Source organism: Salvelinus namaycush, chromosome 2, assembly GCF_016432855.1.
Source record: "Salvelinus namaycush isolate Seneca chromosome 2, SaNama_1.0, whole genome shotgun sequence".
Classification (NCBI taxonomy): domain Eukaryota; kingdom Metazoa; phylum Chordata; class Actinopteri; order Salmoniformes; family Salmonidae; genus Salvelinus; species Salvelinus namaycush.
The window spans coordinates 65,979,839-66,051,927 of record NC_052308.1 but is presented as its reverse complement, the minus strand read 5'-3'; the positions used below and the strand labels follow the sequence as shown (position 1 = coordinate 66,051,927).

The window sequence follows — 72,089 nt, the reverse complement described above, 5'->3', positions numbered from 1 at the left end:
CATAGCAACCGTCTACCTGCCTCTCTACAGATAACATGTTAGACAAGTCGCACGGCGAAATGGACAGTCAGAAGAGGAAAGGTGGAGCAGAGAGGGAGAGAATAAAAAAGAGAAAGGCCCTTGCCACAGACGCTGCAAAATAAGCGACATGTTCGCCAGTAAGGGACCAGGTCAGTCAAAAACACTAGCTAAACCACACACACGACACCCAGCATGGCTAGCTAAGTAGTCTAGCTAATAATAGTGACACAACGGCCGGTAGACTAAACAGTTTGCACGTCTTACGTCTTCGTGGAGGAATTATATCATAGCAATGAGTGCAACATAGCAATCATAATATGACATTGAAGGCAATATATTTAAACTAGTAAAAAATCGTAAACCTAGACTATGGACTTGCCAGCATTTGGTCAAGACTCATGCCACATAAGCTAGGGAATGTGCACATACACTTTACAGCGAAACAGGCTACAGTAACGTAACCATAATAACGTTAAATCCATGAACGTAACACGGTAACGTAAACTCACCCCATTCCGTACAAATGTGCGTAACCACGACATTCAAACGAGGCTACAAAGAAAACTAATGGGACTGTGTTGACTACAAAATCGGGGGTGTGAACTAGGTTTCTTTTCAAGCATTGATCGACATGGTAATGGCTCTATAGTATTGGAGAAAAGTTGAAAAAACTGACCCTCCGTTACATCTTGACGTGTCATGTCGTAACGTACAGCACGCATAAAGCAACTATTTCTGTCTTACAATCTCTCTCCACCAGGTGTAGCACTTCTCCCATCGTTTAAAAACAAGAAATGGACAGTGAAGGGGTTAAGGGGGGATACCTAGTCATTTTTTTCATCATCATTGCATGCGATCATCATTCTCAAAGTCGCTGTTTACTTCTAAGATCACTTTAGCACCGCCCTAAAAACCCGATTCAAATTCAACACAAACCTTCAAATAGGTATGTAATGACACATTATATAAACTCTTTATAGTGTTTTATTTACATTTTAGAGGCATTAAGGTGATAAGTTGGACAGATCGAGTGAAAAAAGCAATTTTCCCACACGACATCTGTCCTTCTCACTATCACGCATTAGTTTCGCTTCCCCACCCGCCATTTTTTTAAAGACCCGACGGGGCTTATTGCCTGCTTGAATTATGCAGAAACGGGCAGTGTTTAGGTCATGTAATTGATTTTGTTGGAAAGGGGAGAAATTGTGCTTTACAATGGTATTGACATTACAGTTGATCTGGAAGTATTACGTTTTGGGGCGCTAAAATAAGGGTAATTGTATGGACCAAGGCAATGTACGAGTTTACGTGAGTTTACGTTAGCCTGTGTGACACAGCACAGGCAATGACAAAGATCATTAGCGCCATTAGTACCAGCATTACAAGTTACTACAATAATATACAGCTCTGGGAAAAAATTAAGAGGCCACTCCAAATTAAGAGACCACTCTTAATTTTTTCCAGAGCTGTATTAATGTAGCCTACTGATACACTAATGATAGTGAGTATGATAATAGAGTATTTTCTTTGCAAAGGTGGAGAAGGAAGCAGCAGCAGCACTAGAGCTTCAGGTGCTTCTGCAGAACTGGAGATGGTGGTCAGTTCAGAGTCTGACTCAGAGCAGGAACCTTCAGGTACAATTTACATGTAACGGATTTCCTCTTCGTCTGAGGAGGAGTAGCAAGGATCGGACCAATGTGCAGCGTGGTAAGTGTCCATAATGAGATATTTAATAAATCAACAGAACACTGAACAAAATAACAAAAGTACAAACAAACAACCGAAACAGTCCCGTATGGTGCAAACACTAACACAGGAAACAACCACCCACCAAACACAATAGAAAACAGGCTACCTAAATATGGCTCCCAATCAGAGACAACGACTGACACCTGCCTCTGATTGAGAACCATACTAGGCCAAACACATAGAAATATAACAACAGAACAAAACATAGAAAAACAACATAGAATGCCCACCCCAACTCACGCCCTGACCAACTAAAATAAAGACATAAAAAAGGAACTAAGGTCAGAACGTGACATTAAAAGCACAAACCTAAACATGTAGGCTATGATTTTAGATGAATATGTACTTTATTTATGAGATTATCAGTAGGACTGTAATCAGGGGGCATACAATTGATGACTGCATAAGTAATACAAGTTTAAGTTGAGGTTATTTACAATGTTAATCTCATTCTGCAGAGCAACCAGATGTGCAGAGAGAGAGAGGTTCAGAGCCCAGTACAGGGAAAATAGAAAGGGACAGCGAAAGCACTGAAAATCCATTTGATTATTTTGCCCGTCCTCAGTCCAAGGATTTTGACTTATTTTTTCACCACCACCCAAAACAAACCCCTCAAAGAGTCCTTCCCAATGTATTCCATTCCAAAGATGGCACAAACAGAAAATGGCTGACATACAATGACATACACTCCTTGTTCTGCTCAGTTTGTCTTGTATTCGCAAAACCTTCAGCCAGTGATAGTGCATTTGTCAAAGGAGGCATGCAGGCCTGGAAACATGCCCATCAGAAAGTACAGGAACATGAGAGAAGACCCATAGAGAAAGTGCAGAAACCTTTTTCCTCAGAGCCAGCAAAGCAGACATCTGTACCCTTCTGAGTGATAAGCAAATGTCAGTTCAACGAGACCAGGTCAGAAAGAGGAGGCAGGTCATGGAACGTGTGATTGATGTAGTTAAAGTTATTGGGAAATGTGGGCTTAGCTACAGAGGACACAGACACGAAGCTGCATGTAACTAGGAAATCATGGCTAGTTTTTTGAGCTTATATTGTTACTAGTGGTAATTACTTCCTGGTTACTCTGAAGTAGCTATGCTATGACTCTTCCTTAACAGGCTGACAAGGGTGAATGTTCATTTGCTGTGAGTCAAAGCTTTTGTACAGAGGCATGTTTTGTGGACTTTCGTATTATACTTGCAGTTATGTAGCCAATGTTCAATTTCATTGACTCAGTGTATAGATGTGTTTATTGTGTGCTGTTGGCTTTATAGACACCAGTGAGGGAACATTGTAATCTACAATTCTTTGTAGAGGAGTGCTTTTTTGACTTTTGTATTATACTTACTTACATTGTTGTAGCTTATGTTCAAGTTCTGTGAATGTGTGTGTGTGACGTTTTTTGATACTTTTGATATGCTTGATGCTTGAATATAAAGATAATCATTTGAGCTAACTCTGTATATCTCAGTCTCTTTTTAAAAAGTGTAGGCTAATTGTTTTGTGTGTCTAGCCTTGTACATTTGTATGTGCTATGATTGGTGTATTCCTAGTGAGTTTGAGGGTGCACCCATAGCCATAGCATACCTTGAAAACTCAGTGTTCAGATAGGCTACTTGTTGGTCAGTCCCAAATGTTTGTATTTTGTAATGTGGATATAGTATATACCAAGTGTTTCTGCTTAACTGTCTGGTCTTAACCATTCCCGTGTACACTGCCTCAGTTGAAAGGATATTCTCCGCCTTGAAACAGATCTGGGCAGGCCCAGCCGTCAGCCTTAGCTTTGATCTCAATCGAGAAAGTACTTCTCTCAGATATAAAATCAAAGGACAAGCTATATGACTCTGTGATTGCCCATTTCATAAAGGACTGGAGGATGGACTTTGTTTTCAAATGGTCATCACCTGGTGAGTGGGACAGTTACAATTTTTTTTCAGTTTGCTTGTTGTTATTAATCTCTTTGATATAACTTGTGTAAAATATTGTTGCATTTGAACTTTAGACCACAGAATGTGATAAAATATTTTTGCAATGGGAAGTAATAGCTGGCTTGTTCATTTTGTGTTGGAATTGCTAAATAGTTGTGTTCTTGTATTGGGGTCTACTTATTATTTTTGAGTGAATGGGCTGCTTATTCTTGAAGATAATTTTATGCTGTGTGTGACTGCTGTTTCTATCTGCTTTCTCTTTCAGCATGTTGCTGAAATAGCGGAGGCAGTGCGCCTGTTTTCTTTGCTCTGATGAGCACTAACTGTCCTTGGTCCTGAATTATAGTTAGCCCTATGTGTGGTGTTGAATTTATTCCACCACCGTGTGAGTATGACTGCCTTTTTGGAACTGTTTCTGTGAAACAATGTCTGGCTTTTTCAGCCTTATATACCACGGTGGCATAATAATGCATTTCTAACAGATTTTAGAGTAGCCTAAATAACACAATTATCATAACATAAGTTGTAATATGGCTATTTTTGTCTGTGTGCTGTCTCGTTGAGCTGCAGCCCGAGGCACGGCTCAGGCCTGTTTGAATTTTGTCATCAGAAAGCTTATTTTGTCTGTGTGCTTCTCCTGCGCTAGAGTCTGCACTCGAATGGTCAGGCGCATTAAGTGATCCTCTGTTTCTATATGACGTATTGGAAATGTATTCCCCAACTGAAGGCCTAGGTACAATAGTCACAGTTCGCCACTGCTTTCCGCAGTGCTGAACTGAGTGTCGCTGTCCACTGTGCTGCAGCCAGTGCCGCTGTCAATGGTGCTGAAGTGAGTGTACCTGTCTCTTGTGCTGAAGTTGGTGGCTCTGTCCATGGAACTGGGCATACATGTCTTTTGTGCTTTTACTTGTGGCCATGTACATGTTGCTGAACGGGGTGTCCTTCAGCCACATTTATGCCCATGCCTCTCATGGCTCCCAGTCCAGTTCCAGAGACGTCTGTTTGGACGACGAAAAGCCGGGAACTTTAGCAAATTTTCAACTACTTACTACTTTTTAGTTACTTTTGAACTACTTAGCATGTTAGCTAACCCTTCCTCTAACCCTAACCTTGCCCTTTTAGCTAACTCTTCCCCTAACCCTAACTCTTTTAGCTAACCCTTCCCTTAACCCTAACCCTAGCCTAGCTAACGTTAGCCAGCTAGCAAAAATTCATAACATATCATATGTTTTCCAATTGTAACATATTGTAAGTTTTGCAAATTTGTAAAATATAATACGAATTGTAATTCATAGCATACCATACGAAATGTAACATATCATACTAAATGGGGACATCCACAAATGAATACATACCATACAAAACGTAACATTTCATACTAAATGGAGTGTCTCGGATTCACGTACAGAATAATACGAAATGCTTTGAGACTAGGTTGCAAATAGTAAAAGTATGCTAATCAGGTAGCCAAGTGAAGCTCTTTTCACCAAAAAGAGCCGTTCAAAAAGAGCTGTTTGTTTGCGAACGACCCATCACTAGCAGCTACCCATGCTTCGTTATTTCTGGACAGAGCTGTGACTTCCTGTAAATCAAGCACACTATAGAGAGGGGAAATCCATGTAGACTATATTTAAAAATACACCGTCCATGCACAATCAGATTGGTGGATATAACTGAGGCTTCAGTTTCAGGGAGAAAGACGAGGTGCGACTGTGTGAGGAGGAAGTCAGTAGCTAACGGTTACATTTTTGCGACAGATTCTTGCAAAAGCTCCTGGCTGCACTTAGTGTATAGTTTTGAGTGTCCTCCAGTTAAAGAATTTTAAGAGAAAACACAAAAATAGATAAGCTTTATTCAGTGCTGTCAAATGGTGTAACTGTGTTTAATATTTGTAAAACATCTTTAATAAATTTGTTTCGTGATATCTCAATTGGCCCAAGGGGGTCGCTGCATCATTCGTGGGGGATGACATGTTTACTGTTGCCTTGTTTCTTTACAATCTCTGTCAATTTATATAAAGTGATAGGTTTGGTTTCTGAGCTTTAACTATTATTAATCATTCGTTATAAAATAGACATGAGGGGTGCCATAATGAAGCTTGGGAGGGGCTGAGTGCAGGGAAAACGGTCACATGTGGCAGTACTGATAAAGGGACGAACCGTTTAAGGCCCAGATCACTTAGCTCCCTGCCTAGCAATAATGATGCAATGTTTAGCGATAAGGAGGAGACTCCACCCAAAGTGGGGTATGTACCACGGGTGAAACCATGTCTTTGTCTAATGCAGCTGTATTGACCCTCTGGGTAGAATAAACCTGGTTTAAGCTTTCATAGTGTCCGGTGAGTTTTTACTCTGAGAATTAGAACCTAACAAAGGGATGCATGCATCTGAGAGAATGTCTGACGATGATAAGAATGACGTAATGAAGTACAAGGCCATTATCAAAAAGGTGGGGGAAAAGTATGAAATAGATCCAGCTATCATTTGTGGCATCATCTCAAGAGTCCAGAGGTGGGAGAGCAATACTGGACAAGAATGGCTGGGGGGAACCATGGAAAGTCCTTTGGGCTTATGCAGATAGGCACTCAGACTATAATTAATTAATTGAAGTCGCTGATTGGCCAAACAATTCCAGTCACTTGGGTCGTATTCATAAGGGCAGGCAACACAAAGCATTTCGGAAAACAAAAAAAAGGCAGCTTTCTTATTGGACAAATCCAGGTAGTCCCTCTGTTTTCTTCCGCTTGGTGCCTAATGAATACATCCCTGGTGTCCAAGGTATGAATCAGGCCCTCGAAGCCCAGATTTGAGAGCTATGAATGGAATTTATAGCTTAATAAAGTTGTTAATCTTATTTCTGTTTCCATTACCTTAGTTTGATGCTGAGTGCCATGTTTGAATGAGATTACAGTGGAGGCTGGTGCGAGGAACTATAGGAGGACTGGCTCATATTAATGGCTGGAATGGAATTAATGGAACAGTGTCAAACATATGGAAACCACATTTGGCTCTGTTCCATTAATTCCATTCTAGCCATTACAATGAGCCCGTCCTCCTATAGGTCCTCCCACCAGCCTCCACTGTAATCTCATTCAAACATGGCACTCAGCATCAAACTAAGGTAATGGACCACCATCCTCTTCTGATTACAATATAAGTGAAATGCTGTTCATTGATTTCCATCCTACATTTCCTAGGTTGATGTTACTCCAAACGGTGGCAACCACACTACAAAGGGAGAATGGGGAGGTCAGGAACATCTCAAACAAGGCACTTAGATTCTCATCAATTTCATCATAAAGATCAAGAGAAAGTTTCCTGACTGTACCAAGGAGCAGCAGCTGAAAGGTACGTTTGATAGTTGATACTTCCTGGACTAACCAAATTTGTGGCCTTTGTCAAGAACATTTTAGCCTCTTATGGAAAGCATTGCTAATACCTACCTTGTTTTTACCCTAAGATGACAAGTGTTATTTTGACTAATATTATTGTACTGCCAAATCTCATGAGAGAATGGACGGCTACACTACACGGAAGGACTATTCCGTGATGTTACCTAAACTTAATACATTGCAAAATGGTTATTAAAAGTAAACTGTGGGACCTACCATCCTTTTGAGCCAGACCATTCTAATGACATGTCCTCTGCGGTCTGAGTAGCCTAAATGTATCTGGAGGTTAGGCCATACAGACTTAAACTGTTAACAAGATGTATTTTTGAGGAAGCAAGCAAACAAATCAAAAAGTTAGCTTTGTAAAAAATACTATAACAACATTAGTTCATCCTCACTACATATTAGACATTTTTCTAGGATCTCAGTTGTCAAGACCCCATTTGTGTCAAAAGTAGAATAGAGTCAACAGGGGTATCCATTAAACAGTAAATCAACGTTGTTTGGCCTTAGGTTGCATTTTAGTTTAGTTAAGTTTATTAATTCGGCCATTTAAAAAAACAAGCACACATAAAACTTAAAAGCCATACATGCACAATAAAATCATTGAGGATAACACACAATAAAGTCTGGGACTTATTGTCAGGGTTGTGTGCGGAGAAGTATCGGAGTCAAGCGCAGGACACAGGTGTTGAGCGAAACCACAGTGTTTTTACTCAAAATATAGGCAAAAGTTCCACAAATGGAACTAATCACAAACACACACGTATAAACCACAACCACTAACGCACAAACAATCACGGACAAAACAGAAATGAAAGCCAGAGGGTTAAATAGGGAACATGATGGGGGAATTGAAACCAGGTGTGTATAATACAGACAAAACAAAACTAAACTGAAAAATGGATCGACGGTGACTAGAAAGCCGGTGACGTCGACCGCCGAACACCACCCGAACAAGGAGAAGGGCCGACTTCGGCGGAAGTCGTGACAGTACCCCTCCCCTGACACGCGGCTCCAGCAGCGCGACGACACCGGCCTCGGGGACGACCCGGAGTGCGAGGCGCAGGGCGATCCGGGTGGAGACGGTGAAACTCTTGTAACATGGACGGATCTAGAATGTCCTCCACCAGTACCCAGCATCTCTCCTCCGGACCGTACCCCTCCCACTCCACGAGGTACTGAAGGCCCCTCGCCCGACGTCTAGAATCCATGATGGCCCTTACGATATACGCCGGGACCCCCTCGATGTCAAGAGGGGGCGGAGGGACCTCCCGCACCTCAGACTGCTGGAGCGGACCAGCCACCACCGGCCTGAGGAGAGACACATGGAACGAGGGATTAATACGGTAATCAGGGGGGAGTTGTAACCTATAACAAACCTCGTTCAATCTCCTCAGGACTTTAAATGGCCCCACAAACCGCGGACCCAGCTTCCGGCAGGGCAGGTGAAGGGGTAGGTTTCGGGTCGAGAGCCAGACCCGATCCCCCGGTGCATACACCGGGGCCTCACTGCGGTGGCGGTCGGCACTCGCCTTTTGTCTCCTGATGGCCCGTTGTAACCGCACATGGGCAGCGTTCCAAGTCTCCTCTGAGTGCCAAAACCATTCATCCACCGCAGGAGCCTCAATCTGGCTCTGATGCCATGGTGCCAGGACCGGCTGGTAACCTAGCACACACTGAAACGGTGATAGGTTGGTAGAGGAGTGGCGGAGGGAGTTTTGGGCCATCTCCGCCCAGGGGATGTAAGCTGCCCACTCCCCCGGCCGGTCCTGGCAATAGGACCTCAGAAACCTACCCACATCCTGGTTGACTCTTTCCACCTGCCCGTTGCTCTCGGGGTGGAAACCTGAGGTAAGGCTGACCGAGATCCCCAGGCGTTCCATAAACGCCTTCCATACTCTAGACGTAAATTGGGGACCACGATCAGAAACTATATCCTCAGGCACCCCGTAGTGCCGGAATACGTGGGTGAACAGAGCCTCCGCAGTTTGTAGAGCCGTAGGGAGACCGGGCAAAGGAAGGAGACGGCAGGACTTAGAAAACCGATCCACAACGACCAGGATCGTGGTGTTACCCTGCGACGGGGGAAGATCCGTCACAAAATCGACCGATAGGTGTGACCACGGTCGCTGTGGAACGGGAAGGGGTTGTAATTTCCCTCTGGGCAGATGTCTAGGTGCCTTGCACTTTGCACATACCGAACAGGAGGAAACATAAACCCGCACGTCCTTAGCTAAAGTGGGCCACCAGTACTTCCCAGCAAGGCAGCGCACCGTCCGACCGATACCAGGATGACCAGAGGAGGGTGACGTATGAGCCCAACAGATCAAACGATCGCGGACATCAAACGGAACGTACATACGCCCAGCTGGACAGTCAGGTGGAATGGGCTCTGAACGTGACGCCCGTTCGATGTCCGCGTCCACCTCCCATACCACCGGTGCCACCAGGCGAGAGGCTGGAATTATGGGAGTGGGATCTGAGGACCTCTCCTCTGTATCATACAGCCGGGACAGTGCGTCTGCCTTAACGTTCTGGGAACCTGGTTTGTAGGAAAGGGTGAAATCAAAACGGGTGAAAAACATGGCCCACCTTGCCTGGCGAGGGTTCATTCTCCTCGCCGCCCGGATGTACTCCAGATTGCGGTGATCAGTCCAAATGAGAAAAGGGTGTCTAGCCCCCTCAAGCCAATGTCTCCACGCTTTCAGAGCCATGACAACAGCCAGCAACTCCCGGTCCCCCACATCATAGTTTCGCTCCGCCGGGCTGAGCTTCTTCGAAAAGAATGCACAGGGGCGGAGCTTTAGTGGCGTACCCGAGCGCTGAGACAGCACAGCCCCTATCCCTGCCTCGGACGCGTCCACCTCAACTATGAATGCTAAGGAAGGATCAGGATGAGCCAGCACGGGAGCTGAGGTAAACAGAGCCTTCAGGTGACCAAACGCCCTGTCCGCCCCAGCTGTCCACTGCAGTCGCACCGGTCCTCCCTTCAGCAGTGAGGTAATGGGAGCCGCTACCTGACCAAAACCCCGGATAAATCTCCGGTAGTAGTTGGCAAACCCTAAAAACCGCTGCACTTCCTTTACCGTGGTTGGAGTCGGCCAATTACGCACGGCTGAAATGCGGTCATTCTCCATCTCTACCCCTGACGCTGAAAAGCGGTACCCTAGGAAGGAGATGGACTGTTGGAAGAACAGACATTTCTCAGCCTTGACGTACAGGCTCCAACAGTCAACCAAGCACCCTGCGCACTAGGGACACATGCTCGGCGCGTGTAGCGGAGTATATTAGAATGTCATCTATATACACCACTACACCCTGCCCGTGCAGGTCCCTGAAGATCTCATCCACAAAGGATTGGAAGACTGATGGAGCATTCATTAACCCGTACGGCATGACGAGGTACTCATAATGCCCAGAAGTGGTGCTAAATGCTGTCTTCCACTCATCTCCCCCCTTGATACGCACCAGGTTGTAAGCGCTCCTGAGGTCCAATTTTGTGAAGAAGCGCGCCCCGTGTAATGACTCGGTCATACTGGCTATAAGTGGTAGCGGGTAACTGTATTTTACCGTGATCTTATTTAATCCTCGATAATCAATACACGGGCGCAAACCTTCATCCTTCTTCTTCACAAAAAAGAAACTCGAGGAGACAGGTGAGATGGAAGGCCGAATGTATCCCTGTCCCAGAGATTCGGTGACATATGTCTCCATTGCCACCGTCTCCTCCTGTGACAGAGGATACACGTGACTCCTGGGAAGTGTAGCGTCTACCAAAAGATCTATCACACAATCCCCCGGTCGATGGGGTGGTAATTGAGTCGCCTTCTTTTTACAGAAGGCGAGTGCCAAATCGGCATATTCGGGAGGAATGTGCATGGTGGAAACCTGGTTTGGACTTTCCACCGTAGTGGCACCTAAGGAAACACCTACACACCTCCCTGAACACTGACAGGACCATCCCTTGAGAGCCCTCTGTTGCCACGAAATAATCGGATCATGAGAGGCCAACCAGGGAAGACCCAACACAACAGGAAACGCAGGAGAGTCGATCAGGAAGAGACTAATTCTCTCCTCGTGATCCCCCTGCGTTCTCATAGCGATGGGCGCTGTGACCTCCCCAACCAGCCCCGACCCCAAAGGACGACTATCTAAGGCATGTACAGGGAAGGGAACATCAACAGGAATAATAGGGATCCCTAAGCTATGAGCCAAAGAGCGGTCAATAAAGTTCCCAGCTGCGCCTGAATCTACTAGCGCCTTATGCTGGGGATGCGGGGAAAACTCAGGAAATTCTATAGGTAACCACATGTGTGCAACAGAAGGCTCTGGGTGAGTTATGTGCCTACTCACCTGAGATGACCCACCAGTGCTCCGCCTGCTACCTCGACTTCCAGGAGAAACACCCCAGCACCGGACAGCAGTGTGCCCTCTGCGTCCACAGTTGGTACATGGAGTGGTTCCCCCTCCGGTCTTCCTCCTAGCAGCCCCTCCCAACTCCATAGGAGTTGGATCCAAGGTGCTGGGTAATGGAATGGGCGGACCCCGATCTAGACGCCCCGCGGGAGGCCAACAGGTTATCCAGCCGGATAGATAAATCCACCAGCTGGTCCAGGTTGAGAGTGGTGTCCCTGCAGGCTAGCTCCCTACGAACGTCCTCTCGTAGACTACACCTGTAATGATCGATCAGGGCCAGCTCACTCCATCACGCACCAGCGGCCAGAGTACGGAAGTCCAGGGCGAATTCTTGAGCGCTCCTCATCCCCTGTCTTAGATGGAACAATCGCTCTCCCGCCGCTCTCCCTTCAGGTGGATGATCAAAGACTGCCCGGAAGCGGCGAGAGAAGTCATCATAGTTATCCAGGGTAGAACCCTCTCTTCCCCAGATGGCGTTAGCCCACTCCAGGGCTTTACCAGTCAGACAGGAGATGAGGGCGCCCACCCTCTCGTGTCCCGAAGGGGACGGATGAACAGATGCCAGGTAGATCTCCAGCTGTAGGAGGAACCCCTGGCACCCGGCTGCTGTTCCGTCATACGCTCCTGGGAGCGAGAGCCGAATCCCACTGGGTCCGTACGATGGAGGGATGGATGGTGGAGGTAGAGGTGCGGGTGGAGGTGATGGGGTATGATTGACTGGGAGACCTCCTCTCTCCCATCTGTCCATTGTTTGCAGCACGCGATCCATGGCTGTCCCTAAACTGTGCAACATGGTCGCGTGCTGTTGAACCTGCTCCTTTACTGGGAGAGACGGGCCGGCTGCGCCTGCTGACTCCATTTGAAGACAGTCCGTGATTCTGTCAGGGTTGTGTGCGGAGAAGTATCGGAGTCAAGCGCAGGACACAGGTGTTGAGCGAAACCACAGTGTTTTTACTCAAAATATAGGCAAAAGTTCCACAAATGGAACTATTCACAAACACACACGTATAAACCACAACCACTAACGCACAAACAATCACGGACAAAACAGAAATGAAAGCCAGAGGGTTAAATAGGGAACATGATGGGGGAATTGAAACCAGGTGTGTATAATACAGACAAAACAAAACGAAACTGAAAAATGGATCGATGGTGACTAGAAAGCCGGTGACGTCGACCGCCGAACACCACCCGAACAAGGAGAAGGGCCGACTTCGGCGGAAGTCGTGACACTTATTTCCATTGTGGTCCTCTTGAGACAAGATGGCTATACAAGATCGAACACAGTATGGCGGTGAAATAATAAAACAAAAACATAAAAGAAGAACATCTATCTCATCATTCCAGTTACATCATAGGGGTTATTCATATGGGCACAGAGGACATCAATTATATTTTTACTTTATTTTTAAAGCTGTCCAGAGAGAACGTTGTTGTTATAGGCAGAGGCAACTCATTTCATTCTGAGGCTCCAGTATACAAGAAAGTACCTTTCCCAGCATTACTCGTGAACCTGTATAAGCACACATCAGCAACACCTGATCTGGTGCTGTGATTGTGTGCATCCCTAACGCGAAGAAAGTAATCACTTAAATATCTGGGCGCAGGACCATAAATACTCCTGTAAACCAAACCTAGTCTAATCTGGGACACCCAAGCCTCAACAGGCAGCCAGTTTAGTTCCTCAAAGCAGCTCCTGCCTATGTGAGTACGTGGACTCACCTTCAATACTACCCTGATCAACTTATTCTGGGCTATCTGGAGCTTCCCCTTCATAAGTTTAGATAAGCTCCCAAATCAGGAAGTACTAGCATAGTCAAAATGGCATTGAATGAGGGCAGTAGCTAGAACTTTCATGGAGTCCTTATCAAGCAGCTTGGACTTTCTAGCCAAAAACTTTGTCCTGGCATTAACCTTCCCAAGCACCTTATTGGCCATGCTCACACCTCCCAAGTTTCCATCAAGGATACATCCCAAGTAGCTAACAGAGGTTTTAGTAGTCAGCACCTCACCCCCTAACTCCACTCTGATTTCAGACAACCTACACAATTTAGGTCTGGATCCCAAAATAATTGCTTCAGTTTTCCGTAAGTGCAGAGATAGCTTATTATCTCCAAGCCATTTGCTAATGTTAGTAAGCTCTGTGCTAAGTATGCTCTCCAACATAGTTTTACTTTTGTGAGACACCAGAAGTGTAGAGTCATCCGCATAAAGAAAAAGACGGCAAGAACAAGCATCTTTCATATCATTAATATACAATAAAAACAGCAGAGGCCCAAACACACTCCCCTGCGGAACGCCACAACTCATTGGTTTTGCCTGAGACAGTGAACCATTAACCTCTACTACTTGCTCCCTTCCTGATAAATAGGACTATAGGAGATCAGGAGACAGTGGTTAACTGTATCAAAGGCCTTCTGTAGGTCAAGCAGTACCATTCCACACAGATTTCCCTCATCAACCTCTTTCCTGATGAAGTCAGTCAAGTAAAGTAGACATGAATCAGTGGAGTATGTTTTTCTAAAACCCGACTGATAATCATACATTAGACCCTGTTTGTTAACATATTCATACATTTGCTCTTGTACAATTCTCACCAGGATCTTTGATGTTACACAGAGGATAGATACAGGCCTATAATTCCCAAGGTCAGACTTTATCCCCTTCTTATACAGAGGTATAACTTTAGCTTGTTTCATGTCCCTGGGAAAGGTGCCTTGTTCAAGAGAGAGATTAACAATATGTGTAATACAAGGGCCAATTTGCTCAGCAGAATCTATTAGAAACCTTGCAGGAATATTATCCAGGCCTGTGGCTTTGGAGCATTTAAGCTCTGCCAGCATACTGACTATTTTGGCTGTTGCTACCTTTGCAAAAGAAAAAGAGTTTGGCTGAACCCCTAACTCTACATAATACTTCTTGATTTGGTTGCTTCCATACAAACCAGAACTGGTGGGCAGCTTGCTAACCAGCTTGCTGGCAACAGAAGTGAAAAAAGAGTTGAATTCATTGGCAACCTCTGCTTTTTCAAATACCATCTCCCCTTTGATGTTCAGTCCAATACTGTTTAGTTTGTTTTTGGTAGTACTACTACAGCCTAGTTCCTTAAATGATTTCCAAAGCTTTTTAGGGTCATTTTTGTTTTCAAATATTTTCTCAGCAAAGTAACCCCTCTTAGCTTCATCCATCCTGCTCTGTGCTTAATTTCGGTGATGTTTATATAGGACAAAATCATGCTGCTCTTAAGAGTTCTTAAAATTCTTAAAGGCTTTATTTCTTGCTTGGATAGATTCTAGAATCTCATGATTAAACCACGGGCTAGATCTCTGCTTTACCCTGACCCGTCTAATGGGAGCCATCACATTCACCACATCAAGGAATCTACATTTAAAGGCTTCCCAGTCACTGTCTACCCCTACACTATCTAGCACAGGTGACCAGTCAATTTTACCCACTTCCTCCCTAAACTTTTCTACACAGTATTTTTTGAGTCCTCTGATTCTAACAGTTTTGTGACACTTAAATATATCTTTAAAAACACTCCTTGTGCAAAATGTAATAAAATAATCACTGATTCCATAGACTATTACTCCACTCTGCGATATTTTAGATTTATCAGACACCAATATTAAGTCAATTGTACTTTGCACTGTTTCACATATCCTGGTGGGATCTTTTATAATTTGGGTCAGAGCAAGTGATCGACAAAAGTGCATAAATACATTGTGGGTTGGGCTATTCTTTTTGCAGACATCAGTATTGAAATCTCCTAACAAAATGATTTCCTTCAACAGCGAATCATTACAGTTTGACACCATTTCAAGACCTTCATAGAATGCATTCTGCTTGGGCGGCCTATAACACACCCCCCAAAAAATTGGCTTGGTTTTGGGAAGGCAGATATCCAGCCAGACAATCTCCAGATCAGCGTTTAAATCTGATCTGACGTTAAAAGCAATGTCTGATCTTACAAACGCACATATTCCCCCCACCGTTCCGATTCCGATCCTTCCTGACAACAGAGTAATTACCTATCTCAATTTCTGAGTCACAAACAGATGAATCCAACCACGTCTCAGTAAAACATAAGACACCCACCTCTGATTTGTAAACCAACAGGCGTATCTCATCGATCTTCGGTAGTAGGCTTCGGACGTTTAAGTGCACAAAATGTAAGCCCTTCTTCCCAAAGGCCTCATTGAATTCCCCGATCCACTTGTAACTCGCCTCCCACTGCGCTGCCATCTTCCCACTGCCCTGCCTCCGGTGGCCTCTGTCGACATGGAGCACCCCTCCCCAGGTGCCACTCCATCGTCCTCACCACCATGTCCCCCGTCACTCGCCTCTGGTTGCCTCCGCTCCGCTGTGCACTCTCCACCCTCGTGAAGTCCTCTGATATCACTCCACCTTCAATGCTCACACACCGCATGGGTACAGCACACTGACAGCAACGGTAAGCTTCATTGACCCCATGTCCAAAGATAGAGTCACTGTATTTTAAATGAATCCACTTTGCGCATTGTGTTTTTACAGTAGCTCGATCTCCTGATCAATGTTAAATTCACAAAATGTTATGAAGGTTTAATTAAATGCATTTGTCTAACATTCTAGTTGTTTTCAATTGACACGAAGATCATGTAATAAGGAATGTTTCATGCTTTACAAAAAGTACAGCTTTTCCCAATCTATTTGTAGGACTCCTACTGAAAATACAGCAATATGCTTAAGCTTTATAAAACTAACATTGTTTGAGTCAGAGGCAGGCAGGCTTCAGGCAATAAAGACTCATGTAACACATCTCAGCAACTTTTTTTCTTTATTTGATTTGTCTCCAAAAAAATCCTGAGGTATTCACAATATAATGGCATTTATTCTGTTTGAAATAGAGGAAATGAAACGGAAAATGAAAAGACAGCGAAAAGCAGAGTGAGACAGTAGCTGTGTAGATTGATACAACTGTCAGAACAAACCCTTTGAGTTATACATACAAAAAGCCATGGAATTGCAATGGATGGAAAAAGTAAACAATTTTCCACTTTCATATCGAGCAAGTCATGCAATACCGTATTTAGAAACCCTAGGGAACAAGCAAATTATTATTCACCAACATTTTAAAACAGTTTCCACCTCGCTACAGAGTGCAGGTTAAATATGAGCCAATCAGTCCACTTCAGTCAGTATGCATAAAACGTTGACTGCTAGTCTGTTTCAGGAGGACAATTCATTACTTGTGTAAAACCAATCCAAGTTTCAAACAATGAGCTAAGTTAAGTGGTTGTTAGCATAGCACTCTCTTTAATACCACCCATGTTGTAAATGTTAAGATTTAAACCATAACCTGTTTGGCTTGACTGAGCAGGATTTCAATGAAATGAGTGCACACACCATCTAGACTTTAAACCACTCCATTATAATAGCAATGTTTCCTGTGGGTTAGTGTGGTTTGATATATTTGGCTTTTGTATCAACGGCAAGGCCAATGACAGACAGACAATTCTCTCCACCATGTGTCTTGTTTGGCTTAAAATATATATATAAAAACAGACTAATAAATAGTGAAAATACATACATTTGTTGAAATCAGTTTTTTTCCCTGCCAGTCGCAGCTCTGTGATTGGTCAAACTGGACGTCTGCAACACGAAAGAGCTCCTAACGACTCCTCCCCACCCGACTCAAAAGCTGCCCAAGTGCAAACGCCATTCATGACAATTTCAGCATTAATAAGACGCTCTCTCATTGGCTTCGTCTCAAATGGCACCCCATTCCCGATGTAGTGCACTACTTTAGGTGCACCATTTAGGGAATAGGGTGCCATTTCAAATGTAGTCAAATTAGTTTGACCATACAGTTTAATACAGCATCAGAGAACCACACAAAACAAAGTGGGGCTTCTGGGTAGAAATAAAAAAATAAAATAGCACACAAAAGATTTAAACCGAGAAACAATCGCGATATTTTGATCATGGAAAGACATAAAACAAATTCAGTTAAGAGGATATCGGAGGACCAAGGTTTCACAGCGACACAGGGTGAAGAAGTGGCTAAACGGAGCAGTGAACGTGATCGCTCCGCTTTGCGAGAAAAAGACACCTTTGACCCTGGCGTTCCGGAACGACAGAAAGAAGACTTCTCCAACTACACTGTCACACTCTCGTCATCTCAACCGCTCTCTAGGATCTTCTGGAAATGTATTTATTCAATTTGGTGTCATCTTTTCCCTGAATATAATAAAAGTTGTAAAAAAATATTATTTTTAAAACAATGGACAAAAAAGATAAATAATAAGACTTTTGGTAGACAAATTCCAAGAGACAGATCTTGCCCTCCATCCATCCTCACTCACAGCTAATTGAAAGAAAGACACACGGCACATTTAGGAACGGACAAAAAAAAAAAAAAAAAAAAAATGGTCTGCTGCTAAGATCTACACAAATGACAACTCATTTTCGCCATGAAACCAACTAAATGACAATACAAGTAAAAATGCGTATTGCAAATAGCAGATTGAAAACAAGTCAAAAGAACATAAAGGCAAAAGTGTGTCTTTTCCTAAGTACACAATTAAACATTTCGCAAAAAAAATATGTAAAAATTATAAAGATAGTTTTGTGCCCCCCCAAACATAATCTAAAATCAATAGCAGTTACATCAGCGACAATAACATGCAATTGATATACTTACAGCATTGGACTAGCAACTCCCAAACTACAAATCTCATTTAACCCACCCCAAAAACTACAACCCGACAGCCCCACCCCAACCCCAATACAATCCTTAAATAGTCAGCTCACTCAAAAACACATCTCGCTTTACTCATTTTCCCTCTGGACTAGCTGAAGGCATGATTTCAACCATACTAGGGAGAAGATCTCATATTGTCACCAAGTCCAGTTTCATCCCCATATGTTTATATACAGGAGGACTCCCTAACGTACAGCAAGCTGACGGATTTGAATGACTGCATAGTGAAAATGATATTTGGTTTTACTTACAGATGGGGCGATGACACACCCTCCCACCCCCAAGGTACAGCGCAGCAGCAGACTACTATGTGCATCCAAAATGGCACCCTAGTCACTAGATTGTGCACTACTTTTGACCAGGGTCTTATGAGCCCTGGTGATAAAGTAATGCACTACATAGGGTGTGATTTCAGAGGCACCCTACCAGAGTACATCTTTAACAGCGCTGGCTTTGCCACTGCCTGCTAAGAACACACAAAGCCACTAAACGGCAGTCAATCAGCATCACTGTGGACATACTGTCTATAGCCTACATTTGGTGTGTGTGTGGCGCGCCACCGCTGTCCTTGGCAATGGGTTAGAATTAGTATTCAAACTTTTTTATTATTATACATTTTACAAACGCACACACTAAAACACCCAAGTCATTCGGTTTTGGACTAATCCAAAAAAAAAGTTCCTACCGTTTTCAGAAAGGTGAAGAGTGGCACAGTCACCTGTCAGGTGTTTTCAAACCACGTACAGACCACGTGTGTGTGCTTGTAAACAGACAACAGCAAAACAAAAGAGAAAGTTGACAGTGGGAGACTGGGTCTGACACAGCACTGGACAGCCAAGACTGGGGGAATAGGGTGCACTTTGAGTAGAGTGCACTTTCTAGTGATTTTGGACAACCCAAGGGGTAGAGAGCATGTAAATAGTACTAATAGAAGTACATAGTCAGTATTTTAAAACTTTGTTTGAGCAAGTGGGCCAGGCAGCCTAGATTGTATAATAATGTGTCTGTCATTACTACCCGATTGCCTATAGAAAGTAGGCACATTACTATCTGATTGGTTCAAAGTAGGTACATGATGATTTGTGGCGGGGCAACAACAAACAGAATGTTGCAGACTGAAACATAACTCAAAGAACCAACACTGTTCTCTATTCCACAACGATAAGAGAACCATGTATATTCTACCTGCAACACAGCCAATCTCATGAACTCTCCCAAGACTTGGTGATGGTGAACAGTGGCTTATTACAGTACCAGTTTACACAGTAAATAGGTCTGTCTGGCTGAGTGGGTGTGATTGCTGTGCCCAGGCTTTGTCGGAGTACAAGTCTCTCCCTGTATTCTACACACACAGGCATTGCTACCCCTAAAGTGCCCCCTCCCCCTATCCCTCACTAGCTACAGAGAAACTCTGAATATATCGTAGTCCTAGTAATCAATTAGAATATCAATAACTTGTTTTCGTTGATGACACCTTTGGTGTGTAACGTCAAGGGTCGAGCTTGCAGGAGGCCCACGGACAGACAGACGGACAGGTAGACAGACCAGTCTAAATCAGGGTGACCCTGGACTACAATGTCCAAGGTCAGGGAGCAAAAGGTCAAGGTTCACAGGTCAGGACGGACAGACGGACACTCCTTCACTAATAACGACTAGACTTTGCGGTGCTGTAGTGCGATATAATTGTGACTACAACATACTATTACATTGTTAGATACAGGTGAGATGTACATCATTTGTGTGGATTAGTTTTGTGACGTTAACCTATGCTACTCATCTATCAGTGTTCCCTCACACCATTCCCCATCATCAGACTTGCTTTTCTGTATTTGGTAAATGTAAAGACATTGCATTACTTCACTTATTTGGTTTAAAAGATAAAAGTATTTGTCCTTTGGGGGACAATTATCGACAGCAGAGTCTAAAGCAAAAATTTAGCAGCAGTAGTAGCAATGTAATAAATAATTAAATATTTTTTGAAAGATACAATAATGAATAGAACAGCAAACAATTCAAAACACAAATCCTAATTCGCTCTAAAAATCATAATTGGTATATTGGTGCAACACCATTGAAAGATTTTACAATGTCCAGCTAGCTTCAACATCTGATCCATAGCCTGCCGATGGCTGAATTCAGGGCTACAAAATCTCTCTCCTTTACATCTCTCCGTTATCAAAACACTCACTTCTCTGCTCAGTCACTCATCCCTCACTAGCTCGAGACGGCCCTTAACTTTCTGTCGCGTACCCCTCTTGACCTTCTGTCTTACTTTCTTATCCTTTTCTTCCTCCGCTCCTTTTCACCTCATCCTTTCATCCTAAATACTTTTTTATCCAACTCTTTCCTTTCCTCGTCTTGCTTCTCCCTAGCGCTTCTTCTGCACATATTCATAGTCTACGTTTCCGGTTCCCACTCTCCATTTCTCTGACATACCGTTGATCTCTCTCTCTTATCGTGTCTGTGTCTAGCAGGGATTTGGCTTGGTGTGTGTTGGGGAAGTCTGATCCCAGATCTGTCAGTGCCATCTTGCAAACTCCTAATGCTGGGGGGGGGGGGGGTAGTCTTCTCTACCTGGCTTTGGCTCTGGCCCTGCAGGAGGGGAAGCAACAGTCAGGAGCAACGAGAGGGCCTTGTGTGACACCCTCAACTGACAACTACCACCTTTGGTTTGACAAAACTGTGGAGCCTCTAAAAGATGGAACAGCAGAAATAATGAAAGAAAGAAGAGAGGGTGAGTGGCTGAGTGCCATTGAGAAAGAGCAGAGAGAGGGGGTTGAAATGCTCCACAGCCAAAAATATGTTATTGTATTATTTGTAAAGGGCAAGCTCCTCTCTCTTACCTATTTCTTAACAAAAATAACTCACGCCTCCCCTCCAAACTGTTTCCTTTTGTAACACTTCTATTCAACCATAAGCAACACGGCTTTAAACCATGGCAGTACAGTTTCCCTGACTGAGTTTCACCACAGCAGCTGGGGTAAATGCAGTAAACCAAGTCCGATAAAAGGCAGACTTTTGTCCTCTCCCCTCATCCTTTTCTCCACCTGTTATCCCTCCACCTGTTATCCAGTTCCACTCAAAACCATCCTGAACTCTAAATAAATAAATACAAAACACCTTTTCTACAGCGCTACGCATAACCCTACTTTTTTTGTATTTTTTGCAATTTTTCCCAATTCAAAGCTGCTAGAACATGTACTTGTTAATATTCTCTCTAAGCATTTGAATCAAAGTTAATGTTTCTGTCATCTACAGTATTTTCAAAACTATGGTTAAAAACCAGACTGAATCCAGACCGAAACAAATACAGCGGGTCTAGTTGGTCTGTTAGAGCTACAGTGGGACAGCTATTTGCCATCCATAATAGTGAGCGTACACTTGTGTCTTAGTACACACACTCATACACAACCTGTTGAAGAGTAAGTATAGAAATAAAACACCCGGCTGAATATTGCACTGAACCTTCCACTTCTGAGCCTAGCCATCACTGCGAATGAAACTGGGCCTCTGGGCTTGCCGTAGGGACTTTTACATTGTCTTAACACTACATGATGTAGCAGAAATTAGCTCCAGTGTGTATCGACTACTCTGTTGTCAGACCCCGTAACTATGACTAGGGCTGGAGCTGAACAAGATTACACAGGCGTGTGAGATATGACTAGTGAGTAGTATTTCTGTATGTGTTTAACCACGTAAATGTATTTACGGTATCACTACTGTACGTCAGTATCTAATGGATGGAAAAGTGAGCATGCATTAGAGTAACCTACAGTATGTGTTCACGATAATAACGTACATGTGCTGATATGACTTCTGATGACGCCTAACTACAGTGTGAAGCTCTACTCTCCCGCGTGTCTGTCTGTCCTGATCGACTCAATCAGTCAATCAACCAGACTCAATCAATCAATTCACCGAGCCAGTCTGTCTGTCTAGGGTTATAGGCCTACTCCGTGTCTCCGTCCCTCTCCGGGGTCTCCCGGCTGCAGGCTCCAGTGGCTCCGGGGCAGGGCCAGTAGCTGGGGGCTACCTGCTGAAGAGCGAATGGAGCTGGTGCTGGCTGTAACATTGGCTACTGCGTGGTGACTCAGTGCGCTCCATCACCGCCTGGAACCAGCCCGCAACGTCCACCACCAGCACCTCATAGCGCCGAATGAAACTGTGCTCCTGGGGGAGAGGGAAGAGAGGGATAACAATGAGAGGGAGGGGAAGGGCAGAAGAGGAGAGCTAGGGTTAGAACACTGCGTCCATTCGCTTTCTCTAATGTACAGATTCTTTTATTCTACTAAACATTTAATTCAGACAACATTCTTCCCTTTGTCTCTTTCTTGTAATCCCTAATCATGGTTTAGAGTGGTGGTGGTTAATCAGTGTGTGAATAGCTGGAGGAGACTTACGAGCAGCTTGTGGTATTTTGGCCTTTTTCTGTGATCCTTTGTGAGGCTGTGGAAAGAGGCAGTCGATGACGTAAAAATTAACAGACAAAAAGCACTTGATATTACTTAGCAACTGTACTGTCAGTAGAGACTGGTTTTGAGAGCAGTAAGACTGCATAAATATATAATAAACTCTCAATGAGTCACACAGTGTGTTTTGTCTCACCAGTCTTTGACGAAGGACTGGAAGTCGAGGGAGAAGTCCATGCTGAGGGGGAGCGAGGGAGGGTCTTCCTGCAGCACTTTGGTCAGGACCTCAAAGTCAGTCTTGCAGTTCTTATAGGGGAACTGTCCTGTGGCCAGCTCCACCTGCAGGCCGAGGTGACACATTACAGTGTTAAGGCCAGTTTATACTTGGTCTAACGACATGTCCGTAGACAATTAGATTGCGACAAGCGACAAGTCAAAACTACTTTAAAATTTATACTCCAGTGGAATGTCTGTAGACCGGCGCTGTGACTGTCAGTTTTCTTGTTGCGACTGTCGCTATGTCCGTTGTTGTGGTTACCAGACTGCCACAGCAACCAGACCAAATCCTTCTGTGAGTTGATGTATGAGTCCTAAAATTCTCAGATACAATGACCAACTTATTTCGTCACACTGTGGCAGGAAGTTAAATTTTCTGTAAGTATACAATTACCTTGTAAATAATGGTGTTGAGTTTATTTTCATTATTATAGGAATAAAAAGCTAAAGTTAAGACGTTGTCAGCTATACTCTGGTCATTATTTGAACTGGCTAACGAACCAAAACATTGTTTAGAAAATTGCTTTTAGTTGCCTGGCTTGCTAGGTTGACATTAACTGAATTAACTTTTAAACAGATGGGTTTACTGGCATTAAAATAGAGAAAGTATGTTATTTTGAGCACCGGATTGCTGACGTCGTTGTGTGTTTATACTTTTCCATAATGACAAGTTTGATGTCGGACGACAATAGAATGTTCATGATGTCGCTACGTAAATTGGACACCATACGTAAACCTAGACACCATTTCATGCTCCCTTGAAGATGTGAAAAGCTGGATGGGTGTAAACAACATGGCGGAAAGTCCAAGCCTACCAAAAGGCTTGATGGAGCAATTATCATACTGCTTACACCCATTTTGATCCTTTCAGATGGATGACGGGACATTGAGAAGTGTCAAAGCGTAGAAGGTAGGTAAAGCTCTCAACTTTTGGCCAGGGCCACATACGAAGGCACAGGACTGACCAAAAGAAGTGCACTACATAGGGAATAGGGTGTGATGCAGTAGTGTGGGTGTTTTACCAGAGAGATGCCCAGGCTCCAGACGTCTGCTCTGATGTCATAGTCAGGCTTGCTGGGATCTGGGGGGTCTATTCTCTCAGGCTGGGAACACACAGAAACAGGCTTGGGTTAGGGGGAAACTGCATTTCTTGTACCAATACACAGGGAAATTAAAAACATTTACAGAGGACAGCAGAATTCAGCATTTTTATGTGCAACCCAGGTGGAAAAATAGTGGCGCATTAAAATTGCAGCCTTCACTTCGGTAGGTTAAACGTGGTAGAGTGCAATGGTAGTGTGTGTGTGTCCACCAAGGTGACTCACAGCCATGTAGGCAGCACAGCCGGCGCTGCGGGTCTTGGCCTTTGAGTCGACGAGTCGTCCACTGATGCCAAAGTCACACAGCTTGATCTGGCCCTTGTTGTCCAACAGAATGTTGGAGGGCTTCACGTCCCGGTGGATCACACCGTGCTTCTCCTTCAGGTACAGTAGAGCCGACACTATCTGTAGACACAAAGGGTAACACACTACTACATTGAAGAGAAATTGAACAAACTTTTTACGGGATGGGGTCAATTCCATTTGAACTAAATTCAGGAGAAACTGAACATAAAGAATCCTAATTGAAAATGAAGGGCAATTTCTTATTCAGAATTTGAGTTTCAGTTCAAAGCCTGAAAAGAGGGTATGACAGAGCAAGAAATAATAGATGAGAGATGGAGAGACTCACTGCCACAGTCATCTTTCCCAGGATGCGTTCAGGGATGGGCCCCTGGATCCTCTTCTTGAGTTTCTCAGCACACGTCCCCATCAGCTCCATTGCGATGAACACATCCGTCTGAGGACCAATCACAGTCAGTCACACAACATTGGCAATTTAAACAGAACAGTGGTTTAAATGTGACATACTAAATTATCTGTGCGTGTGACTCACGTTGGTAACTATGGCGCCATAGCACTGGATGATGTAAGGGCAGTCGTGGCTCTTCAACACAACATCCAGATCCATCAGAATCCTCTTGTTCTCGTCCTTGTTTCCTGTCCGGCGCATTTGCTGGTGACACACACACAATAAATCGGTCATCAATATTGAACGTTGATATTTCAGTTGAGGGAGAACTTCAAGCAACTGGATGGCATCACTAATTTACAACGCCGCCCGCCCCGCACACCTGTCTAACACTTAACGATTAGCCAATCACATACTGCCAGTTTCCCGGACACCGATTAAGACTAATCCTACACTAATAAGGAGATTTAAAGGGGATTATCCACTATAAGTGCTTCATGGTCCAATCTGTCTCTGGGTAACCATAGTAACCTACCTCACTCCAGAATACCAGCTGTTTCCAGCATCGTACCTCCACAGCCAAATCCAAACCAAAATCACCCCCCACATCCAAACCTATTCCCACCACCCCCTCATCCAAATAGTCACCAGCTGGTGAAAAGTGAAACTGTATATGATTGAAAGATAGAGGTAGGCCTATGTATTTTTACAGAACACACTGATTATAATGTTTATACCAGCCAGTTAAGGCTGAAAAAAACAATAGCATTCTACATATTAAATTGCATCGCTATAATAGATCATTTACAGGCTCCAGTGGTCTGCCATTATCCCTGTAGGCCATGTTGTTTGTGCTTGTAACCATGACTGTGTATACCAAGAATAAGCATTGTAAGCAACTCCCCATAGACTAGTAGTGACTGACTTCCTAATAGTTAAACAGTTAAGATAAATGGGGGGGGGGTTTAACAATGCTTAATTGTAGCGGTGGCGATACAGTATAATTACTATCACTGTGTGAGGATAAACAATGGAAGGCAAAGCCCAGAGAGAAACCGATAGAAAAAATAATAGTGATACTGAACTGACAAACAGCCCAGAGCTGCCTCCAACAGTTATATCCTCTGGTCAAATCGGCTGCTATGGAATTATGTGTTCTGCCACAGTAGGAAAAACCAATGCTATGGCCTTAACCCAAATAGCGGCAATAGAACATCCACACAGCACTTGCATAACAGAATAGGCCTAACGTTTCGAGCTGCTGCCCTCTGGAAGGCGATTAAGGGTCCCACTGTTCAGCAAGAATAGGAGCACGGCTAGTTTCATGCCACTAGGCTGTTGAACAGTGGGACATAGGACAGATGCAGACCCAATACAGTCAGACAGTAGGCTGCAGAGACTTTGAATATGTGAAAATGTGTACCAACTTTCCAGTTTTCTGTACTGCATGCCATGTGTTGTGTTTATATGCTGACACCACTAAATTAATGTCCATCTAAATGGACAATAATGTATAGTGTATCGTAAGTGTCAAACTGCAACAAGACAATGCACAAGACAAGGACAACAGAAACAGAGCGGAGGCCGGAAGGACAGACTTTTCATCCTCAAGACATGAGGTGCTAATAATGAAAGTGAAGTGACCACCTGCCAGACAATGTAACGTGCTTTCAGACTGCCTGTTTAAAATGCAATCCAGTACTATTATATATTGTCTTAAATGCCAACAAGCTGTGGTTGGAGGAGGACAAGGCTTACTTTGACGGCGATGACGTGGCCCGTCTTCTTGAAGCGCACTTTGAACACCTGACCGCACGTGCCACTGCCGATCTCCCCCTCGCTGATCAGGTCACTGACCTCGGCTGGGTACCGCTGAGGAGGGGAACAGGTGACGAGTCACAACATGTCAATGACAAACATACATGGCATATGTAGCATGATGTACTACAGTACCCATAATGCTCTGTGTATGATATCCAGTTATAATGGTGCCCCCTTGTCAAAACAGCACATTATTTTAATGAGTAGCGAGATATACAAAAAACAAAATAACTTCAGGCAATTATATAGTCCCTTACCTGGCCGTCAATCTTTAGGTAGCCTGTCTGTTTCATGATCTCCTGCAGCTTCTGGTCTATCTCCGCACTAAGGGGACACGGCACAAGCACACAAAAAGGTTAGGTGTGTCATTTGACGCATGCGTGTATATGGAAGTGTTATTATTTATTTTTTAAACTTTCTGTATCCCTTTCCAGAACATGAATGCTCCGTGTGTGTATGCTCCGTTTCTCTTACTTCTCCAGGCTCTTCACCAGGCCGTACTGTGGCGTGGGCAGGTTGAGCATGTGTCGCGGGCGGCTGGGGTAGGAATGGTGCTGGGGTGAGCTCTCAGAGGACGAGGAGCGACTCCCCCCTCCGTCGTTGGCCAGGGGCAGCTGAAGAGCTGGGGGGGAGCAGGAGAGGAGGATCATAAATAAGGGAAGGTAAAAGAAGAAGACTGGGGCTGTCCTTTATTAGCCTGGGGCCAGTCTGTTTTAGACCGTTTCTGCTTTAGGAAACATGTCGTTGTCAGAAACAGACTGGCACCCAGACTAGTGTTACTGTAATCAATTCCACTCTTTCCTCATCTCTCTTCTTAATGATAATTGAGCTTACAGCATTGAAGAGGGCAGCGTTGTAGTGGAATCTATCTAGCTCTTTGACCAAACAGTGACACAGAGAGAGACCTAAGGATAGGAAGCCAAATAGCAGAATCCCAGTGCTCCAATGCTAACTCCCTGTCACTGACGGGCTATTCAAAACACACTGACAGTTAAAGGTCTACAGTGCATTCAGAAAGTATTTAGACCCCTTGACTTCACACATTTTGTTACAGCCTTATTCTAAAATGGATTAAATAAAAAAAATCCTTAATCTACACACAATACCCCATAAGGACAAAGCGAAAACAGGTTTAGACATTTTTACAAATTTATTACAAACAAATATCAGAAATACCTTATTTACAAAAGTATTCAGACCCTTTGCTATGAGACTCGAAATTGAGCTCAGGTGCATCCTGTCTCCATTGATCATCCTTGAGATGTTTTCACAACTTGACCAGAGTCCACCTGTGGTAATTTAAATTGATTGGACATGATTTGGAAAGGCACACACCTGTCTATATAAAAGGCCCCACAGCAGACAGTGCATGTCAGAGCAAAAACCAAGCCATGAGGTCGAAGGACTTTTCTGTAGAGCTCCGAGACAGGATTGTGTCGAGGCACAGATCTGGGGAAGGGTACCAAAAAATTTCTGCATTATTGAAGGTCCCCAAAAACACAGTGGCCTCCATCATTCTTAAATTGAAGATGTTTGGAACCACCATGACTCTTCCTAGAGCTGGCCGCCCGGCCAAACTGAGCAATCGGGCCTTGGTCAGGGAGGTGACCAAGAACCCGATGGTCACTCTGACAGAGCTCCAGAGTTTCTCTGTGGAGATGGGAGAACCTTCCAGAAAGACAACCATCTCTGCAGCACTCCACCTATCATGCCTTTATGGTAGAGTGGCCAGACGGAAGCCAATCCTCAGTAAAAGGCACATGACAGTCCGCTTGGAGTTTGCCAAACGGCACCCAAAGGACTCTCAGACCATGAGAAACAAGATTCTCTGGTCTAATGAAACAGAGAGTGGACTCTTTGGCCTAAATGCCAAGTGTCACGTCTGGAGGAAACCTGGCACCATCCATACGGTGAAGCATGGTGGTGGCAGCATCATTCTATGGGGATGTTTTTCAGCGGCAGGCACTGGGAGATTAGTAAGGATCAAGGGAAAGATGAACGGAGCAAAGTGCATAGAGATCCTTAACACACAGCCAAGACAACGCAGGAGTGGCTTCTGGACAAGTCTCAATGTCCTTGAGTGGCACAGCCAGAGCCTGGATTTGAACCCGATCGAACATCTCTGGAGAGACCTGAAAATAGCTGTGCAGCAACGCTCCCCATCCAACCTGAAAGAGCTTTGACAGGATCTGCAGAGAAGAATGAGAGAAACTCCCCAAATACATGTGTACCAAGCTTTTGCGTCATATCCAAGAAGACTCGAGACTAATTGCTGCCAAAGGTGCTTCAACAAAGTCCTGAGTAAACTGTCTGAATACTTACGTGAAATGTGATAACAGCTATTTAATTTTATTGAAAAAATTTGGAAAAACAGTTCTTGCTTTGTCATTACGGGGTATTGTGTCGATTGACGAAGAAAAACAAATGTCATACATTTTAGAATAAGGCTAAAGTAACAAAATGTGGGAAAAGTGAAGGGGTCTGAATACTTTCTGAAAGCACAGTATAGGTTGGCTTATAAAATTCAGTGTCATTCTACTTCAAGGTCTCACCCATTGCCTCTCAGTTTGTACACATTTAGTGTACATCCCAAATGGCCCTCTAGTGCACTATAGACCAAAGCCCTATGAGAGCCCTATATGCCCTGGTCAAAAGTAGTGCACTATAAGGGGAAATGGTACCATTTGGGACTCCATGTTTCTATTCAGACTTCGAAAGGAGTGAATGAAAGCAGTCCATGCTCAATTTGACCTTGACGGACAGACAGAGCAGGCCAGTGTAAGTAGAACGATATCAGTTCAGTCTCCAACAGAGGTCAGCTGTGAATGTCTATAGACCACAATACAAACACTTCGACAAGACATTCCTTAAGTATTAGCAATAGCAAGACAACCCTTAGCCTGTATATTAGCAAAGCATAGGAAAACAACTTCAATTGAACTTGAAGGCTTGTTCAATCGATCCATTTTTACTTCATAATTTGACACAAAGGCAAAAAGTGTTATTGTTCAAGGAGACAACACTTCAAAAGGATATAGACAGGGTGAGCACTGAGCAGTGGAGACCAGCTACGAGAGTAGTGTTAGCTTTGACCCGCCATGCAACTACACAAACAGACCATGCGTTCAGACTGCTGCTCAGTCAGTATCTAGCTAGCAGCACCACCAAATGGAGTGGACCCTCTGCTGCAGAACATTGGAGCGCTCTCAGTGATCTCTGACCTCAGAGACCACCCTGAATAGGACATGGAGAGGACTCCAAAATCCCCCCTAACCCTCAGTTCAGACCGTTCAATGCATTTACTTCAGATGAAATCAATCCATTTATGTTTTATACACTGTGTGAAGAGCGCACCATTCCTAATCTGTGAATGGTGTCATTTGGCAAAGGGCACCTTTGGAGCCTTTGGTTTGTTTGAGGTTTTCAAAGCAACGAGGTAGTGTTGAGCAGTTCTTTAAAACGCCTTTTCAAGAGAAATACACCGCCAGGCAGTAGCTTTAATCCTTGGTTCAATCACCTGTAGCCAGGACCTGCTCACTGGAGAGAATTGGTTAGTGGGGGTTAATAGTAGACTCAGGGTAATTCTTGGTTTGGCAAAGACCAGACAGTCCTCCACACAGCTAGATCCAGACAGACACACACATCAGCCACTTAGGCACCTCTGGCAATTGACAGTGCCACTGCAAGGGGGATGCCAGGAGACCAGGACAGAATGCTTAGTTAGCACACAAAGAACATTATCTGACCCTGAGAAAGAAAGCATGGAACAGCATGGACAGACGCACAACAAGACAGACAGAAATTGACCTGTCAGACAGCCTGAACTGCAGAGCAAAGAGAATGCCAGCTTGGACACAGACATAGGCCCAGCCTGGATGGAAGACATGACAGACAGACTGAAGGACAAGTCTACAGACATGAAAAGAGGAAGAGGTGGTCAGATTTGGCCACAGCAGCACTCCTGCAGACCAACCGGTGGTGGGATGCTGGATTAGACTGTGTAATAAAAACCGTGCAGGAAGCCACATGCACCGTGTCTCTGCATCCAGCAAAACAGGGGTTAATAATATCCTCACACACACGCAGACCCAGGCATACACACTCACTGCCCTGCCACTGGCACTCACACGGAGAAGAAGGGATGGAAAGATGGAGGGAGAATGAGATTAGAGTGGAGGTGAGGTGAGAGTGGCGACCAACTGGGGATACAGTGCAAATGGCCATTTGAAAAGAAAAAAACGGGTCAGAATAGTCTTAGAATATTTTAGGTGTGCTGTACACAATTGAGGGCTAAATATCAATTTTACACAGCAATAGCCTTAGCCTATTACACATATTTTGTGAGAGGAGAATACATTGGCTGTGTGTTGTGTACTGCAATTAATTTAGGTCTACATTCAAAACTAAGGACAATGTATAAGCGCTGGTAAGGTATCATTCAGGCCAGTCATTCAGGTTTGGTGAAACCATCTAAAGAATATATGAAGTTACTAGCGTCTGTACGTTCTTTTCTGAGCTACTGAGTGTGAAATATTCCCTTGCTATTGAATAGGAGGAGTGGCATGGAGATGGGGAGAGAAAGGAGAGTAAAGGGGAGGGATAAAGAATGGATTGTGAGAAAGAGAGGGAAGGATGGAGGGTGCAGTGGCAGAGAGAGAGAGCGATGATTGAATGATACCTGCACGCTGGGAAGGAGCTGGAGCAGGACTGAGCTGGATCACGATGACTGGACAGAGAAGAGAAAATACACACGTGCACATTACTGCACTGTTCAATGCCAGGTACTCACTCACACATTCTCTGTGGGTGTTAGACAGGGTCTCACCAATAAACTACCACACACATACCAATGAACTACAACCCCATACTAACACACAAAACAAAATGAAGGAAGGTTCAATCAATCAAGAGCACCTCAGTTGATATGCTGTGTGTGCTAAAAATAAAAACCACTAGCACCTCAAATGCTGAGCTCGTCAAAGATAAGAGGGAGGCATTACCACACCGTCTTTGCTTTCCCATGCCTTTAGCTTTCCAATGAGGCTGGTTGTAAAGCAAACACCACTGGATCATTCATGTTGTCAGATTTGGTGGGGGAAATAAGTGAGAAGAAAACACATCAAATACCTTGATTGAAAAGTATAGAAATTGGGGTGGGTATAATTTGTGGAACGTTCCAACAGGAATCTGTTCCAATAACTTCGTAAATACCAAGGTTGCCAACAAACAACGCACACAAAGTTGTATAGCGACAGAATAAAATACATGGTAGGGAGTGGGCTATTTAATTATGTTTTTCACTCATGTTTATTCTGAAAAATGTCTGTACTCTGGTAGGCTATCGACAAACATTAAAAATAAGTTACATGGTGAGTTGATGCCTATTCGGCAGCTAGTTAGCTAGGTGGCTTGATCGTGTTACTTTGTATGCGTCGTTTGTTGGCAACCTTGTACTTCAAAGTTTTTGGAACAGATTCCTGTTGGAACGTTCCACAAATTATACCCACCCGAGAAATTGACCTCAGAACAACACCACCACTATCAGCATAGGGTTGAGTACCCATATCACCACATTACACTGAATGTGGCTGGCATTGAATAGTGTAAGATGAAATTCACCCATAAGCATTGGGCTGGAGCCTGTTTGAAATGTTTGACCTTCATATCGGCTGTAAGCTGATCCTAAATCGGGGCTATTGGGATAAATTCCACATGGTGCATTTGGTGGCTTGGCTGGCAAAGTCTCTAACTAGCCAGTTATATTATACCCAAACATTCTGCCAGATGTGTACATTATGTCTACATTATCGTCTACATTATAACCAAAACATTATCTGCCAAAGATGTTCAAGACTTCCGAAATAAAGAAATATCCATCATGCCCAAAATATGAGAACAACATTCATGCAAAACAAATTACGGGCTTATCAGATATATAGAATTGGTTTATAAAATGGAAAACCCAAAAAGATAACAGCTATTGTTTAGTGTTGTATTTACTAACAGCACAATATTCGTGCAATTTGTGACGTGACAAGAGCCACTTTCAGGGGTAGGTTGCTAGCTATCTTGAACGTTATAGCTGACAAGTTTGTTCACGCAACTAACTGGCAAGCTGCGTTAGCTCGAAAAGCTAACGCTAGCTTAACTGGCTACTAACATTGACTCGGTCAAAATCATACTGGCAGTTTCGCTAGAAATGTATATACACACAAGCCATGTCTGCTTAATGAACCATATTAGACCAGATATACATGTCAAATACTAAAAGACAGCTAATTGTTCCATGCCGAGAAATTAACAACAAATTGTCTGACGGATGGATGATAAGGCCTGCTAGAGCTAGCTGCTAGCCAGCAGTTGATAGGACCGAACCAAAACACAGTTCGGGATTTAAATTGAGTTGTTTCTGTTACAACGTTGCACTGATATCAAATGTTGGCTTACATAGTTTCAAAAAGTTTGTGATATGTTTATATACATGCACACGCATGACACCTCTGGGCAGGGCAACATCCAGAACTGGGGTATTTGTTTATCCATTTAGCCTGTTAGCATGTTAACTAACAGCAGCAGCATCATATCCCTATTACACCCCCTCTCTCTGCCTCTCCTTTCGCCTATTTTCCCTGTCCTCTCTCCGTTACCGACTCCCCCACGGATACTCACTTGGCCTCGGACGTGAACGTTGTGGACTCATGTCGATATTGAGGTCAATTCTTCTACGAGCATCTTTATTTTCTTGCTTTAGTTTCTCCTCGATTCTGGAGAGTCTCTGTTCCAGCGACGACATCTTGAAAAACCGAACACTATCAAAGATGATCTATTATATTTGAGTAGATAACCGAGTGACCACTTTAACGATGGAAATATATGCCCTCAATGATTGAAGGCAGGCGCGATCAGGTGGGACCATTCTAGCCAATGAGAGGGCATATACGAGTGTTAACATGCACAACTAAGTAGTTTTTCTCAAAGTTGCCAGAATGCCACGTACATTCTCTTATACCAATATATGTGTAATAGCCTAAACATTACGAAACTTCTATTCGATCAAATAAGCCTAACGTAATTCAACTTCTGACACTCTCATATACCTCCGTACAGAAAAAGGGCTTATCTCACTCGGACAGATTTTGGGCGGAGTAAATCCTCTCGATTCGCCTCTTCCTCTCTGGCACCATTGAGCGTAACCAGCTAGCTCTAGACTCCCTCTCTTGTGGACTATACAGGCAGGGACGGCTGATGTCCCAATGCCCTCCCTGATTGAAACATTCTCAGGTCAGACATTTCCATAGGAAATTGGCTTGCTTGCATGTTTGAAGGTGGATGTTGTTGTTGTTTCATACATTAATTTTAGAGGACATGAGTTGATACTTTCAGGATATTCTTCATGAGTTTACATGGTAAAGCTTGTCTAAAAATTACTTTTGTTTTATGACCATCTTACTTGTGAAGATACAGTATTGCATTAATAGCAGGGAGGTGACAGAGAATGGTCTGATGATGAGACGCCCAATCAAACACAGTAAACCATATACACATGTTTTTCCACCAGATTTTCTTTATAAATAACTCATCTCATACTTTCACTTCCTTTTGTATAGTGTACACAAGATAAGTAGTCTGCAGCCAGACAAACATGATTCACAACACACCCCCATACACAGAGACAAGGGAGGTCAAGTATGTTTTCTATTGACTTCTGCAGATGAGCATGTATTGTAGTTGGAGGATGAAGCTGCCTCTAAGTTCTGATCTAAGGTCAGTTTTCTTTTCCTAATGGATGCGGTTAGAACAAACTGATCCTAGATCCGTTCTTAATGGTCACTTCAACCTGGAGAAGCATTGAGCATGATTCATTGCTTCAATGTGTTTCCGCTTCATGCCACTGATTGAATTTGAGTGTCTTGAGCATTAAAGTCTCTCAGTGTTTGTGTGAATATTTAAATGTTAGGAACGAGACATGCATCCTTCAGCCTTTCTTTTGCGTGTGTGTGTTCAAATATGACCAAATGGCACAGGTGTAGACTGCCACATGACACACCCTTATATAAAGTTCACAGACTGGACCAATTAAAAGGCAACAGGATAAATTCAATAACGCTCTGTTGCTTTTCTCAACAACTTCATCATTATCAACCAAAAACAGAACCATAAGCACTGTCACCGTCATTTTTTTTGGCCATAATAACAACTAAAATCAGGACATTTTAAAGAATGTTAAAAGGGCAACAATTGCCCATTGTGAATGCACTAGTGATCTGGTTGGATCAGAATTGACCATTCCTCCAAGCAGTGGTTCTTTACCCCTTTTGAGACACAAGACTAGCATTGGGTAACTTGATGGGTGATTGTTCACAACATTGTAACAATGTAGAGTAATATATATGATTCTACACACTGTTGATTCACCTTCCTTCAAGCAACCATTGATAGGCAGATGGAGGTACTTCCTTTTCTCCTCTTAGCATTAATGTAAAACATTATCACCCTTATTGCATACCAAGGACCACAGTTGGTTACTAAGGACCACAAAATAACAAAATGAAATGCATTTCTATAGATCCCAGTAGAAATGTAAGGCATCATTTCAAGCCATGCACCCACCCCACCACACCCTCTCCCAAATATTATTTGTGTTTTGTCACAGTATGAAGGAACCAGGGTTGGGGTCCATTCCATTTCAATTCAGGAAATAAACTGGAATTCCAATTGACTTCCTGAAATGGATCCCAACCCTGAATGTTCCATGGAGATCCTCCTCTATCCTCAGAGCAGACTACAACACTGGCACAAAGGAGGATGGAACTGGAAGGCAAAGTTAAAGGGGTTGACTGTATAGTAGAGGTTACACATGTTATGACAAGTTCTTGTAAGGACACAGCCATTGGAGTGTTCTAGATAGGGAGGAGGTGGCACAAGCTTAACGGGCATCACAGCTTCTTTTTTTCTATCTTCTTTTCCTTTGGAAAACATAGTCATGTCTCATTGTAACAGAACTTCATTTCCCATCAACCACTAGTCCTCTTGATGGGCCCCTTCTCACAGTTATGTGAGATGCTGCTGCAGTGTCCATTTTTTTTCTTTTTAACACACAGCCACAGAGTGTACATAGCAACACAGCCACAGAGTCTTGGCCGGGGTCTGCATTAATCTCCTCTAGTTCATACCTCCCACACAGACAGACTACACTACAGACCGACCCTTCTCAGTTTCTCATATCACATTCACAGTGTGGTGGATGCAGCAGACCACCCTTGCAGACTGCCGTGACCCTCATATGATGATGTGATAAGAGGTCACGACCTCTCGACCCCTAGCAGAGGTCGGAGACGTAGTCGAAGTCGCAGAAGCCGTCCTGGTCCTTGCGGGAGAGCGTGCGGGGCTCGCGCGGCGGTGTCAGGGTGGGAGGCTCGGCGGTGAACTCCTCGTCGAAGTTGCTGACGTCCTCTCGGCCCTTGATGGAGGGAACGAAGGGAGGGGGCAGCTTCCTCTGTAGCAGGGCCTCCCAATCCAGACCCTGGAGGAGAGAGAGAAAAAAAGAGGGTTAACAAAAAGCTAAATCATGGTGGAAAAATATGTTCCTGTAAAAAAAAAAAAATGTGGGATGAAGAGAAATGGAAAAAGATGAATATGGTGTCATGGATTTCTGACTCACCCGGAAGAAAGGCTGTTTCTTTATCTCATCAGCATCTTTCTCACCAGAGCCTAGTCTTCTCTCTGGGTTCCTCCTCAACAGCTGTTCACACACACGAATATTGATAGCCATTATAGAAGTCAAATTACCAGCTGTTATACTAAACTTGCTAAGGAGAGAATTATGGGGGTTATTGGGAGAGAGTCTTATCAGAACTGCTGTTCCCAGGTAAACAAAATCATGAATTTAAGAGACAATAACTACAACATTACCATCATTAAATGGACAAATCTGTGAGGTGCCACAGACCATGGACCTATGGTGTGAGTGTGTGTGTGGCCACTTACCCTCCTCATGATGGCGATGGCCTCTGTGGAGAGGAATCGTGGGTAGCGGACCTCGTCATTCACGATGCTGTCAAACACCTCCTCCTCATCGTCACCAGGGAAGGGCGACTAGCAGAGAAATACACTCAGACAGTTGAGTGGGAAACCCATTTCTAAATACCTGACCTCACAATAATAGACACAAACCAAACCCAAGGGGATTTGTCGCATCACGGAAAAGATAGTACATTTCTGTTCACTGTATGTATACTGCCACCAAGTGACGTTCATTGAATAGGTCTACTCAAATATAGAGTGAATAGATATTTTCTGTCCTTCCATAGCTATATTTTGTCCAACTCTTCAATGATGTCTCACCTCTCCCACCAGCATCTCATAGACGAGGACTCCGAGGCCCCACCAGTCTACTGCTCTGGTGTAAGAGGTGTCGGTCAGGACCTCAGGGGCCAGGAACTCTGGAGTACCGCAGAACGTACTGGTCCTGTCCCCATAGCCCATCCCTACAGAGGGGGAGATGTTATTACACAGTGTTACGCGTGCAGGCAGGACGAGACGCACGCAGGCAGACACACACAAAACTCGCACTCACATAAGTGTTCACACACACACTAGGTATCCAGACGTACGCGTCATAGAAGTGTAAAGATTCGACAAACTTCTGACCACTCACCTTCTTTACAGAGTCCAAAGTCGGCAATCTTTACATATCCGTCTGTATCCAGCAGTAAGTTGTCTAGTTTAAGGTCTCTGGAGGAGATAGAAAATGTTACAGACCGGTCAGGGACTTGGATGGAACGCTAAGTGTGTAGATGTGTGTCGAGTGTGTCGTTGACTCACCGGTACACAATCTTGTGGTCATGGAGAAACTGCAGCCCCAGAACCACACAGGCTGAATAGAATCTGTAGACAGAGACAGAAACATGTAAGACACCTCTTCAAAAAACAAAATGGAGTACACACACACACACACACTCTGGGACTACGTACACAGCCCGTGGTTCAGTGAAGACATCAGCGTGGATGTGCATCATGAGGTCACCGCCAGCCGTGTACTCCATGACGAAGCACACATGTTCCGGGGTCTGGAAACACGCAAACAGGTTGACCAGGAAGGGGTGGTGGGAGACGTTCACCGTCTCAAAGATACGCTTCTCACACATCAGACTGGAGGCAGGGAGAGGAGGAAAACAACAACGGAGGTGGTGAAAATGAGATCTGTGCTTTCAGAGTTCAATTTCAAGCCCTGTGTGCTGACAAATTGTTGCAGTCATGTAAAAACAAGTCAAGTTTGTAAATGCATAAATGAAAGGTCCACACACGCACACGCACACGCACACACACACACACACACACACCTCTCCACCTCGTCCCGTGCAACAATATCTCCTTTCTTCAGGGCTTTGATGGCGTATATACTTCCTGTCTTCTTATACTCTGACAGCAGCACCTAAGAGAGAGGACAGGTAAAACAGAAAGGGTTCAAGGGTCACATTTCAGACTAATTCAAAGTGTTTATTTGAACTTTAAGGCCAGAGGGAGGTTAAAAAAGCGTACCTTTCCAAAGTGTCCCCGGCCCAGCACAGCGATCAGCCTGAAGTCCTGGAGGCACAGGGGTTTCTTATGTTTACTGTAGAGAGAGACACACATTACCACAATAAATACTATCTACACAGTAAACACAGTGACTGGTCCAGCATGGCCAGAGGTGTGTACTGCATTCAACAGTTCATATGTTAACGGAGGTGCCTGGAAGGCACATGGTCACTTGTAGCCGCCAATATAACATTGTTGTGTGTGTGAAACCATTGTGTGTGTAGGTGTATGTAAATGACTATTAGTGTGTCTGCATAGTGACCGCATCCGTGGGAACAAGTGTGGGTGCACACCTGCTCAGAGGGGGGGTTTGGGCAGGGCGATCAGGGTTGAGGTCTGGGGGAGAGAAGGGCTCAATCACTGGCAACCGCTCCTGAGAAAAAGATAGCAGAGGGAGAAGAAGGGGATAGAGAGATGGAGGGAAGAAGCAAAGCCAGGAGTGAGAGAGATAAAGTGTGCGAGGTTCCTCTCATGTTGTATTTTGCTATTCTCTTGTTGGGTTTCGCGTCTTTCTGTCCATCTCTCACCGGGGTGTTATTATCAGAGTCTCTCCTGTAATCATGCCTAACTGGAGAGTCACTGTCCAGACTTAGTTTCTCCACTGAGATCTCCCTGAAAACACATGCAAACACACACACACGCGTATACGCAAACACACACATACATACAGACAGAAAAGGGTCGTTAGCTACAGGGTTCAGAGTGCACAGCATGCTACATGGAGTTCATTCAACAAGTAGAGGGATTAATTTGAGGAGTAGATACTTGGGTACAAGTTGCTTATGTGGGCCACACATCAAGTCGTGTGTTTGTGTGTGTATTACCCAGAGTTGAGGTTGTGTGCATTGGGGCTGTAGGTTCCGGTGTTGTTGACGGTGGGGATAGCGTTCCTCAGCAGTCGGACCCAGGTCCCAATGTCAACGTTCATCTGACGAGCTCTCAGGAAAGCCTTGCCTGCAAACACACACCGGAACAGTTCACACACACACCGGAACAGTTCAAACACACACCGGAACAGTTCAAACACACACCGGAACAGTTCAAACACACACCGGAACAGTTCACACACACACCGGAACAGTTCACACACACACCGGAACAGTTCGCACACACACCGGAACAGTTCACACACACACCGGAACAGTTCACACACACACCGGAACAGTTCACACACACACACAATAAATCCAGCTGGACACAGCAGCAAACGCACCCATTTTTTAAAAGACACCATGCTGTTAAATCTGTTATGACCACAAGGGGGTGCTATGGTGAGGTCAACCCTTCCATTTTCATCATATAAAAAAATGCCATAGAAATACAATCTCATCCTAGTTCTGTGGGAAATACTGTAGTAAGATATCCACTGTACCAGTAGGTTCTGGATTTTTCCCTGCCCTCTCTCACCGTGCTGTTTGGAGAAGACCTTCTTCTGTCTCTGAAGGCGTGGGACTCTCTCAATCACCGGGTTGAAGAATATCACCTGAACAACAAAATCACACACATCACACCTGCACTCTATATAATGGATCTATCAACTCAATTACCAAACACGGTTTTGATACTTCTTTAACGACATCAAGTTCACAGCGTGTGTGTGTGTGTGTGTGTGTGTGTGTGTGTGTGTGTGTGTGTGTGTGTGTGTGTTGAAACCTACCTCAGCCAGAAGCAGTCCCTGAGGCTCCAGTTCCAGCTGAACTCTGTGTTTCTGGTTGTCCAGGAAGTCCTCCAGCTTCAGGTACTTGAGAGCGCACAGCGAGCGGTAGTCCTTCCAGTACACCGCTATCTCCATCTCCCTGGACTGGAACACACACACGTAACAGGTTCCAACTAAGATACACACAGACACATGATACCTCTTCAGAGAGCTGACTCCGAAGTGTAGGAGTAAGAGTGTGTGAAGACTTGTTTCTTTTGTGTGTGTATGAGTGAGTACGTGCGTGTGAGAAACAGAGAGGACATTTGTACTTGTGTAAGCATATTTGAATGCACAATATTGTCTGTCTGTGTGTGTGTGTGTGTGTGTGTGTGTGTGTGTGTGTGTGTGTGTGTGTGTGTGTGTGTGTGTGTGTGTGTGTGTGTGTGTGACCTCTCACCCTCTCCAGCTCCACAGTGAAGGTCTGGTCCCAGGCCTGCTCCCCTACACTCTTCCAGGCTGTCTGACCCACCACTGAGTTATCCATCTTCAGCACCGCACTCACCTCCGCTACACACACACACATACATGTATTATACACACACACACATTACACAAATACACGTGTACATAAACATCCATTTAACAGCACAATCCATATGGGTAATTCCATGGTAACGATATGGTTAATTTGACACACACACACACACTCTACCCTAGCCACTCACAGGAGAGTTCGTCAGTCTTGCTGGGAGTCTTGCCGCTGACGCTCCCGCTGCGTGCGTACAGGTTGCTCTTGCTGCTGCGGTTCATGAAGGAGCGTCCCTCCCCAGGGCTGTAGCAGGGCAGCATGACCGCCGTGCCCTTACTGCGCCCCGGGACCACCTCCAACACCCCCACACAGCCCAGCAGCTGCACCTGGAGAGTACCTGAAGACAAGGGGGCGAGGTCAGAGAAAGACAGTAAGCACATGGGTCATGTTCCCGAGACACCACCATCTAACCTAAAGCAAAAGCTTAACCACTTGATGTAAAGATGCTCCTATCAAAGTTTATTTGAAATAATCTAGATATTGTGCCCGCTTTGGCATTGTGAAGCTAACCGCTATGAAACCACTATCAATAGTTCACAATCAAGAACAATCCATAAGCCAGGGCATGATGCCAGTGAAACAGAACGAGTGTGAATGTATGTAAAATGTATGCATGCATGACTAAGTCTCTTTGGATAAAAGAGTCTGCTAAATGGTATATTATATTAGTAGACTATTGAATGTGTTGGATACTATTGAGTGTTGTGTGCAGTCAATCCTATTGACACATTTAGACCAGTGTCTCTCACCAGTGAGCGGGGAGGGCTTGCTGAGGGTGCTGTACTGGTTGTGACGGTAGGGGGCACTGTGGCGGGAGCTGAAGGCCGGGGAGGAGGCCAGGACTAGTTCCTCCTTGATGAGGCAGGCCTTGGGGTGGTCCTCCGGCAGGTCAGCCAGACGCCGGTCCAGAGAGTCCTTCAGGACGTCCAACCGCTGGGACGCCTCGCTCAGACGACACTGGGCCTGGAGGAGATGAGAGGGGGGGAAGGGGGGTGAGATGCTCAAAAATAGACCAGGTGTGTGTGTACTGTATAGAAGTGTGGGTTTACAAATGACTGGGCCTGGAGGTAGAGAGATTCAGGGATTTGGAAGGATAAGGGTGAGACCCTAAAGACCAAACCAGGGTCGTGCGCGGTAGGCATGAAAAAGTTTAAATGAACTTCAAAAGAAGGTGTATTTTCAGATTCTGTTTGGACACATTTTCATCTGTTTGTACCCAATGAATACAACCCTGGAGAATGGGGTTGTAAGTGTGTGTTCAGACGTGAAGGTAATTATGTACAGTATGTATAGACTCATATGCATCCATGTAGAGTGAGTTTGCACGCAATGAGTTCTGTTTTGTGTGATCATGTTCTGTGTGTCTGCACATGTATGTGGTGTGTACCTCTGACAGGGCCTTCTTATCCTGGACCTTGCTGGCCCCCAGTAGCCGGAGGACATTCTTCGCTCCATCTGCCACAGCGTGTTCTACTCTGTAGTGATGCCTGAGCTCCTCAATACGCAGCTCCACACCACACATGTCCTGGTTACCTGGGGGGAGAAAGAGAGAGAGAAAGAGAGAGAGAGAGAAAGAGAGAGAGAGAGAGAGAGAGAAAGAGAGCGAGCATGTGATCGACATCGGTTAACTTCAATAATAGTTTCGCAGTTCCTGATATATTCTGATAAACACTGAGGTATAGAAATAAAAAACTATTATCTGGAATGTTTTATTTATCAGGAAAACTGTAGCCCTGAAAGGGGGTCAGTGTAGTTTAGGTACTGTACTTCATGCTTTCTGTCACAACCACTAATCTGAACTGACTTGACAGGTGAACGGACTAGACTGGAACGGTCCTTCTACCATTCTGCTTTCACCCATCACTGGTGACATGTTAGAAGAGACAGGGAAAATAGGGCTCCTCTCCAGGAGTACTGGGATACAACCTCAAGATGACACATCCTTTTATTCAGACTGCGGAATAGCAGAGGGGTTGAGACAATTCATCAATATGTGTTGGAATAATGCCGATGATAACACCGATGCCCTGTATTGGTTTAGAGTGCACACTGTGCTTATGTGAGAGGGAGGAGAGAGAGAGAGAAAGAGAGAGACAGAGAATGGGGGGACAGAGTGAAGGAGAGAGTGAGAGGGCAGAGAGGGAAGGAAGACAGAGAAACAAAGAGAGAGAGCAAGAGAGAGAGGGAGAGAGTGAGAGGTGGGTTGGGGAGCGAGAGAGGGGGAAGGAAGAGAGTCAAGTAGAGAGGGGCAAACAGGAGAGAAGTGGGTATGTGGTTGAATATGAGAGAGAGAGAGAGAGAGAGAGAGAAAGAGAGACACAGAAGAGAAAGGTGGCTGGGTATGTGGTTGAATTCCTTTATCTCCTAATAAGGTCTTCGGCTGGGTGCCGGAGACCCTTCTGACTGACCGTAAAGGGGGAGTGTGTGTGTGTGTGTGTGCGTTTGTGTGTGTTTGTGTGCGCTTGCGCACGCATTTATGTATATACAGAGGGAGTGTGTGTTTACCTTTATGCGAGTGTGTGATGGGGGTCTGTTTTTGCAAGTGTGTGTGTGGAAGTGGAAGTCATTGGCTAACCAACCACTAAAGCCACTTAGGGTGAAAATCCCATCCTCAACACCACATTCACCCTGCTACATTTTAACAATGATCCCTCGTCATACATGTCTACATTTTAAAGTTAAAGAAGTTGCTTCTAACCAGTGACGAGGAAAACACCTGTTAGACATATTCCATAGGGAAAACACTATCCTCACTAGCCAGAGTTCCGTTGGGTACAGATGAGTACACCAGAAAACGTCTGCCCATAGGAATACATTATCCTTAAAATCCCTCCAAATAGCTTTCAGTTCCCCTCTCCTCCTTACTGCTTTCCTTCCATCTACCTCTCCTGACCTCCATCAATCCCTCTCTTCTCCAAATGACCCCATTAGCTGTTTCCTGAGGATGGAGAGCCCATAAAGGCCCATTCATGTGCCCTGCTGCCACTGAGATTCATCGATCGCCTGCTAACTCATAATGCACGATGAGTGCTAGTGTGCATGTGTGTGTGTGAGTACGGGTATGTCTGTGTGTGTGAGTACGGGTGTGTGTATGTAACATGTACTTTGAGAGTCAGTGTTTGTGTGCAAAAGCGTTTGTATGCGTGTTCTCTCCAGGTTCTGCTGAGCCCACAGCTTTGAGAGGGCAAGAGACAGACACACACGGGATGTCAATGAGTCTCGCTGCCCTCCTCACTCCAGGAGAGAACCATCCAGACAGTCCCTGAGGCTGTAGAGTATTGATCTGTTTAAGGTTAGCCTCGTCTCAGTCTGGACGGATACGCGGCTAGTTGGGGAGAGGTCAGAGCTGGGCAGTATTTATGGCCTTTTGACTGAACTGCCATTTGACGGATTGAGGTAAAGTGAAATGTGCTGGCAACCTTCCAGCCTCACAGACAAAAAATGTGTCTCGGAGGTACAGGTTATCTCCACAGTCAAAAATAGATAGATAGATTTTGCAGGCAGACAGTTGGACAGAGGCAAAGTGTTGACCTGCAAATCAGACAAATAAACGGACAGAGACACAGACAAACAGAGAGAGGGCCGCCCAGACAGAGGGCCGCCCAGACAGATGGGCACACAGAGAGAGGGTCGCCCAGACAGTAAGTATACACTGTCCTACCCTGTGTGTCTTCGGTGTGCTCAGTGGCCTGCACGTTCTTGCGGATCTGCATGCGGATGATGTCGATCTTGGTCTTGCTGTCCTGCAGCATCTGCTGGGCCGTCTGCAGCATCTTCTTGTCCTGATTGGACGAGGAGAAAGACACAGGAAGTCAAGACCCAGGTCACATGACAGGAAGTAGAAGATGTGATGAATCATCTTAAGTCTAAATTGCTTTCTTTTCTTTCCTTTTCTGCATCTGATGTGATATACACTGATGTGACATACACTGATGTGACATACACTGATGTGACATACACTGATGTGACATACACTGATGTGACATACACTGATGTGACATACACTGATGTAACATACACTGATGTGACATACACTGATGTGACATACACTGATGTGACATACATATGCAGGTGAAAGCTAAATCCTGGTATGAATCCACCATGTTGCTTTTCCCGGTTTCTGTGTAATCAGATCACTGTAGATTAAGGAGAAGCATGCATTTAAGTGGTAAGCGGGGAGGACATAGGAACAAGGCCAATCAGAGACCCGAGGTGACAGGAAACAAGGACAATCAGCAGATGGGGAAGGGAGGAAAGAGGTGCGGTAAGTACAGAGGGAATGAATCAGCAGATGGTTGGTTGGAGAGGACAGTACCTTGGTGGATCCGTTGGCGTAGATTGGAATCATGTTCTCGGCTCCCTGTTTGACCTTGAGCTCGATGTTGAGCTGTCTCTCCAGGGCGGCAATGCGGTCCTGGCTTGCTGACGAGCGGCTCTCTGCCCCCGGGGACTGGGGTGGGTCATCTGGGAGTCAAAGGTCAGATACATGTTGTCATTGCAATACCAACACAACACCTTGAGGTAAATCTACCTTGGCAACCAACATCTCCATAGCCTGGCTATGACTATGCATTGGTGACACATAAAACGAATGGAATCGTCTAAAAACATACCCTTGTTGTCGTCTCCTCCCTTGACCATGATGTGAGCGTCCAGCTCCTGTAACTGAGCATGCAGGTCTTCCAGCTTACGGTTGGAGCTGCGTAGTTGGGAATCCACCTAATAAATAACACACAACAACCGATGACATTCATATAGCGCCTTTCCAATGCTCATAGCACTTTACATCAATGCTCGTCAGTGAATGCGTAATGTGTTGTGTTGTGTCACTATGTTACTACACTTTATTTGAGGAGACCCAATAAACACAATAAAACGAAACAAAAACTATTATATTACATTGTAAGAGGGGGGACTTATACTAAGAGTGTAAGGGGAGGAAACCTATCCTACCTGGGAGGCATTCCTCTTATCGGTGGTGGCCCTGCGGAGATTGTCAGCTCCCTCCTTGATCTTCAGCTCCTTCCTGATCTCCCTGCGGATCTTCTCCCTCTGCTCATCAAGACGCTGCTGCACCGTGGTGTCTGAGAAGTCCGAGCTCTGGTCCAGACCCAGCTGCTCTAAGACGGACAGCCCACCTGGGTCACTCTGGATAGGGGGAAGAGGGAGCGGAAGGATGAGGGGTGAAAACGGGGAAGGAGAGAGAGGAAAGGGGGTAACAGAAGACAGAAAGAGGGAGAGGAAGGAAATGGGAAAGAGAGGATAGAAAAAATATTAGCATGTGTTTGTAGAAAACTCAAGTGCAGGACAGATACATATTTCAGGAGAATGATAGCTAGCTACAACATTCAAGACTTCACATCTCTAGTCCACAGTCCCCCTGCAATTGCCAATGTTTTGAGCTCTAAATCTGAACTTGACTGTACAGTCAGAGACACAGTGGTTACCACAAGCTACAATTCCCTCAGGGAGAAAGTCAGCCAGCAAACCAGCCAAACAATCAGGGAACCAGCGGGAGACAGAGTGAATCACTGCTGGAGAAATCACAGCCCTGTCCCCCCAAAACCGTAAACAATACAAAAACAACACATCACCTCATGGTTGTCGTCGTCCTCAAATAGCCCATCGCCATACCAACACATGGTACCCTTTCACCTTCAAATTACAACCGCCAGACCACAGCGACAGAGAACCTCTGACAACGCCGCTTGCTAAAACCACACCAAGGCTCATTGAGTTGGAGTAGAGAAACAGAAAGGAAAAGATAGTCAGGGTTGTAGAGGAGTAACGTTAGGGGGGGACAGGATATCCGTCCCACACCAGCTCAGGCCCTTCCTGTTTCCTGCCTGTGTAGCTCTGCTATCAGGGAGAGAGAGAGAGGGCCCCGTTCCAAACATACTAAAATGCATCCTTCCGTCCTGTCTTCTATGAAGTAAATGACTAACCATGTTTCCATCCACTGTTTTTATGTGAGTAAAGTCATAGCGTATATAAAAAAAAAAAATTTTTTAAACGACAGCTGTGATGGAAACGGGAAGTGTCGGTACAATTTTATAAATGCCGACAGATCATTTGTCCGTTCAACACGGTGGGATCTTTTTGTGTCGGTAAAATGTATTATGCGAGAAATGGCGGTGGAAACACCATTATGTGCAAATATTGATATAATAACTTGGAGTCACGCGTTGACATGTTGTGTGGTCCTCCCACTACGACTCTAGTAACCATGCAGTTTAAATTAGGCTACAGATGAAATATGTTATGAACTTCACAGGGTGGTGAAAGTGCAAGGTGATGAGCTTGATGCTCCTTTCCAATAAATACCCAGGGTCTCATTCTGGTGACATGATCATCAATGCTTGACTGCCGTTTGACAAATAAAAATAATCTTGAGCTTATCCATTAATCTCATCGTGTAGCCTACCAGCACTGTATCTGCGAGCTTTTGACTATAGCGCACATACCAAGACCAGAGTGGGCACGTTCGCTATTTAACGCAACAGCAAAACTACCGGTAGAGTTGAAAATGCAATGCAAACACATTGACTGCACGGCCAGGCACGACTTCAACACCATCATTAAGTTTGCCGATGACCCAACATCGGTAGGCCTGATCACCGACAACGATAAGAAAGCCTATAAGGAGGTGGTCAGAGAACTGGCCGGGTGGTGCCAGAACAACAACCTCTCCCTCAACGTGATCAAAACTAAGGAGATGATTGTGGACTACAGGAAAAGGAGGACCGAGCACGCCCCCATTCTCATCGAAGGGGCTATGGTAGAGCAGGTTGAGAGCTTCAAGTTCTTTGGTGTCCACATCACCAACAAACTAACATGGTCCAAGCACACCAAGACAGTCATGAAGAGGACAGAACAACACCTATTTCCCCTCAGGAGACTGAAAAGATTTGGCATGGGTCCTCAGATCCGCAAAAGGTTCTACAGCTGCACCATCGAGAGCATCCTGACTTGTTGCATCACTGCCTGGTACGGCAACTGCTCGGCCTCCGACCGCAAGGCACTACAGAGGGTAGTGCGTATGGCCCAGCACATCACCAGAGCGAAGCTTCCTGCCATCCAGGACCTCAATACCAGGCGGTGTCAGAGGAAGGCCCAAAAAATTGTCAAAGACTTCAGCCACCCTAGTCATAGACTGTTCTCTCTGCTACCGCATGGCAAGCGGTACCGGAGCGCCAAGTCTCGGTCCAAGAGGCTTCTTAAACAGCATCCCCAAGCCATAAGACTACTGAACATCTAATCAAATGGCTACCCAGACTACTTGCATTGCCCCCTGCCCCCCCCCCCCCCCCCCCCCCCTTATTTTACGCTGCTGCTACTCTGTTATTATCTATGCATAAGTCACTTTAATAACTCTACCTACATGTTCATATTACCCCAACTAACCGGTGCCCCCGCACATTGACTCTGTACAGGTACCCCCTGTATATAGCCTCACTATTGTTATTTTACTGCTGCTCTTTAATTATTTAAAACTTAAGCGAAAAAGTAAATTGTGTGTGCACTACGTCATCACGCACTGATTTTTATCTGCAATAAGTCAGTTTGCTGGAAACACAACTGGTGAGAAAATGTTCATATTTTCTTTATGCAGATTTTAGAATATTCTCATGAAAATCTTTTGCCAATTGGATGGAAACCTAGCTACTAATAGACATGGCTGAGAGTGGGAAAGCTGTGAACCCTTGGCTTTCACCAATCAAAACGTGTTACATCCGTGATTAGTGATTACCTTATCGAAGGATGGAAGGACACACTTCAAAACTACTGGAACGGGGCCAGTCAAATAAGTATGGGAGGATGTGCCTTTTTGACCTTTGACTTCCTCTGAGTTCATAATGTGCACTGGACTGAGTGCCGTGGCCACTAAAAGCTAACCGCTACTCTTTAACAAGAGGGACAAGAAGCAGAGCAGAGCAGAGAGCAAGAGAGCATCCTTGCCCTGGCTGTCAGCTCACATTACAGGAAAGAAGGAGGAAGGGAGGCTAACGGTTAGCAAGCGCCTCATCCAGATCATATGACAGGAAAAGGCCAACGGTTAGCTAGCGCCTCAGCCTCTTCCTATCATATCTGTTGGATAACGGCTAGCTAGCGCCAACATCCATCTGATATGATAGGAGCGGCTAACCTAAAGTTAGCCCTTAGCACTCCCTGCCTGTGGTTCCTAGTGAACTCACTCTAGAACCCTGGGGCTAACGGCTAGCTAGCGCCAACATCCATCTGATATGATAGGAGCGGCTAACCTAAAGTTAGCCCTTAGCACTCCCTGCCTGTGGTTCCTAGTGAACTCACTCTAGAACCCTGGGGCTAATGGCTAGCTAGTGCCAACATCCATCTGATATGATATGAGAGGCTAATGCTAGCAGTTAGGCTCTAGGACCCTGGGGAGGTGCTCCGGGCCCAGACTGAGTGGGTGGGAGGTTTGCAAGGTCTTCGGGCCGACGCGACCTGAATTAAAGATGACAAAGTTTGCTGCTGTGTCTGTAAAGCATGGAGGAGGAGAGCGAGGCGAGAAAACCTCTCGCTCTGCAGACTGGCTGGTGCACTCCCTGCACTGTACTGTTAGCCTGGTTAGGGAAACACTGTACTGTAGTGTAGAAAGCAGTGGGTGTTGAGTTGACTGGGGTTTCAGCATGACTGTGCTGCTTTGTTGTGTTCTACTTCTGCCACATCACAGGTCTAGAGGACGCCTGAACTGAACCCATGTCTGTTTCTGCTTCAGGAACTTGGTTTGCTGGCAAGGCAATGTTGTTGAACGCAGAAAGAGTCTGGTACACAGGATGTCTGAACTGTAGCCGTGCGTTTCTGCGTTTCTGCTTTAGCAAACTTGTTGTCTAGCCACATCAGTGTGGCAACTGGCAGGGCAATGATGTAACCAGTGTTGTTGAATGTAGAAAGAGTCTGGTACCCAGGTTAGCTGAGCTGGCCCTTAGCACAGGAAGGCCAAGGTTGATTATTTGGTAAATATTTTCTTAACTCTTCTTGAACTGCACAGTTGGTTAAGGGCTTGAAAGTAAGAATTTCACGGTAAGGTCTACACTTGTTGAATTTGGCGCATGTGACAAATAAAGTTTGATTTGATACCACAAAGAGATGTCCTTTATATAGAGAGTGTGTGTGGGGGAGGGGTTGCAGGTGAACACAAAAGATAGTAACCCTGATAGAGGAAGTTAGTGTGTGAGGTTACTGTGGGTAAAAGTTGCCCTTCGGCACAGATCTAGGATCAGCTATGTCCAAATCCTGACCTTGACCATTAGTGGGGAAAACACAAAACTGACCTCAGATCAGTGTCTAAGGGCAACTTCGTCCCACTCCAGTTACTGCACCAACAGAGCTCCAATTAAATGGCAATTGAATTAGGCCTATGTCATCGTCAACACTGCAAGTTGTCCAGCTACTCCTAGACCCGCTCGGACTTTCACACAACTGCACCAATGTGTAATAAGTAGCCTTCAGGTATCCCCAACGCAGTTAGTACCGATAAGTGCATAGAGGTCATGACTGGCTAATTCAATAGATAGTGGTGCCATTAGCTATACGCTAATAGAGGTTAATTCAATAAGACCAGCGGAGGACAGAGAGGAGAAGGAGCTGAAGAGAAGGAGAGAACATGGTCAGAGTGCATTAGAACGTCACGATGGAAAACTTCCTGCTCCGAGATAACGATTTGAACAGAGATACTGAACAGAGATACTGTCAACACACACTACTGGCACGAGATACTGTCGCCCACGCTCACACACACACACACACAGAAAGCTGACACTCACTCACATACACCAAAATCCCTGACTTAAACGCTCTACATTACAGCAGGTCTCTGGAGTGTGTCGACACCTATGACCCATTGCCGGGGTATTGTTATTGTAGAGGGTGTGATCTGTGTACTGACTGGACTCATACTTCATCCCGTCGTGTGTGTGTGTGTGTGTGTGTGTGTGTGTGTGTGTGTGTGTGTGTGTGTGTGTGTGCCAGAGAACCCAGATACACCGCCGTGAACCATTGACACTCCCCTGCGACTCCATTCCATTGTGATGTAATGGAGCTCACAGGTCGTCCATCTTGGGAAGTCTTCTAGGGTCACCAGACATACACAAACTTCAGTGAAAAACGTGATCAAGGCGCCAAAGCAGAGGCACTGACAGAGTCTGTGTGTCCTGGTTGCCGGTCCCAAATAAAGAGCAGATATTTATTACACCCGTCTTTATGGTACACAGAGTCTATCTGACAGGAGTGTGTGTGCGACTGTGTGTGTGTGTTACATCCAGAGGGAGTGTGTTCTGTGTCTTGATGAGGGAGAGAGTACAGTCAGTATACAGTTAGAGCAGAGGGCCTCTCATGAGGTAAACAGACAGTTTCTCTCTCTGTGCTCCCACTTCTTGGCAGTCTACACAGTGTATAAACACACACACACCCTATGTATGGGGCCGTGGCTGGTGAACACACACACACAGGCACGTATACAGAAAAATGTGTGCGCGTATGCAGGTACAATGGCTGCTTTTTGAAATAGGGTTTCTGTACTAACTTAGTACGCCTAATCAACTTTCCCTCTCATCAAGTGCAACATGGTCACATCTTTCTGTTTGCCTACTTGCAACAGCAGGGAATAACCAGTTACCACATATAAAGTGGATGAGAAGGCAGACGGGGGAGATGTTGAGAGACAGGGAAAACAAGTGGAAATAGCATGTCATCCCCAGGGCTTGGAGAGAGAGAGGGAGAGAGGGAGGCAGGGTGCGAGAGCGAAAAAGAGAACGAGAGAGCACACCTGCAGCTTTACTGCCCGTATGTCTCTCAGTGGCTCCAGCCCTGCAGTAACGAGAGAGAGAGAGAGAGATGAAGGGAGAGACAGAGAAATAGAGCGAAAGGCGGCCAGACTAGTGGAGGACCGTGAGAGAGCGAGAGTAGTGAGATAAAAGATTCTAGGATAAGTAGAGGAGACAGAGGAAACACAGAATGCAAGAGAAAGAGAGGGAGCCAGGGCAAGCAGTGTGAAAGAAAGAGAAAGACAGATAATGGCTGTAGGACGAGCGGCCAGAGAGAAAGAGAGGGAGCATGCGGAGTGAAAGAGAGAGGGGAAGTGGAAAGCCAACACAAACAAAGAGAAACAGCACGAGGGGGACAGGAAGAGAGAGGCAGATGACGCACAGCTGGGCCAATGCGACATGGAGAGAGAGGACAGAACGAGACGGACGGGGGACAAAACAAATGTAGCCAGGAGTACAAAGAGGAGAGGGAGACCCAGACAAGAGGAAAAATAGCCTAGTCATTCAGCTAGAGACAGAAAATAGAAAGCAATTTAAAAACATTATGAGAAGTGGACATGGAGGGAAAGAATAGTAAGCAGACAATAAAGGAAGTAAACAGCTGCCTGTAAGGCAAACTGACATAAACAAGAGAGACCCAGAAACTCAAAAATACAGACACTTGTGAATTGAATGTAACAAGACACAAAATGAAACACATATTGGACGGACGGACACAGACAGACAGACAGACAGACCCACAGCCATGGGAAAGAAGGCACAAACACTGACTACAGCAACAAACAGACAGTACAGCACAATATGTACATACGCGCCCTTTGAACCCTACCGCTGTGTCAGGGTGACCGCTGTCTTCCGACCGCTCCCCCGGGCTCTTCCCCACCGCCTCTTCGCTCGCCATCACCCTCCTTCTCTTGCTCCCTCCCTTCCTACCTCTCTCTGAAAGTCTCCCCCCCTAGAGCACTGCTTTATCTCTCCCTGCTCAAACCCACCGCCAACTTCCCTCTTCAAAAGGGAAGAGAGAGAAAAAGGAAACTACAGGGGAACTAGAGAGGGAAAAGGCTGCCTGGTCGAGAGACGACGAGAAAAGAAAGAGAGCCCTTAGACGGACGGAAAGGAAAAAAAGAGACTGAGTGTGACAGATCTCTACCCTGCACAGCTTCCTGGTCTTTGAGAAAGAGAGAGAGAGCAAGAAAGAGAGCCAAAAAGCGAGAGGGAGAGAGAGCAAGAGTGTGTAATTGTAAACATTCATTTAGGCAGGGTCGTTCTAGAGACTGAACATCAGAGCGAGAGGAGAGCAGTTCTATGTGCTCATTGTGTGTGACAGAAAATATGACCAGAGGGCATAATAACAGAGGTACTGAGAAAAAGAGGTAGGGGGATGGCGAGAGCGAGAGCGAGAGGAAACAGACAAGAGAGTCTCTAGCGCCACTACATCACTCATCCTCCCCCAGCTCAGATAAGGCCTGACGGATGAAGGGAAGGAGGAAAGGAGAGGGGGGAGGGGGAAGTCGAGAAAATTATCCTGGCGCTTTCTCCTTCCATCTCTCCCTGGCTTCCCCATCATGTTTAAAAAGCACATAGTTCAGCACGTCAGAGGAGAGCGATGTTCCGTTATGCAAACTCTAGGTACAGTGCCTTCGGAAAGTACTCAGACCCCTTGACTTTTTCCACATTTTATTACATTACAGCCTTATTCTAAAATGGATAAAAAATTATAAATCCTCATCAATCTACACACAATACCCCATAATGACAAAGCGAAATCAGGTTTATACATTTTTGCAAATTTATTACAAATAAAAAACAGAAATACTTTATTTACATAAGTATTCAGAACCTTTGCTATGAGACTTGAAATTGAGCTCAGGCGCATCCTGTTTCCATTGATCATCCTTGAGATGTTTCTACAACTTGATTGGAGTCCACCTGTGGTAAATTCAATTGATTGGACAAGATTTGGAAAAGCCCAAACCTGTCTATATAAGGTCCCACAGCAGACAGTGCATGTCAGAGACAAAACTAAGCCATGAGGTTGAAGGAGTAGTTCGTAGAGCTCCGAGACAGGATTGTGTCGAGGCACAGATCTGAGGAAGGGTACCAAAACATTTATGCAGCATTGAAGGTCCATTCAAGAACAGTCCGTTCTTAAATGGAAGAAGTTTGAAACCACCATGACTCTTCCTAGAGCTGGTCACCCGTCCAAACTGAGCAATCGGTGGAGAAGTGCCTTGGTCAGAGAGGTGACCAAGAACTCGATGGTCACTCTGACAGAGCTCCTCTGTGGAGATGGGAGAACCTACCAGAAGAACAACCATCTCTGCAGCACTCCACCAAATCAGGCTTTCATGGTAGATTGGCCAGACGGAAGCCACTCCTCAGGAAAAGGCACATGACAGACCACTTGGAGTTTGCCAAAAGGCACGTTTGGCCTGAATGCCAAGCGTCACATCTGGAGGAAACCTGGCACCATCCCTACGGTGAAGCATGGTGGTGGCAGCAGCATCATGCTGTGGGGATGTTTATCAGTGGCAAGGACTGGGAGACTAGTCAGGATCGAGGGAAAGATGAATGGAGCAAAGTGCAGAGATCCTTGATGAAAACCTCCTCCTCAGCGCTCAGGACCTCAGACTGGTGCGAAGGTTCACCTTCCAACAGGACAACAACCCTAAGCACACAGCCAAAACAACGCAGGAAAGGCTTCGGGGCAAGTCTCTGAATGTCCTTGAGTGGCCCAGCCAGAGCCCAGACTTGAACCCGATCAAACATCTCTGGAGACCTGAAAACAGCTGTGCAGCGACGCTCTGCATCCAACCTGAGAGCTTGAGAGGATCTGCAGAGAAGAATGGGAGAAACTCCCCAAATACAGGTGCCAAGCTTATAGCGCCATACCCAAGAAGACTTGAGGCTGTAATCGCTGCCAAAAGTGCTTCAACAAAGTACCGAGTAAAGGGTCTGAATACTTATGTAAATATGATACGTTTATTTTTTATACATTTGCATAAAAAAAGTAATTATGGGATATTGTGTGTAGATTGATGAGGGAAAAACAAATTAATCCATTTTAGAATAAGGCCGTAACGTAACAAAATGTGGAAAAAGTCAAAGGGTCTGAATACTTTCCGAATGCACTATACGTCCCAAATAGCTCCCTATTCCCTTTATAGTGCACTACTCTGGTCAAAAGTAGTGCCCTATAAAGGTAATCGGATGCCATTTGGGACGCATCATATGGGTGGAGCACTGACTGGCTTATTGCTGGCTTACCTGGCTTATTGCTCACATGCTACATTAGATCACACTCAGTTGATTCACATATACATACTGGGGCGGCAGGTAGCCTAGTGTTTAGAGCGTTGGACTAGTAACCGGAAGGTTGCAAGATCAAATCCCCGAGCTGACAAGGTAAAAATCTGTTGTTCTGCCCCTGAACAAGGCAGTTAATCCACTAGGTCATAATTGAAAATAAGAATTTATTCTTAACTGACTTGCCTAGTAAAATAAAAAAATACACAACACTTAAGCCTATCAACACACAGATTTAGCCTAACATAAGACAATGTCAAACACAAGGGGTTTAACACTGGGTATTCTCACCAAAAGGCACCGAGTTACAGCTAATGACAGTATTGTCAGACCAAATTGTTAAGCTGGTCCGCACTCAAAAAGGAGATTCAAGGTTTATTTTTAGTATTAATTTCATTCAGGTGTAGGTAGAGAGAAAAATACTTCTGCCTTCGTCAGCCGCACAGTCACAATCTTCAGTGGAAAGAGTTCTACATGGGACTGAAAATAGTTATTCATAGGGTTCTCCTATGGGGACAGCCGAAGAACCCTTTTTGGTTCTAGATGTCACATTTTTCTAAGAGTGTATGCCCTACCCTCTGTAGCGCCTTGCTGTCGGATGCCAGTTGCCATACCAAGCAGTGATGCAGCCAGTCAAGATGCTCTCGATGGTGCAGCTGTAGAACTTTTTGAGGATCTGAGGACCCATGTCAAATCATTTCTGCCTCCTGAGTGGGAAGAGGCGTTGTCGTGCCCTCTTCACAACTGTGTTGGAGTGTTTGGACCACGATAGGTCCTTAGTGATGTGGACACCGAGGAACTTGAAGCTTTCGTCTCCTTCCCACACTCCTCCTGTCCTTGCTATCTATCTTTTCTCCCCCTGTCCTCTGCTCCATGTTGTCTGACACTCCTCCCTGCTGTCTCTGTGGGAGTGTTGGTGATGGATATTGCTCTCCTCTGGGAGTGATGGGTGAGGTCCTCCCTGAAATATAGGCATGATGTCACAAAGAGCCAAAGGTCTGGGCGATATGACGATGTATATCGTGTGACGATATATATCGTGTGACGATTATGCTCTATCGTTTATTTTGTTGATTCGCAAATCACACTCTTTACAGCAATAACACATGCCGTGTGGAAGGACATTTGCAACACAAACAAACATGGAGGAGAGTGAACGTGACACAGAGCTCGTAACTAAAAGAGGGGCTACTTCGGTCGCACGGATGTGGTTTGGGTATGAAAAGTCTGACACGGACCAGAAAACCATCCTCTACAAAATATGCCGCAGGCCGGTCCCAACAACAGGCTCAAACACCACTAACCTCTTTTACCACCTACACAAGAATCATGTGAAACAGTACGGAGAGAGTCTACGGATGAGACCCAAACAAGTACAGTCGAGTGCTCAAAACAAACCCCCGACTCAGACGTTGCAAGAGGCTTATGCCCGCGGCACACCATATGGCAAAGAATCACGAAGATGGAAGGAGATAACAGCTGCAGTTACAACTTATATCTGCAAAGACATGGCCCCAATTTACATTTACCTTTTTAGATTTTATATATTAATATTTTATATTTTGTTACATGCTTAATTGAAAATTTCCACAAAGGTTCTAAATAAAAGGAGAAATAATCAAATATGAGTAAGTACCTTTTATTTGTTTTTTCAACATGTAATAAGAAATAGGCCTTTACATGTGGTCATTTTATACAAACTATTTATTCATTGAATTTACAGAATGTGCTTTATCATGTTACGTATCATTATTGGGATATGAAATGACCTCTAATCGGGATATGAGATTTTGGCCATATCGCCCAGCCCTACCCCCAAGTCATAAGACTGCTGAACAGTTCATCAAATGACTACCTGGACTACTTGCATTGACCCCCTTATTTTTTGTTGCACACTCACTGGACACTACACACACATACTACACTGACACACACATACTCTCACACAAACACAAAAACACACATACTCCCACACAAACACGCATACTACACTGACACACACATACTCTCACACAAACACACATACTACACTGACACACACATACTCTCACACAAACACACACGCCTGCAAATTGACGCCACACACAGACACACTTTCACACTCGTTGCTGCTACTGTGTTTATTATCTATCCTGATTGCCTAGTCACTTTTACCCCTACCTACAGTTGAAGTCGGAAGTTTACATACACTTAGCCAAATACATTTAAACTCAGTTTCACAATTCCTAACATTTAATCCCAGTAAAAATTCCCTGTCTTAGGTTAGTTAGGATCACCACTATTTTAATAATGTGAAATGTCAGAATACAGTTTTTTACGATTGCTGACACACTACAATTTAACTTTTCCCACAATTAGCAAAACCTTACACTCAAGGAGCAAAACACAAGGCTAGATTTGCACAACTGTAAGCACATTGTCAGCTTCACACTATTTGCAAAACATTACACACAGTGATTTGCAAAACACTAAACACACTTGTATACATCAGACACAGAAGTATATCATAATGTCACTTCCTTGCAATTCAAAAGCACTGACTGTCAAATTACCACACCTATGAGCCAATCTGTTAAACACAGCCATCAGGTGCACAAACACATGATTGCTAAATTGTAGACACACCAATCAGGTTTAAGCACTATAAAAATGCAGGAGGTAGGTTCACCTGCCTTCAACCAAAATGGAAGGAGTCAGAAGAAGAGTGAGGGTGAGAGGAGGAGTACACAGAGAAGGAGGTAGAGGAAGAGGCCGAGGCAGAGGCAGAGGCCGAGTCAGAGTCAGAGGTCGAGGAAGACCTGAAGCAGGAGGAGAATGTGCACAAAGAAGAAGAGGACCAAACTTATCAAATGACATTCGTGCAACACTAGTGGACCATGTTGTGAACCACGGATTGACGCTGAGGGAGGCTGGACTGAGAGTTCAGCCAAATCTTAGCAGATATACAGTGGCATCTGTCATAATGTCACTTTTCGACAGGAAAACAGGTAAAAGAAGATCTGTCTACAGTTACAGTAATCAGCCGCTTATTGTATGCACCATATCCGCACTTGTGATACCCCTTCCTGTGACATTGTACAGTAAGTTACATGTATTATTCTCTACATAGGATTGAGGGTCGGGAACGACAAGGAGGAAGGGGGCCCATATTCACGCAAGAACAAGAGAGAGAGATAATAGACATGGTTTTGGCCAATAATGCTATCAGGCTCAGAGAACTACAAGCCAACATTATCAGTGACCATGCCATTTTCAATAATGTCCATCAGGTCTCTCAGTCAACACTGGCACGCATCCTGAAAAGACATCAGGTTCAAATGAAACAACTTTATCGAGTGCCTTTTGAGCGGAATTCAGAGGGTCAAACGGCTGCGACATGAGTATGTGGAGGTTTGTATTGTTCACTTTAGCACTGTGATGTTGCATACTGCACACAGGACTTTTTTACATTGACTGTATACTAGACCTATCCTGAACTACACAATCTTGTCTTTCACTGTATTTCAGGGAGTTTTGCAGATGGATGCTGAGGAAATCCTGCATGAATTCATAGGCGAGGCAGAAAGGCGAGGCAGAAATATCATTGGCCACAGGGCTATAATCAATGTCCCAGGGCAACGTGGGGATAACATCACCCTTTGCGCTGCCATTTCACAGCATGGGGTTGTCCTCCATCATGCCAAAATGGGCCCTTACAACACACCTCACATTCTCGCATTTTTGGACCGATTGCACCACATCGTCACAGTAGGTAATGAAATGCACCAGATGCAATACACGGTCTTCTGGGACAATGTGTCATTCCACCGCTCTGCTTTGGTCCAGAACTGGTTTCAACACCATCCACAGTTGACAGTACTATACCTTCCACCATACTCTCCGTTTCTAAACCCTATCGAAGAGTTTTTCTCTGCATGGCGGTGGAAGGTTTACGATCTCCAGCCCCAGGCTCAGGTACCCCTCATTCAGGCCATGGAGGACGCCTGTGACCAAGTCGACGGCGCAGCTGTGCAAGGATGGATTCGACATTCAAGACGGTTCTTCCCGCGTTGTCTTGCTAATGACAATATTGCTTGTGATGTTGATGAAATTCTCTGGCCAGATCCAGCTAGGCGAAGAGATAATGTATAGTATGTTTACTGTAGTATTTTCTGTACAATATTGTCAGTTTTTTTCTGATTATTTTTTATGTTTGTTGTTGTTGTTATTTACTGTAATTGTAACCTGTACTGGATACAGTATTTTAAGTTTGTCTGTTGTTTGCTGAGCTAACAGTGTTATGCACACTACTGTAGTAGCATGAAAACTGGGACATGTTTTGTTGTGATTCTCCATGTTGACATGTTGACTGATTTGGGTATATGGAGAGAAATAAATGATATTTTCCTCAGTCTGCAGCGTTGGTCTTGTGTAGTGTTTGTATAGTTGCACTTTCTCTGTGTACTTCATTTACACTACTCTAATCACTGACAATTAGACTTGCTAAAAGTGTTTTAGGTTAGCAACAGCAGTGTGTAACTGGTTCAAAAAGATTGAAGTCATATGAAATGTGTGTGTTTCGTATGGTAACAAAATATTCTTTTTATGAAGTCGTGTATAGTTTTGACAAAAGTGTTCCATTTTGCAAATGATCTGAAGTGTTGTGCTACTTTGGTGTAGGGTTGTGCTAATTGTGTGTTGTGTTTTGACAAACCGGGCCCTGTTTTCAAAATTGTGCTTAAACAATTGAAAAAAACTGTAATAGTAGAGAGAATGATTTATTTCAGCTTTTATTTCTTTTATCACATTCCCAGTGGGTCAGAAGTTTACATACACTCAATTAGTATTTGGTAGCATTGCCTTTAAATTGTTTAACTTAGGTCAAACGTTTTGGGTAGCCTTCCACAAGCTTCCCACAATAAGTTGGGTGAATTTTGGCCCATTCCTCCTGACAGAGCTGGTGTAACTGACTCAGGTTTGTAGGCCTCCTTGCTCGTACACGCTTTTTCAGTTCTGCCCACAAATGTTCTATGGGATTGAGGGCAGGGCTTTGTGATGGCCACTCCAATATCTTGACTTTGTTGTCCTTAGGCCATTTTGCCACAACTTTGGAAGTATGCTTGGGGTCATTGTTCATTTGGAAGACCCATTTGCGACCAAGCTTCAACTCTCTGACTGATATCTTGAGATGTTGCTTCAATATATCCACAATTTTCCTCCCTCATGATGCCATCTATTTTGTGAAGTGCACCAGTCCCTCCTGCAGCAAAGCACCCCCACAACATGATGCTGCCACCCCCGTGCTTTACGGTTGGGAAGGTGTTCTTCGGCTTGCAAGCATGTTCCCTCCAAACATAACGATGGTCATTATGGCCAAACAGTTCTATTTTTGTTTCATCAGACCAGAGGACATTTCTCCAAAATGTCCTCTGGTCTGATGAAACAAAAGCACGATCTTTGTCCCCATGTGCAGTTGCAAACCGTAGTCTGGCTTTTTAATGGCGGTTTTGGAGCACTGGCTTCTTCCTTGCTGAGCGGCCTTTCAGGTTATGTCGATATAGCACTCGTTTTACTGTGGATATAGATACTTTTGTACCCGTTTCCTCCAGCATCTTCACAAGTTCCTTTGCTGTTGTTCTGGGATTGATTTGCACTTTTCGCACCAAAGTACGTTCATCTCTAGGAGACAGAACGCGTCTCCTTCCTGAGCGGTATGACGGCTGCGTGGTCCCATGGTGTTTATACTTGCGTACTATTGTTTGTACAGATGAACGTGGTACCTTCAGGCGTTTGGAAATTGCTCCCAAGGATGAACCAGACTTGGAGGTCTACACATTTTTTTGTGAGGTCTTGGGTGATTTCTTTTGATTTTCCCATGATGTCAAGCAAAGAGGCACTGAGGTTGAAGGTAGGCCTTGAAATACATCCACAGGTACACCTCCAATTGACTCAAATGATATCAATTAGCCTATCAGAAGCTTCTAAAGCCATGACATATAGTTCTGGAATTTTGCAAGCTGTTTAGGCACAGTCAACTTAGTGTATGTAAACTTCTGACCCACTGGAATTGTGATACAGTGAATTATAAGTGAAATAATCTGTCTGTAAAGAATTGTTGGAAAATTCACTTGTGTCATGCACAAAGTAGATGTCCTAACCAACTTGCCAAAACTATAGTTTGTTAACAAGAAATTTGTGGAGTGGTTGAAAAACGAGTTTCAATGACTCCAACCTAAGTGTATGTAAACTTCCGACTTCAACTGTACATACCTCAAATCACCTCAACTACCTCGTACCTCTGCACATTGACTCAGTACCGGTATTCCTTGTATATAGCCTCATTATTGTTCTTTTATTACTATTCCTTTTTTATAGTAGGAGGGAGGGAGAAAGGCCCGTGGAGAGGAAAAGTGGGGAGAGATGTTTGAAGGACAAACATTCCCACCTGGGATGTAAACAGAGCGAGGTCTGGTGGTGAAGTGGCTCATATCCATAAACAGTGAACCATCTGAATAACTCATACTGTGGCATAGAGGGAGGAGAGAGAAGGGAGAGACATGGAGGGAGTGAAAGAGCAAGGGAGAGAGAGATGGACAGATGGAGAAAAACAAGCCCTAGAGAAGCCCACAGAGACTGAAGGCCTTGGCAGCAGTTGCAACAGTATAACACACACACCGCCAGCTGAGCCCATGGCTGTTCACTCAGCAGCGGGGGGGGGCTCACCACACCAGCCTGTCCATCACTCACCGTCTCTCTCCCATGCTGAGTCAGTGAGTGTGCTAGACACCTGTCAATTATCCCAAGGCCTGGAGTCAGTAGGCTAATACATCTGAGGGCGGGATTAGTTGAACTTGACACTTGTTTGACAAGTGGTGGAAGGTTTCCTGCTGTGAAGGCATGTTGGCGGTCTTGTTGAATTAACACTGTTCATGAAGAATCAGATATAGGCCTATGCCACAGTATGCTGCACAACGTAGTAAATATGGCCTCAGTTCTGTTCCAAGACAGGTCTTGTCATTTTAGTCTTTATGATAAAGGAGGTAGTAACAGCTGATCCTAGACCAGCCGTTAGGGTAGAATCTCTCACTGGAGGGCCCTTACATGCTATTACACCATGCACCGTGCTGTGTGTCCCACTACTAGACACCTGTGAAAGCTGCATTCACTCCGCAGTGATGAGGTGTGAAACTAGTGTAGCCAACAGAGCAGTGACAAGTGGATGCACAGGCCTTTCACACCCCAATGTGTGTGTGTGTGCGTGCGCACAATGCCAAATGGACTTTGGCAGAAGTCCTGTATAAAGTACCTATTTTAAATACATTTTATATGCTTGTACCTAATATCAAATACTGTACACGGATAAACACAGACATGCAAGACCTAACCACAGACAAAGACAACCCAAAGGCACAATGACACAGAGACACACAGTCTGTGTGTGTGTGCGCGCGTACGTGTGTTTTTGTGCATGCACAATGTGCTGTCTGGGAAGCCTGACTTGAATGAAGATTTAATGGAGTGATTGACTATTAAATATGTCCTGTGTTCTGTCTGAGTCCGGGTCACGTTGACACACTGGAGGAGATCAGGAGAACCAATTCTCTACTATTGTACTGCTCTACAACAGAAAACCAATTAAGTTCAACAACACACTCCTGAGACTTCCTGGATAGCTAGGAGTCACAAATAATAAACAGCATCAGAGTGAAGAGAATGGGGGAACAGCAGCATCAAGGATACATTTTAGATAGGGTTAAACAGTCTCATCAAGACAGACAATATTAAAACATTGATTTATATTGTGTGGCAAGTACACCCGACTGAACTGGGATGATCTCGATGGGTGAGTTCCATATTCACTCTAATCAAATCAAATTGTATTTGTCACTTGCGCCAAATACAACAGGTGTAAACCTTACAGTGAAATGCTTACTTACAAGCCCTTAACCAACAATGCAATTCAAGAAAGAGTTAAGAAAATATTTACTAAATAAACTAAAGTTAAATTATTTTATTTTTTAAATAGAATCAATCAAAAAGTAACAAAACATTTACATAACAATAACATGGCTATATACAGGGGGTACCGGTACAGAGTCAATGTGCGAGGGTACAGGTTAGTCGAGGACTCTATGTCAGAAATCTACATCTGTGGTTTGTCTCGACCGAACATTATTATTGAGTAAACATACAGACTGAAACCTGGATGGCTCCCGCTCTCCCTCCCCCACATCCCTACGTTCGCTCTTCCTCTGTTAATTAGAAGTCTGGCCCACAAGGCCCTGAGGGAGCCACACAACTCCCCTCTCTATGTCTCCTCTCAACCACAACAATACACTATTGTAGAAGAATAACACATAGGGCCTAAATACAGAGGAATTATGACTTGTTATAACCGGCTGATGAAAATTACATAACGCAGGATGTTTCTGTTCCCACGATATTTCACCTCTACGAACAGACAATTCTCATAAGTATAATTAATGTAGGCCTCTAAGTGTGTAATTCACTCGCTGTACCAGATAAATAAGTCAGTGTGTGAACCTGAACTGAACTAAATCTCCTTCTCTCTCTCTCTCTGCATATAATGTAGGCAATGCAGAGAGTATCGAGGTGAGGATGTATAAGCACTAAGTAGGGGGGAAAGATGAATTATAGAGACTAGTTATGAATAAACCAGTGCGAGCTAGCTGCAGTGTTACTGCGTCTGCTAGTGGAAGAGACTGGGATGAACTGTGCTCCTAATTGGAATGACAAGCCCAGAGTTAATCCTCCAGCCTACACTGAACTGAACAGAGTACCCCCCCCCCTTCCTCTCTGAATCATGAGTCATAGTAGAAACATCTGGAGGGGTGGATTCCTGGGATGCCTGTGTGGTGACGTCAGCAAGACCTGGGAGGGATCAGGGCTAGCCTAGCAGGCAACCACAACCACAGGATAACTTATATTGGGGATAAATGATGCGAGTCCGTCATATCTATGTGTCCTACTGTAGATGAAACTGTACTGTGTGGTGACAGCAGCAGGACCTGGGAGGGATCAGGCTTAGCAGGCAATCACATCTACTAGGAGTGCAGATAGGCTCACTACACCCCTCTACATAATTTGCTCTGTCGCCTGTGGATACCAGGCTAATGTACACTGGACTATAGTAGGATGTACCGTCACAAAGGAGAAAGTACAATACAGCCTTCTGGAGGTGATAAGGTCCTTCAATATGGTCCACTTCTAACGCGTTTTACTTTGATATTCTACAGGTAGCAGCCTCCTGAGCCACAGTGTATTGTTTACTATCCTCCTCAGTCCTTTACTCCGCTAGGCTGAGAGGAGATAAAGACAGGTGACTAAAGGTTGGGAAGAGAAGGAGAGGTTCTCCCAACGAGGCCTTCTATGTGACAGGCCAGGAGAATCTCTGAACAGACAGAGATTGGGCCAGAGGAAAGAGACTGAGAAAAGCGTGTGCGTGCTAGGTCTTGTAGAGAGAGAGCGCGAGAGCAAGAGAGAGAGGAGAGCGAGAGAGAGCGGATATGAAGATCAACTTTTGAACTTTACCATAAGCCTCATGTCCTCTCCCGCTGTACCGAAGCCGTCAGTACATCTGAGAGGGAGGGCAGGGGACATGGAGGCTTCAGAGCAGTAACCCTACACCCTGGCCTGACAACAGAGAGAGAGAGGGAGGATTTACTCTGGCAAGGAGCCCGGGGACAAAGGCAATGAGACAGAATGAGAGGGAGGGGGAATAGGGAAAGAGAGATGGGTAGAATGGTTGCTAAACTTAATTTACCATGTGCAAGGGAGTGTGAGAGAGAGAGCTGTGGGAGAGGAGAGCGGGAATCAGACTAAATTCAGCATGTGTTAGCGAGAGAGAGAGAGAGAGAGAGAGAGAGAGAGAGGTGGGAGAGGACTACATTCAGAATGTGTTAGCTAGACAGTGTGAGTGTATGTGGGAGAGAGAGAGAGAGATGGGAGAGGACTAATTTCAGCATGTGTTAGCTAGACAGTGTGAGTGTGTGTGGGAGAGAGAGAGAGAGAGAGATGGGAGAGGACTAATTTCAGCATGTGTTAGCTAGACAGTGTGAGTGTGTGTGGGGGGGGGGGGGATAGATATTGGGTCAGAGGAAAGAGACTGCTGGGTCTTGTAAACAGCCAGAGAGAGAGAGCAGAGAAAGAGAGGGGTACTCGGTAGATGGAGAAAGAGACCTGGCTCTGGAAAACCCCTGTAACAGAGGGCAGTCGACGAAAAGGACGGTTGGGATGACGAGATAAAAGGAGGACCATAGAAAGACAGACAGTGACAGAACGAGGGATATGAAGATCAACTTTTGAACTTTACCATAAGCCTCATGTCCTCTCCCGCTGTACCGAAGCCGTCAGTACATCTGAGAGGGAGGACAGGGGACATGGAGGCTTCAGAGCAGTAACCCTACACCCTGGCCTGACAACAGAGAGAGAGAGGGAGGATTTACTCTGGCAAGGAGCCCGGGGACAAAGGCAATGAGACAGAATGAGAGGGAGGGGGAAGAGGGTAAGAGAGATGGGTAGAATGGTTGTTTAAGGGAGTGTGAGAGATGTGGGAGAGGAGAGCGGGAATCAGACTCAATTCAGCATGTGTTAGCTAGACAGTGTGAGTGAGTGAGTGAGTGAGTGAGTGAGTGAGTGAGTGAGTGAGTGAGTGAGTGAGTGAGTGAGTGAGTGAGTGAGTGAGGAGAGAACCCGCTGGCGCGAGAGGAGGCAAGCGATGTGGGATTCAGAGTTAATGCAGCTTGTGTTTCTGGGTGGAGGAGAGTTCCCTGCAAGTGAGGCAATACATCACCACCACCAACACCCAGCTGCTCAGTACTGGTTAGCTTTATTTTCCTCTAACCCTACCACCCTCCCCCTAACTGGAGTAAACTAATGATCAACAATACTTAGGCTTCCACTTCCAGCTCATACATACTACGTACATTTCACAGACAGTATATTTTACCTCAACCATCTATCTCTGAAGAACATCCAGTTGGGATTTCTAGCTGCCATATATTTTTTCAACTGGTACAACAGTCACACCCTCTTAATCGGAGACGCTCTCTTGAGTCAACGTGAGTCTCTCATCTGGCCAACAGGTGACCGTCGTAATCTTGATTTCAACACCGCAGGCTACAATCACAGCCAGACACACCATGTGTCCTGTACAACACTACACCAACTACAAGTCTGTCTTTGGTGTCTATTGAGGTCTACTAAGTTCAGAACTTCTCTCAGACACACACACACACACTTCCTTAGAACTCAGGGCCAGTGGTGGCGTGCCGATACACACAGCAGCAGAATAAGAGAGCATACACACACAACTGTCTGAAGCTGGAGAAGCCAAGGAAAGTGGGATTAAGGGAAGGATGGCGGGTGAGCAGTGAGCACTGGGCCGCGTGAGCCTTGGGTCTTTAGCTGGAGCGCTGTGAATGGACATGAATGGCCTCATTGTACCCCGGTCTGCCCTCTGAGGGAGTGCCGTATGTGTGTGTGTGTGTGTGTGTGTGTGTGTGTGTGTGTGTGTGTGTGTGTGTGTGTGTGTGTGTGTGTGTGGTGCGTGTGTGTGTGTGTGTGTGTGCGTGTGCATGCGTATTCCTGTACGACCTCTTGAATGGTATTTGTATACTGTATACTCGGGAATACTGTATGGGGTGGACATACTGAACTCACGGCGCTCCATAGCACTCTGGGTAATGGTGTGTGTGTGCACAAGACCTCTTAAAGTGGTACTGTAACTAGAATGACCCTCCCCAGTGTTTCTGTGTGGTCACAGCTGGACTACTGGGCTCAGGTCCTTGTGTTGTTTTAAAGACTCTTCAATAACAGCTGGATCACAAGTAGAAAATACTAGTCCTTGTGTGTGTACAGAAAGTGCATAATAAACTCAGCAAAAAAAAGAAACGTCCTCTCACTGTCAACTGCGTTTATTTTCAGCAAACTTAACATGTGTAAATATTTGTATGAACATAACAAGATTCAACAATGGAGACATAAACTGAACAAGTTCCATAGACATGTGACTAACAGAAATGGAATAATGTGTCCCTGAACAAAGGGGGGGGGGGGGGGGTCAAAATCAAAAGTAACAGTCAGCATCTGGTGTGGCCACCAGCTACATTAAGTACTGCAGTGCATCTCATCCTCATGGACAGCACCAGATTAGCCAGTTATTGCTGTGAGATGTTAACCCACTTTTCCACCAAGGCACCTGCAACAGGTCTCAACAGGTCTCAGACGTGCTCTTTTGGATTATGATCCAAGCTCTTCGCTGGCCATGGCAGAACACTGACATTCCTGTCTTGCAGGAAATCACGCACAGAACGAGCAGTATGGCTGGTGGAATTGTCATGCTGGAGGGTCATGTCAGGATGAGCCTGCAGGAAGGGTACCACATGAGGGAGGAGGATGTCTTCCCTGTAACGCACAGCGTTGAGATTGCCTGCAATGACAACAAGCTCAGTCCGCTGATGCTGTGACACACCGCACCAGACCATGACGGACCCTCCACCTCCAAATCGATCCCGCTCCAGAGTACAGGCCTCGGTGTAACGCTCATTCCTTCGACGATAAACGCGAATCCGACCATCACCCCAGGTGAGACAAAACCGCGACTCGTCAGTAAAGAGCACTTTTTGCTAGTCCTGTCTGGTCCAGCGACGGTGGGTTTGTGCCCATAGGCGACGTTGTTGCCGGTGATGTATGGTGACAACAGGCCTACACAAGCCCTCAGTCCAGCCTCTCTCAGCCTATTGCGGAGAGTCTAAGCACTGATGGAGGGATTGTGCGTTCCTGGTGTAACTCGGGCAGTTATTGTTGCCATCCTGTACCTGTCCCGCAGGTGTGATGTTCGGATGTACCGATCCTGTGCAGGTGTTGTTACACATGGTCTGCCACTGCGAGGACGATCAGCTGTCTGTCCTGTCTCCCTGTAGCGCTGTCTTAGGCGTCTCACAGTACGGACATTGCAATTTATTGCCCTGGCCACATCTGCAGTCCTCATGCCTCCATGCAGCATGCCTAAGGCATGTTCACGCAGATGAGCAGGGACCTTGGGTATCTTTCTTTTGGTGTTTTCCCAGAGTCAGTAAAAAGGCCTCTTTAGTGTCCTAAGTTTTCATAACTGTGACCTTAATTGCCTACCATCTGTAAACTGTTAGTGTCTTAACGACCATTCCACAGGTGCATGTTCATTAATTATTTATGGTTCATTGAACAAGCATGGGAAACAGTGTTCAAACCCTTTCACAATGAAGATCTGTGAAGTTATTTGGATTTTTACGAAATATCTTTGAATTGATAGGGACCTGAAAAAGGGACGTTTCTTTTTTTGCTGAGTTTGTGTGAATCCTGGAGATTACCACACTAAGCTTTACCAGGGTGGCTCAGGGTTGATTCCCCTGGCAGAGTAGACCTATACTGAACAGAGGGCACACACACCACTACCCAGTGTGGTGGGGAAGGGGAGGAAGAGAGAGGACGAGGTTAGTTTCCAGCAGAGTGGCTGGCTGCAACACGGTGCTGCTGAACCGTTACTACCAGCCAACTGAGAAGGCCTACTGCCTGTCTGCCTGTCCGGGAGCCCACACTGTGCCAGAGGATAGCAGATATCTCTCACAGGGGAGAATAGAAGTGTGTGTGTGTGTGTGTGTGTGTGTGTGTGTATGTGTGTGTGTGTGTGTGTGTGTGGAGCTGGGCGATATGGACAAAAAGTCATAACGCGATAAATGTAACCTATTTGCTCGACAACAACAAATACAACAATTCAAAAATTAGTTAATGGCCAGTTACTTTACATTGGAGGCAGGGCTCTATAATTTTTTGCCCAATGCCAAGTAAGACAACTGGGATGGTAGCCTATGATTTAAAAAAAAGTCAGCTATTTCATCTAAAATATCCAGGAAATGTATGATATATTTTGATGTGCAACCTGTCAAAATAGGATCCAGAATTCTCAGATTTCTTTTTGGCTCTTCAGAGAATTTTCCAACATCTTTGTGCATATTAGCCTAGGGGAGAGTGGGGTAAGTTGAGCCATTTTTTACATTCAGCATCACTCCGTCAAGGGAAATAAAGTATTCTTTCTAACAAAGATATCTACATATAAGAGCACGACCGATTTATCGGTTGACCAATATTGTCGGCCGATTTGAGCCTTTTACGGATGTTTTTGTATTGCCGTTTAATCCACTGAAAAGGACCGATATAGATGCAGATAAAATGATCACAAAAAAACATTCATAGAATTACTTTTTTTTTTGCATTCACTATTAGTCCTGAAGAGGGTCCTCTTTACATGGCAAAAAAAGCCTATCTTCCCTTGTCACGCTACAGCAAGACTGGACACTATCACCCAATACAACACCACCAGTCGGAGAGGAGTGTCAACTACTGTGAACTTACTGTTACTGCTTCTAAGGTGAGCTAAGTAGATAGAAGCTTGCCAGCTCAATAAAGTGCCAAAAGGCACACTGGCCATATACCGTTACGTGAAGTGTAACGTGACGTGCTAAGAACGTTCAACTCTGTGGTAACGTTAAATCCCTTTAGTGAAGCCCCGGAAATCTGGTGTGTTATATTTGCTCTTTGTGAAGAGTATTCCTCAAGCTCTGTCATTTAGAAAGACACAAAAACCATAGCAGGTTACAAAGTAGCGTTTTGCAGATAGGTTTTGATGTATGGGTTGTCACTTGCCAGGGACTCATCCAAATTCATGTTACGCCGCCCCCATCTAGCCAACTAAATAGTTTGCAGCTCTAAATATGCACATTTTCGAACAAAACATAAGTGTATTGTATAACCTGATGTTATAAGACTGTCATCTGATGAAGTTGTTCAAGGTTAGTGATTAATTTTATATCTTTTGCTGGTTTTTGCGATAGCTACCTTTTGCGGTGAATAAATGCATTTGTGTGTTTGGCTATTGTGGTAAGCTAATATAATTCCGCAGTAAAATTCGACGTGACCGTTGAGTCACAGTAATCTCCTCTTATGCACTCTGGCTTTGGTAGTACCCAACTTGTAGGGCTAATAAAATGTCTTTAATGTAGGGCTAATAAAATGTCTTTAATGTAGGGCTAATAAAATGTCTTTAACTTCTTACGGATCTTTGGGACGCTAACATCCCACCTGGCCAACATCCGGTGAAATTGCAGAGCGCCAAATTCAAATTACAGAAATCGTAATATTAAACATTCATGAAAATACAAGTGTCATACATCGAAAGCACACCATGAGGACAGTGCCCCGCACACAAAAGCATTACATTCATTTTCCAACCAAGCAGATGCGTCACAAAAGTCAGAAATAGCGATAAAATAAATCACTTACCTTTGAAGATCTTCATCTGGTTGCAATCACAAGGGTCCCAGCTAAATAACAAATGGTCATTTTGTTCTATAAAGTCCTTCTTTATATCCCAAAAAGTACGTTTCAATGGCGCGCTTGACTCAGTAATCCACCGGTTTCCCTCGTTCAAAATGCATACAAATGAATCCCATAAGTTACCAATACGTTCCTAATCAATCCTCAGGTACCCTATTATGTAAATAAACGATCAAATTTAAGACGGAGAATACCGGAGACCATTACCGGAGATAAATAACGAAGTACTCGCACTCACCGGAGCGCGCTAGAAACACCACAGCCAAAATGGGAGCCACTTAGAATTTGTAGTTTTTCTATCTCATTTTTCAAAAAACAAGCCTGCAACTCTTTCTAAAGACTGTTGACATCTAGTGGAAGCCCTAGGAACTGCAATCTGGAAGGACTTCCTTTTATATTCCCATTCCCAGCCATTGTAATCAATTCTGGATGGATTGTCCTCGGGTTTTCGCCTGCCATATCAGTTCTGTTATACTCACAGACATTAGTTTAATAGTTTTGGAAACTTTATATGCATATCCTAGCTTCTGGGCCTGAGTAACATGCAGTTTACTTTGGGCACCTCATTCATCCAAACTTCCAAATACTGCCCCCTAGCCCGAAGAAGTTAATGTAGGGCTAATAAAATGTCTAATGTAGGGCTAATAAAATGTCTAATGTAGGGCTAATAAAATGTCTAATGTAGGGCTAATAAAATTTCTTTAATGTAGGGTTAATAAAATGTCTAATGTAGAGCTAATAAAATGTCTAATGTAGAGCTAATAAAATGTATTTAATGTAGGGCTAAGAAAATATTTTTAATGTTGGGCTCATCAGGCTCAGGTAGCATCAGGCTTGAATTTTAGATCAAAGCTCTAATCAAATCCAGACATAGGCCTATTTATATGCTTTCTAATGCTTTTGAATTACATTTCTGGTTTTGGCAGGGAATACTGGGTTACCTGGGAGAAAAGTGATTTATTCTCGGGATGGAACATTTGTAAAATACAGGGAAAATATTCAAATCCTAGTTGAAACTGAGTGTAAGAAATGGTCGTTGTAGATGTTATTTCGAGCCTAGCACAGCGAAATGGACAGCGCTTTCTAAGGTGACGATTAATTCAAAACACCCATATGCATACATTAACGGTCAATTACTGTGAGACCGGCTGACTTTTACATGAAAATATCCGGCTGACAAAATGTCATGACCGCTACAGCCCTATGTAAAAGTACTTGGTGCTATCTGGGATCCTTGGGACTTCCCTATGCTTAATCCCTACCCTAGCCATAACCCTTACCAAATCCAAATCTTAACCTTTACCGTAACCATTTTAAAATGTAAACTTCAATGGGGTAGGGACGTCCCAAGGATCCCAGATAGCATGGACAGTTCAGAGGCAATGCTTGGGGCGAGAGGCAGCGCTGTGTCAGCGGCAAATGTTGTGATTGATGTTTTTCCTTTCAAGTGACAACTACCAGAATTCAGTGGCTACAGCCCTACAATCAATTAAAACATAGCAAAATATCAATACACTGAAAATGTGTCTTATGCGGTTGTTTTCCAGCTGGCTAGCATGAGGCAGCTCAGTCTTCAGTGTCCATTTTGCTGGAATCCATGCAGTTTATCCTCCTTTCACTAGCGTGACACACAGTTTTTCCTTGAAAAAATCTTGTCTTTCTGGTGCTTCTAAATTTTATGTGGTGCTTACATTAAATGTTCTTTCCTCAAATTTAAGAAATAAACTTTGAGTATCTTTGTATGGCTGTTTTAAGCACAATCCATACAGATTTTGTTTTGTTTTCATTCCAGCTATAGTAATAAAAATATCCTGGCACACGTTAGGTCCCTTGATATCAATTGAGCAACGTTTGGGTGCTTTTTACTCAAACCACCGGCCATATGTTTGATACCTCTGGTTTAGATACAAGTATCATGAAATCTCTAACACAATAAATTAATTTGATTTAGAGCATACCACCCTGGCTTGCCTCAAGCTAAGCAGGGAATGTCCTGAATGGGAGACCAGATGCTGCTGGAAGTGGTGTTGGAGAGCCAGTAGGGGGCACTCTTCCCTCTGGTCAAAGGATATTCCAATGTAACAGGGCAGTGAAGAGGACATTGCCCTGCGTAGGGTGACATCTTTCGAATGGGACGTTAAACGGGTGTCCTGATTTTGTGGTCAATAAAATCCCATGACACTTATCATAAGAGTAGGGGTGTTAACCCCGGTGTGATGGCTAAATTCCCAACCTAGACCCATCATGGCTACCTTATCATTCTTAATTGGCATAT

The 72,089-nt window shown here is 44.8% G+C and overlaps 2 protein-coding genes across 3 annotated transcripts; both read right to left on the bottom strand.

Moving 5' to 3' along the window:
- Window positions 1-16,301: 16,301 nt before the first annotated feature.
- Window positions 16,302-33,363, bottom strand: LOC120066408 (dual specificity mitogen-activated protein kinase kinase 7-like). Of its 2 annotated transcripts, XM_039017762.1 has the most exons (12): window positions 33,211-33,363; window positions 31,220-31,267; window positions 27,016-27,163; window positions 26,799-26,865; window positions 26,479-26,592; window positions 24,865-24,984; window positions 24,661-24,768; window positions 24,255-24,434; window positions 23,952-24,032; window positions 22,850-22,992; window positions 22,645-22,690; window positions 16,302-22,414 (listed from the first exon to the last, which is right to left on the bottom strand). In XM_039017762.1, exons 1-12 carry the CDS (start codon window positions 33,332-33,334, stop codon window positions 22,274-22,276), a joined length of 1,320 nt encoding a protein of 439 aa, XP_038873690.1. In that variant the 5' UTR covers window positions 33,335-33,363; the 3' UTR covers window positions 16,302-22,273. The 2 variants fall into 2 exon arrangements, with proteins under 2 accessions (XP_038873690.1, XP_038873701.1); XM_039017773.1 differs by lacking the exon at window positions 31,220-31,267.
- A 2,497-nt stretch (window positions 33,364-35,860) lies between these two features.
- Window positions 35,861-52,039, bottom strand: LOC120066402 (serine/threonine-protein kinase N1-like). Its single transcript, XM_039017751.1, has 23 exons — window positions 51,966-52,039; window positions 45,303-45,497; window positions 44,963-45,068; window positions 44,665-44,813; window positions 44,011-44,131; window positions 41,737-41,882; window positions 41,099-41,312; window positions 40,486-40,686; window positions 40,218-40,327; window positions 39,779-39,922; window positions 39,529-39,604; window positions 38,946-39,075; window positions 38,649-38,733; window positions 38,415-38,494; window positions 38,083-38,155; window positions 37,884-37,975; window positions 37,516-37,692; window positions 37,366-37,428; window positions 37,199-37,275; window positions 36,886-37,028; window positions 36,529-36,636; window positions 36,203-36,283; window positions 35,861-36,064 (listed from the first exon to the last, which is right to left on the bottom strand). The coding sequence occupies exons 1-23, from the start codon at window positions 52,035-52,037 to the stop codon at window positions 35,861-35,863; spliced, it is 2,847 nt and encodes a 948-aa protein (XP_038873679.1). The 5' UTR covers window positions 52,038-52,039.
- Between the last annotated feature and the right edge of the window lie 20,050 nt (window positions 52,040-72,089).

Coding starts and splice junctions, on each gene's coding strand:
- LOC120066408 (XM_039017762.1), bottom strand. CDS start 33,334: ATGTCGTCGCTGGAACAGAGACTCTCCAGAATCGAGGAGAAACTAAAG. Junction 31,268..33,210: donor ACGTTCACGTCCGAGGCCAA/GTGAGTATCCGT, acceptor TTCTCTGTCCAG/TCATCGTGATCCAGCTCAGT. Junction 24,985..26,478: donor GCCACGTCATCGCCGTCAAA/GTAAGCCTTGTC, acceptor GTGTGTCACCAG/CAAATGCGCCGGACAGGAAA.
- LOC120066402 (XM_039017751.1), bottom strand. CDS start 52,037: ATGGCGAGCGAAGAGGCGGTGGGGAAGAGCCCGGGGGAGCGGTCGGAA. Junction 38,495..38,648: donor ACTCTGATAATAACACCCCG/GTGAGAGATGGA, acceptor TCTTTTTCTCAG/GAGCGGTTGCCAGTGATTGA. Junction 36,637..36,885: donor ATGAGATGCTGGTGGGAGAG/GTGAGACATCAT, acceptor TTTCTCTGCTAG/TCGCCCTTCCCTGGTGACGA.